Source organism: Ursus americanus, chromosome X, assembly GCF_024610735.1.
Source record: "Ursus americanus isolate L20-20 chromosome X, mUrsAme1.1.p, whole genome shotgun sequence".
NCBI classification, from domain to species: Eukaryota; Metazoa; Chordata; class Mammalia; order Carnivora; family Ursidae; genus Ursus; species Ursus americanus.
In genome coordinates, this window is record NC_142164.1 from 59,616,381 (window position 1) to 59,688,469 (window position 72,089).

Here is a 72,089-nt window from a genome sequence, read left to right on the forward strand (position 1 = left end):
ATATAATATATATATATTTAATATATATATAAATATATATAATATATATGTTATATATATATTAAATAATATATATTAAATAAGACCCTTGCTTATGATGAATCCCTGCTATATATATATTATATATATTTAATATATATTTATATATATTATATATATATAATATATATTTATATATATATTATATATATAAATATATAAATATGTATTTAAATAATATATATTAAATAAGACCCAAAGTCTCAAAAAAAAATAAAAAAGCCCTAAACACCCAGGATATGATAGAAACCACCTGGTTTATTAAGAACTAGGACAATAGCCACTTGAAAAAGAAAAGAATGTCAATAGAAGCTAATACATTTCAGATATTAAAATTATCTGACAAGGAATTTAATCCATTTGTTTAAAAAAAGTTTTCATGAATAATGATGAACAAATTCAAAACAAATGAAAACATAGAAAATTTGGCAAAGAACTAGAAGATATAAAAGATACCAGAGGTAGATAGATTAGGTAACTGAATATTTTTAAAAAATCACTGAATGGGATTAATAGTACAGTGAAAATGACAGAGGATAAAATCAGTGAATTTTGGGACAGAGCAATAGAATTTACACAGTGTGAACAACAGAGAAAATAAAGTGTGGGGGCGGAAACAGAGTCTAGGGGACTAATGGGAATACCGTGAAAGAGGTAAAATTTATATCATCTGGATCTCAAAAGAAAGAAAATATAAAACCTAAAACTTTTCAAATAAACAATGGTTGAAAACATCTCTAATTTGGCAAAAATCATAAACAAAATGACTCAAGAAGTTGAGAAAACCCTAAATAGGATAAACCAAAATAAATCTATGCCAAAACACATCAGAATCAAACTTCTGAAACCCCAAAATAAAGAAAATATCTTGTAAGCAGCCTGGGAGGATTAACACATTACTTATGTGGAAACACAAATTTTATTAACAGGAGATTTCTCATACAAAACTCTTGGAGGCCAGGGGAGCCTGAGTGGCTCAGTTCTTAAGAGTCTGCTTTCCCCTGAGGTCATGATCCCAACTTCCTGGGATGGAGTCCTGCATCTGGCTCCCTGCTCAGCAGGGAGCCTGCTTCTCCCTCTCCAGGTATCCCTTCTTGTGTTCTCTCTTGCTGTCTCTCTCTGTCAAGTAAGTAAATAAAATCTTTAAAAAAAAAAACAGCTGATGGCCAGAATGAACATTTTTTAAGTACTGAAATAAAAGCACTGCCAACTATAAATTTATATCCAGCAAAAATACTCTCCAGGAATTAAAAGGAATTTACTTTTTTTTAAATCAAGCAAACAAACAGAAAAACTAAATCTACAACTACCATAGGACCTAAGAATTGCACTCTTGGGCATTTATCTTTGATAAATTAAAACATGTTCACACATAAACCTTACACAAATGTCTTTATTTGTAGAAGCCCCAAACTGAAAACTACCAAAATATACCTCAATAAGTGAGTGGTTACATAAACTGTGGTACATCCAAGCTAAAGCACAATAATAGAAAACAACAAACTATTGCTACACACAAGAAGTTGGATGGAGATTAAGGACATTATGTTTTATGAAAAAGACAATAGGTTGCCTACTATATCATTCAATTCATATAATGTTTCAAAGTATCAAAATTATAGATGTGGATTACAGGTTAATGTTTGCCAGGGGTTACAGATGCAGTGGAGGGTTGGCTGTGTTTAAAAATGGGCAGCACAAGGGATCCTTAAGGTGATGATAATGTTAATATATCGATTGTGGTGTTAGTTACACAAACTTATAATTTTTATGAAATTGTGATTTAAATTGTGATAAAATCACACACACACACACACACACAAGAATACATAAACCTAATGATATCTGAATAAGGTCAGTGGGTATTAACAATGTTGGTTTTATGGTTTTACTATTATATTTTTGCAAGATCTTACCATTAGGTGGAATTGGTTAAAGGATATATAGAATCTTTGTAATTAAAAAAAAACTTCCTATAAATCTATAATTATTTTAAAATCAGAAGTTTTAAAAAGTAGTGCCAATAACAAAAAAAGGTCATTCCTTTTATGAAATTATGGGGTAGTACTTAGTAGTTGGCATTTTAAAATTCTATTTTCTTGACAAAATAAAAAGTTGGCATCATTATATTCTCTACAATGTATTTTGTAAACATTGCTAAATGTTACTTTTTTTTTTTTAGAGAAAGAGAGCATAAGAGGGGAGGGATGGGCAGAGGGAGAGGGGAAGAGAGAATGTTAAGCAGGGTCCATGCCCAGTGCAGAGCCCAATGTGGAGCTCTATCTCACAACTCTGAGATCATGACCTGAGCTGAAATCAAGAGTCAGATGCTTAACTGACTGAGCCATTCAGATGCCCCCAAATCTTGCTAACCTTTAAAATCTAAAAGACCTGGAATCATTGAAATAAATTATACCAGAGTGTGGATTTTGGAAGAAAGCAAAAATGGAAGAAGAGAGGGAAGAAAGTAGGTAAACAAAAGTTTACAGATTCCTTCTCTAAATCTCTATTTCACATTCTGTTTATTTCAACAAACACTGATCATAGAATAAAAGAGTAATAAGATAAAATATTAAACCCACTTCTCACTTTTTGATGTGTTCTAACTGTGGCTGTCTATAAAGATAAAATCTGTGCCACTATATGTGATTCCAAGGGATTCCATTCCAGGGATCACACTAAAACTCCTATCATGGATTGAACAAACTTGAATAGCACCAAAGATTATCTTTTCTAGCTCTATGTTTTCAGAAACTGTTTTTCAGGAAGTATAGGAAAATTTGTTGGAAAATGACATGTTTGGATATTTACCTTCTTGGTTTCTTCAATTATGTCATAGTGAACAAAGATCACTTTGAAAGAACACAAGTAAAGCAAACATTGTGGGAGCAAAATAGATAAAAGAAATATAACAGAGGCCTTTGGTGACACAAGCAGCTCATTTCCCCACAACCTCACAAATATTGGATATTATTCTTTAGTTGTTTTAAACTGTAATTTATTTGTAATTATAAGTGAAACTGAGCATTTTTACATGTCTATTAGCTATATTGTCTTTTGTTCTCTGAATTTCCTCTCCATTTTTTTTTGCCTATTTTCCTGTGTGTCTTTTTAATATTTATTTATTTGAAATACCTCTTCATAAATTAGTGCAACACAAATATTTCCTTTAGGTTGTATTTCTTTTGGAGTTTGTGACATTTATTGGTATTGCCTTTTAAAACATTTAATTTCAATTTAGTTAACATATAGTGTATTATTAGTTTCAGGGGTAGAATTTAGTGATTCATCAGCTGCATGTAATACCCAGTGCTCATTACATCAATTGTCCTCATCAATGCCCGTCACCCAATTACCCCATGTCCCCACCCACCTCCCCTCCAGCAACCCTTAGTCTATTCCTTACAGTTAAGACTCTCTTATCATTTGCCTCCCTCTCTGTTTTTATTTTGTTTATGTTGGGATTTTTTTCCATTGAATTTTTAAAATTCTGTATTATCTAATTAATCAATTTAGTCCCTTCTGCTTTTGGATATACCCTAAGATTTGATTTTTATTTCAGTGTCTCTTTTAATTTGGCTATTTTGCTTGAATTTACTTCTGCCTCAACAATCCCACAGTGTAAAAGTACCTGTTTTACTCACACATCTATTAAACTGCCCAATTGCCTTTGGGACATTGATAAGATATGTGTATAATTTAAGAAATCACATTCATAATTTTCTTTTGAACAGTGGACTCTTCGCGAGTATAGCTTTCCCTAAATGGTTGGCATTAAGGAGATCAGGAGATGATAATATAAGTCAAATATTCTTGGTGCTCCTGGCACTCAATGACATTTTAAATTAAATTAAACTAGTCCATGTATATCAAAGCACTTTATGAATTGTAGAACACCCTATAAATTCTATCTAGCTATTTAATTAAAAATTTTGACATCTGGTGTGAGGTTTCAGATGAAAATTAAACATAGGATTACTTTAGGAAGCTCTGCCTTAGGTCATTCAGAAAAATGTGCCAGAATTTATTGCCTGCTTTCGTCAACATTTTAAATATTTGACCACTTTTCTGTAATTCAATTATCTATTTTAGTCATTGTTTTCAATAACTTACCCACAGAAGAACTTCTTTGGAGAACAACTCTAACACTTTCCAACTTAAAAATATATTCTGACATTTAGAAAAACCTAAACATGCTGAAAATATAATAGGAACTTTACTCATAAATAATTATAAATATGAGAATAAATAAAATTTCTACCTTAAATATGTTATAAATAATTATAAATATTCACTTCATAGTAATTTTATTATTAAATCCAAGCTGATAGTTCTATGACCTTGAAGCTACATTTTTGGTGTAGGCAATCATGTTGTTTGCTTCTTCAGGAACTGGGGGAATTGTGGGATTTGCTCTAATAAGGGGGGTTTAAAAAGTGCCATGTCTGTGGTTTGTCACAGGATGGTTCTATTTGTCCTTGGGATGATTATTTTTATTTTTGCTCTTCTCTCACTTCTTTTATTTTCCTCCTTCCCTACTGGCATGCATCTATCTTATTACTCCTTCCTCAAAGACCTTGTTCTTAGCAAACAGTTACAGATCTCTGAGGGCTAAAAGTCCTTGAAGACAAAACGGAATGAAACTTCCTTATATAAGTATTGAACCCATTGTAGAAGATGTGGAGAATGTTTTTAGTAATGAGATCTGGGCAGAATTGCATGTTCCCTCTTTCTCTTTCTATATGCCAGGTCTGACTGTGAACCCAGATAATTATTTCCACAGGAAATATTTTCCTCAAACAAAAAAGTAGTGATTTTTTTTAAACACAAATGTAGTGTCTACAAGCATGGATTTATATATTTACTGATTTATTCAACAAGTGTTATGAGCACCCATTTTGTGCCTGGAACCATATAGCTGTAAACAAATCAAAGTGCTTAGGCTCATAAAGCTGAAATTCTAGAAGAGGAGACTGAAAAGAAATATACACATATATACATACACACATAGAAATAATTATAATAATTTATATTATAACTGTGAGATATGCTAGGGAGGAATTAAACACAGTCTTTTGACTGTATTTATATGAGAGGGACACATAATCAAAATTGAGATATAATAAAAGGCCTTTCTGTAAAAGTGATATATATGCTGAGACCTGAAAAATAACAAGAGTTAGATGGTCAAAACTTTAGGAGAAAATCATTCCAGGAAGAATAAACATATCCAGAGACACTGAGTTGATAATCAAGTACCTAATTGAGCAACAGAGAAGTAAAATCAGAGATAAAATACAATTTGAGATGAGCTTTTAAATATCAAATAGAATTTCAATAGGCAAAAATGACAAGGAAGAGAATGTCCCCAATAGAGGGGACTGTATTAAACAAAAGCATGGAGACAGAAAAAAATTCCCTGTGCTTAGGAAATTGAGAATAGTTTCTTTAACTTGGAACATAAAGCATGTGTATGAAAGCTAAGAATTGAGCATGGAAAGAAACACTGAGACCAGATTATTGAACACTCTGAATGTCAAACTGAATATTTAGGACTTGATTATGAAAATTATGAGAATATTATGAACAGTGTCATGATTATAACTACACTAAGAAGATGTCTCTGGTAGTGATATGTAAAATATCTCTGGGAGATAATTAGACACAGAGAGAAACAGTAATAGTCTAGAGGTGATACAGCATTAAAGCTTGAATTGGTATGGTAGCAGAGATAATGAACTTAGTAGATATAGAATTTGTGGATCTTAACAAGTTATTCTATGTGAGGAATAAGCGAGTGAGAGATGACTCTCGTTTTGTGCTAGAGAAGATGGGGGAAAGGTGATGCTATTATTAAGGATAAAAAAGGGTAGAGCCTATTTTCTTTGTATGTTGCTTATTATACCATCATGCTTGACTAGTTTCTTACTAAATAAAGAAGCAATATAGAGTAGTGGTTAATAGCATGGACTTTGAAGTCAGATTGAGTGCAAATCTTTGTTCCACTGCTTCCTAGTTTTGTGATCATAAAAAAGTTGTGAAAACTCTCCAAGTTTTGGTTTCCTCAGTCTGAAAAATGAGTGTTGATAATATTAGTACCTATCTCAGAATGTTGCTGCAAAGATTAAGTTATAATCTACAAGACTGTTTATGATATTAACTAACATTTGAATAATTATTTAATACTACAGATATTTTGGAGATACTAAGAATCAGTTCTTGCTCAGCTAAGAGAGATTAGCAGACAATGTACATATGAAAAATAAATAATTTTGATAAAAATATAAAAATAAATTAAGAAGCAAAAAATGAATTTAATGATAAGCCATTAATGTTGTCCTTGAAACTCTTCTAAAGCCCACTCTTTCCCCTGATACAGAATGTTATAAACACTTACTGGCCATTTTGCATATTAAAAACTCACCAACAAATTCTTTCCACCCTACCACTGAACTTCAAAAAATGTGAAGTTCAAGGGTTAACAAACTTAAACATGTAAAGAGTCATGAAATGGACTGTTTCCGCTTTCCATCTGGCTTTTATCAATTGTAAGTCAGGTTTAGAGGGACTGCTACACAATCAAAACACACAGTCTCCTAGTCATATAATTCAATTTTACAAATGAATTACTTATGTGCCTATAAGTAAATACATTCCCATGCATGAGGATATCAACTGCTGTCAATGATATAATCAAATCCAGGGGAAAAGGTTATCCTTGTAAACACGTTAAGCTCAGAAAGTCCCCACATTTCTGGACTGTGATAAATCCAATCAGAAACATTTCAGTCTTTCAGAAGGGGCAAGTTAGAAAGAAGATTTTCAGCAGAGAGACACAAAGTCAATAGATCAGACATCAGAATAGAAACATTTATTTTGTTGGAGAATGCAAGTGAGTTAAAAAAGGAAAAAGGAAACTGCTATTCTGTACCACTTCGGTGTCTGGAAAACAAGTATACATACCAAAAGAAAGTAAATGTTTCCCAGCAGGTAACTATGAGAGATAGGTGACTATCTCTAAAGTGTAACACAAAATAAGGCAAAGAGTTTTTGAGTCTGACAAACTTGAATGTAAATTCTGGCTGCTACTCACCAGCTGTGTGACCTTGAGCAGTTTAGTCAAGCTTCATGCTTCTTTGTTATATATATATATATATATATCCATCCCACAGGGTTAGACCAAAAACGAGGGAATAACATATATGTAAAAGGTATCTAGTGCTGTGGTGTCTGGCACATAGGCACATGGATGGCACCCAAAGAGTAATAACTCTTAAAATTTGTTATTCACCTTAGCACAAATAATCAAACTTCTTGGCCTTTGTCTGCCTTCTGTGAAAGTGAATGAAATAGCAATGTATGGAATAGAGTAAATATTGATATAAGTATACTGATGCACATGAAGGGAATATTAGTTTATGTATACTAACACACAATATTAAACCTTAAATTTATGAATTAATTTTCATTTTCCCAAGAGCTTCCACAAACATTAAATTATGTATTCCATACAACAAACCTGTGATGTTTGCAAGGCAGGTATTTTTTATCCCTATTTGACAAATGAAAAAAAATATTGAATTGATTATATCCTGCTTGCCCAAATTCATATTACTAAGACAATAGTTCAGTTAATTTACTGCTCTATTATAAAAAGGAGCACATCTTAAATGTGTGATGCTTTTTTATACTCCACACAGCATCTCTTTCTGGCTTTGCATAAAATTACTTTTTGTCCTTGCAAGTCAAGAAAGTACATTGACCACATCTTCTTAATCCAGTCATCTGTTGAAGGGCATCTCGGCTCCTTCCATGATTTAGCTATTGTGGACAATGATGCTATGAACTTTGGGGTGCATATGGCCCTTCTTTTCACTATGTCTGTATCTTTGGGGTAAATACCCAGTAGTGCAATTGCTGGATCATAGGGTAGCTCAATTTTTAACTTTTTAAGGGACCTCCACACTGTTTTCCAGAGTGGCTGTACCAACTTGCATTCCCACCAACAATGTGGGAGGGATCACCTTTCTCCACATCCTCTCCAACATTTGTTGTTTCTTGCCTTGTCAATTTTTGCCATTCTAACTGGTGTAAGGTGGTATCTCAGTGTGCTTTTGATTTGAATTTCCTTGATGGCTAACAATTTTGAACATTTTTTTCATGTGTCTGTTAGCCATTTGTATGTCTTCATTGGAAAAATGTCTGTTCATATCTTCTGCCCATTTTATGATTTGTTTATTTGTTTCTTGTGTATTGAGTTTGAGAAGTTCTTTGTAGATCTTGGATACCAGTCTTTTATCTGTAGTGTCATTTGCAAATATCTTCTCCCATTCCGTGGGTTGCCTCTTAGTTTTTTTGACTGTTTTCTTGGCTGTGCAGAAGCTTTTATCTTGATGAAGTCCCACAAGTTCATTTTTTCTTTTGTTTCTCTTGCCTTTGGAGATGTGTCATGAAAAAGTTTGCTGTGGCCGATGTGTAGAAGTTGCTGCCTATGCTCTCTCTAGGATTCTGATGGATCCCATAAAAAGTTAAAAATTGAGCTACCCTATGACCCAGCAATTGCACTACTGAGTATTTACCCCAATGATACAGATGCAGTGAAGAGAAGGGCCATATGCACCCCAATGTACATAGCAGCATTGTCCACAATAGCTAAATTGTGGAAGGAGCTGAGATGCCCTTCAACAGATGAATGGATTAAGAAGATGTGGTCCATATATACAATGGAATATTACTCAGCTATCAAAAAGAATGATTTCTCAACATTTGCTGCAACATGGACGGCACTGGAGGAGATAATGCTAAGTGAAATAAGTCAAACAGAGAAAGACAATTATCATATGGTTTCTCTCATCTATGGAACATAAGAACTAGGAAGATCGGTAGGAGAAGAAAGGGATAAAGAAGGGGGGTAATCAGAAGGGGGAATGAAGCATGAGAGACTATGGACTCTGAGAAACAAACTGAGGGCTTCAGAGGGGAGTGGGGTGGGGGAATGGGATAGGCTGGTGATAGGTAGTAAGGAGGGCACGTATTGGATGGTGCACTGGGTGTTATACTCAATGAATGAATCATTGAACTTTACATCAAAAACCAGGGATGTACTGTATGGTGACTAACATAATATAATAAAAAATATTATAAAAAATACTATCATTGGGCCCTTCCTGTAGAAGATACAAAGGAGATAATAGGCATTGTTTTATATTTAAGGAAAAGTCAAAAAGAGGGATGACTGGTATGTATTGGGGCAACAATAATCAGGTACAAGCAATTAAATACCTTTGCTGGCTAGTTTTTAGAGCCCCTTATAGGGAAAAAAATGTACTGGGGTGCCTGGGTGGCTCAGTCGATCAAGCATCTGCCCTTAGCTCAGGTCATGACCTTGGAGTCCCAGGACTGAGCCCCACATCAGACTCCTTGCTTAACGGAGAGTCTGCTTCTCCCTCTGCTCCCCCCTTCTCGTGCTCTCTCTCTCTCTCTCACTTTCTCATTCTCAAATAAATAAAATCTTTAATAAAAATGAAAGAAAGAAATGTGCTATTGTAGGAAAGGATGAAAAACACAACAAAAGGGGTCTCTTTATCATTCATCCATCTACCTTATCTCATTCATCATACTCTATATATTTAGAATGAAAAGTCAAGTAAGTGTGGGAGGAAGTAGATAAAAACTATACTTTACCTTAAAAGATCTTAAGATGGCTAAAGGAATGACATATGAAACAGATTTGGACTTGAATAAATTAACTTGCAGTTGGCTCTAGAATCTGAATGATCTGGGTTTGAATCCTGGCTCTGTTATTTATTGTCTGTGAAACATTGTGAAGATTATCACTCTCAAACTCTGTTCTTTCATCAGTATAATGGTTATATTTACAGTACAGGACTAAATGGGAATTAAATGAGGCAGTGACACAACATGCTTAGCACAGTGCCTGGCATGTACTAGAACTCAATAAATATTAGCTATCATGGCAGAGACATTTACTGTTTACCAAAAATCTATGTACTCTTCCACATTTCCCAGTCCCATGGTACTTAGGTGAAGCTGTGTTGTATTAAATGTTCTGGCCCATAAACTGTAAGTGAAAGTAATGTGTGTAACTTTCTCTGGATCAAAACCTAGAAAGGTAGAGATGAATTTTTCATGCTCTTCTGCTTCTCTGCCTTGTTGGCCAAGGAGGCCATGTGTTCTAGAAATATAGTTACAATATGGTAGAGTCTGCCAGTTTGGTCAATGAATGAACTAAATAAGAAGCAGAGCTTCCTGCTGATCCATGTTAGATATGTAGCACGAGTGAGAAGTAATCTTGTTTTTAATCACTGAGATTTGGGGGTAGTTGCTGGACAGCATAACATAGCCTATCCTGACTGATTTAGTTATCAGCAGCAGAATTATCAATGGTCATGCCTATGTAATAATACAGTGAAAAGTATAAAGGGATGGAAATAAACAGGGCTGGGTTCCAGACTTGTTCCTCTCATTAACTACGTGACTGGAGAAAAGTCATTAAACTGCTTTATGCTTCAATTCATACATCCGGCATAATGGAGATAATATTAGTCCTTCCTTAAGATTGATTGTTGTGAAAATAACATACAGGTAAACAAAGGTCCTTTGAAAAGTTGAAATCATATGGAAATACAAAGGATTGTTATTGTTGTCTGGCTTGAGAATAGTAATTATTTATTACAGCTTTTAACAGTAGTTGAAGAGGAATAGCTCAACAGTATTAATGATATATATTACATTTTATCCTGTCCTGGATCAAGGTGAATACTGTTTATTGGCAGGGAAAGCTCTACTATATTTTAATATTTAGATCATAAGGAAAGGATCATGGCAAGGGTTGGTTTATTAACTAGTATTAAGAAAAGAAATACAATCTTGTATAAGATTCTATTTACATATTTATTTTTTAGTATCATATCACGCTACAATTGAAAATCACTTCAGATATGATCTAATTAGTGCAATAGCTTCAATTTTATAGATGATTAAATTTTGGCCAAATGAAAAATGGTAGTTTTTAAATAACTACTAGATAATACTATTTCTGTCCCAATGTCATTATCATTTAAGTTGATCAATCTTTTATTAATTTATGATTTGTTTTTATATTATCATTTATCTTTTTTATTATTATTATGATATATTAGTCACTATACAGTACATCATTATTAGCTTTGGATGTAGTGTTCCATGATTCATTGTTTGTGTATAACACCCAGTGCTTCATGCAATATGTGCCCTCCTTAATACCCTTCACCAGGCTAGCCCATGCCCTCACCCCGCTCCCCTCTAAAATCCTCCGTTTGTTTCCTGGAGTCCATAGTCTCTCATGGTTCATCTCCCTCTCTGAATCCCCCCCTTCATTTTTCCCTTCCTTCTCCTAATGCCCTCCATGCTATTCCTCATGTTCCACATATTAGTGAAACCATATGATAATTGTCTTTCTCTGCTTGACTTATTTCACTTAGCATAATCTCCTCCAGTTCCACCCATATTGATGCAAATCATTTATCTTTTATTTAAGGTAAGTGGTCTACTTCTTGAAGAGGCTGCAACATACAAGTCATGTTTATAGGAATTAATCCATTGATGAACCAAATTGAGTGTTTAAAAAGAGACAAACCCAATGATGAGAAAACTTGATAAGTTATTTTAATGAGTAATATTTAACTTCAATTTTAACTGACAAATAGCCTCAAGTCAAACTAGAATAGATGACTTTATTTTTTAAATGTCTATGACTAACATAACATAATAAAAAATTCTAAAAAATAAAATAAAATTTCTATGTAATGCATTTAGCAGTATGCTGGTAAAATAGCCTCTTAAAATTAATGAAATGCCTTATAAGTAGTGGCCATTTTTGATGAAATTCCACATGGGGTGGAGTCTAATTGAGGGTTTAAACAGATACCATGCCTTTAAAATACCAATTATATATCTTCTACAAACTAATGGGGCCACTCTCTTTTAGCTGAACAACTTCCATACAATAAAAGTTAAAGGCTAACAGAAATAAATTGATCAGTGTGACAAAAATATCTTGCAGCATAATATTACCACTGCCCCAAATAGTTATCATGGTCTCTAAAAATGTTTGATTTTCTCCAGCTTATTTTAATACTAGGTTGTTTATGTACAAAACCATGGTAAAATAGGTAGAAACCACCCCACAGCTGTCCCTGTCTTGAGAAACAGAAGTGGTTGACATGAACTTTAACACAATGGCCACTCATTATCACCTTTGTAAACAGACTCAAGAGACTGAGCTGTAATTAAGCACAGTTTAATGTTTTGTTATTTCACTTTGCCAGAAGCTATGTTCTTACTTTTGTTTACCACCTATTCCACAAACCAATAAAGACTCTCATCCTTTTCCAGCTCCTTACTGTGATTTGGAATGGCAATATTCATTATCTGGTTCCATTACATCTATGTAGACTTTGCTTAATATAGTATGTGACAATCTGTTATAGACTTTAGCCACACCCCATGATATATTTTGGATTGGCATATCAAAAAAGAAGAGATAAAGGGAATACTGAGAAATTTTGTTTCTTCTTTAGGCTTATTTTTGCCTTTCCTGAATGTCTTCATCAAGAGGAGTCAATCTTATGTAGTTAAAAGAATGCTTAGCCCAGATATTTCCCCTCTTCAGCTACCCCCAGTAGTGACTGTGTAATTTGACCAAGTCACCAACATCTTTGGACTTTGTTTTCTTCATCTTCTCCATCTCTGTGTTTGTTTGTTTGTTTTTCTGTTTGGTTAAGTCAATGACTTTTAGAATATATGTAAACTTAACTTAGCAGATAAATGTGATCTGCCCCACTTCTGTTGACATTTGAATTTGGTCCATATTTTCCTCTGATAGTGCAAAGTTGATCTTAGGTTGCCGTTGGAAAGTTGTGGCAAAGAAAGAAATCTCTCATGTTTGGCAAGTTCATGAGGGCCCTGGCTAAAGAGAAAAGGAAGCATATTTTCTGATAAGCAGAATATAGAATTACTATTATATACCCTCAGCCCCCAGATTTTTCATGATTTAGATCTAAGAAAATTTTGGTCCCTTTTAAGTACAGGTAATTGCCTAAAATCTTTAATCTGGCATATGGCCTTCCACAATCTGCTCTTAACTTCTGTTTCTGATCATACTGCCCATGACTTTCCCACTTAGACTCTCTCCAATCAAGCTGGGTCTTCAATGCACATTCTCTACTTAATACCTTTGCTCTTGCTATTCCCACAAACTAGTGCATTTTCCTATCTAAATATCACTTGTTCTTTCTAATGCCTAGTGGCTAAGAAACATTCAAGAGAAATCAATTTCTACTTTTACATAGTTGAAATAAGGATGTGGCTTTCAGAAATTCTGAGGATGAACTTCTTCCCTAAATTTTTGTTTTCTGTATATAATTTCACTGCAGTGAAATGTGAAGATCAGAGATTTCTGCTCTTCTTATACCCTCTTTGACTTCAGCAGTTTTCTCTGCAAAGACAGATGGTCTGATTCCGCTTTTTGTTTGTTTATTCCTTTTTTTTTATTCCATAGCTGCCAGAGGGAAGGGGTCGGAGGGATGAGCAAAATAAGTCAAGGGAAGTGGGAGATATGTATTTCCAGTTATTGAATGAATAAGTCATAGGAATAAAAGGTAGAGCATAGGGAATATAGGCAATGATATTGTAATAGAGTTGTATGGTGACGGATGATAGGGACACTATGATGAGCATAACATAATGTATAAAGATGTTGAATCCGTATGTCGTACATCTGAAACTAATGGAGGATTGTGTGTTCTCAAATAAAAAAAACTAGGAAGACAGAACTGAATCAGTTGTGGGTTTTTTTTTTTTTGACAAAATTAACACCATTGCATGTGTGAGTAGCAGAAACAATGTCACATAATAGCTGGCCATATGGAATAGAATAGAATGATAGCTTGACAGTCCAGTTTGAAATTGAAGCCTATTGACTTATGAATCTGTAATATAGCGCTCATATCCAGAGATAAGTATTTAGTTTTTAAACCGTGTTTTAAAATGGGCATTGAGAAATCAGTACATCTTAGGGTGTGATCAGGATCGTAAGTGCTCTGAAATAAAAGTCATCTGAGGAAAGTTTAAAGTAACCTGGGATACATAGAGTGAAAAATAATGGATTTTAAGGAACAAAATATTTGCAAACCTTAAAAGAATTGTCAGGTGAAAGAGAGAAGAGGGTTATTCTGGGTCTAAACATTAGGATCAACTGGGTAGAAGTTATCAGGAAACAAATTTAGTTCAGTCCAAGAAAAACTTCAGAATAAAGATGCCATCCAATCAAATGGATTGCTTTAAGGAATGAGCTACTCACAGAGGTAATGTTTAAGTAGAACTATAATCACTTGTTAGAGATGTTATAAAAATAAGAAGGTGAGGGGCGCCTGGGTAACTCAGTGGGTTAAGCATCTGCTTTCAGCTCAGGACATGATCCAGGGGTCCTGGAATTGAGCCCTGCATTGCATCAGGCTCCCTGCTCAGCAAGGAGTCTACTTCACCTTCTTCCTCTGCCCCCTTCACTCGTGGTCTCTCTTTCACTCTCTCTCTCAAATAAGTTAAAATCTTCACAAAAAAGATAAGAAGGTATATTCTACTTCTAGTGTCCTTTCCAAATCTAAGCTTCTATTAATGTAAGTAGTCCCCCCCCCACCGGAGAGGCACAGGCTTTCTGATATCACATGGTAGAAGAAACACTTCTTAAAACTTCTTAAATTCTCTTTTCCAATAGGATAGAGCTTGGTTCAAATAATTGCTCAGTTCGCTCTGGTAGCATGTTCCAAAGTAACTTTTGAAATCCATGGCAACTGGCAATGTGAAAACACCCTGGGTCATACTGCCATTCCTTCTCCTGCATTGCCTACCAAGAATAGATTTATACAAGAATACTTTCCACTTATCAAGAAAATTGAGTCAATAATAACTGATATATTCAAACAGTAATATAATGTCCATTCTCTGTATACCAAATGTTTACAATATAAATACTTTATATTTACATTTATTAATTAAACTTAATGAGGGTGATGTAGAGCTTCCAATTTTCTGGGAAGAACACAGTAGGAAATGATACAAATGGCATTGAAATAGAAAATTTTCCTGTCACTCATGTCAGATGCTGAAATTAAATGACTCAATGCAAATACAGGTTTGAACCACTGCAGAATCATTTAAAATAACTTCAGACATTGAAAATGTTCACTTCTTGTATTTTCATTGCTCTATAAAGTGAAGAGGAGATATTTACAATAAAACTAAATTAATTCAGATCATTTCAGCATTGAGAACTGCAATAGATTAACATTTTTTTGTCACGTGAAAAGTGAGTTTATAATACTGGGTTAAAATAATAAGACATTTGAGGCTACATATACTGATTTATGTAGTAAAGATGATAAGTCATAAAAAAATAGGAATTACAAGTAATCTAATCTTTGCAAATTCTTCCCCGGTCTTACATTTGAAATTATTAAGTAAAGGAAAGGAACCCACCAGATTCCTAATGATGAATAAATGATATTTAAGAGAAAAATAAATCTCCTGTAGTCCTCCAGGTCCTTTTTTCTTTTTTTCACATGGAAAGCCTTATTGGTGATGACAGCTGACAGGCATTCCTAACAACCATTATGGTTTTGGAAAGTAGTTTGCATATTTTGGCACTTTATTCTAGAGAGGAACTGATGTAAGTTGTTGCCAACGTTCTACTAAATTACACCTTTAAAGATCCTTTTTGATGTTTCCACTATTTCACTTTAATATTCCTGGAAAATCCTGGAATAAGTACAGTAATGCATTCCCCAAAGAACAGCTTCCTGTAATCAGCCTTACAAAGTTCAGGAGGTCCTATTTTCATAGGGGAAGTGCTTTAATCAAGATTAATTTTTTCCAGTTTTCAGTAATTGGATCTCTTCCTGAGTTTTCCTCAACCTTTCTTTAGGAAGAAATTATCAAATTTCCATGGCAATTAAATTTTAAAAAGTTTAAGTGTATGGATCATTTTGTACAATAGTCACCAAAGTATAAGTGAAATTAAGTAAGGGAAAACAAAGGCAAGCTTTAGCATGAAGGCCATAGGCTCATAAAATGCAGGTCTATGTTTGAGCTTCTCTGTTGTGAAAGAGTTGCTTTCTTGCCAGATGTATTTCTCTGGACCTGTTTTATCTATAGCTCCAACCAGACAAATTTGTCTGATCAAACGTTCTATAATTAAGAAAACAAATAACAGCATAAAATTTTTTTTTTTTCCATTATACAGAAAACACATTTATACCATATGGAAACAATTGCTAACTGGAAGAAGGTTTTTTTAAGTCATTTTATAAGTTGCATACCCTACATGTATTTTTTCAAATATTATTTGAACAAATATGAAGTGACTTTGTGTAATAAGATAATTGTGTAAATACCTATATGTCTCTTCCAGGATGTTTCTTAAAACTGAAAAGAACCTAAAGCCTTTAGGTATCATTTATTGGCATTCATTTTTTTTTAATTTTTGAATAGTTGAGTATGCCTAAGACAAATGAATGTTCTTGCCATTCAGCAAATTGAATTTCTCCCAGATTTGTTGGCATATGGTAATCACTTAAAGGATGCATAGGAATACTCATTAGAGTATAATAAAGTTAGAGAAGACACTGAATCAAAAGTCTACATAATGGCTCTTACAGAAATATATTTATACGTGGAAATTACAAAAATACTCCAGACCTTACATACATTGCGATTCAATTATTGCATAGGATGTATCGGAAGCAGCTTGTTTGGAGACTAAATAGCCCCAATAATTCCACTTCTCTACTATTTCTACTGATTTATGTGTCCTTTTAGTCCATATAACTCTGAAAGTTTTCAAATCAGTTGGGTAAGTTTACCGAGGAGCATGATTGTGGCACCTATGGCAAATTTGTGTTTAGCTTTATAAGAAACTGCCAAAATATTTTCCAAACTGGTTGACCATTTTTAATTCTCACCCAAAATAAATGATATTTCCTTCTGTAATGCATCCTTGCAGAAGTTAGCATTGTCACTTTTTTAAAAAAAATGTCAGCCATTTAAATAGGTGTGCAGTATTATCTTGATTTAAAAAATCATCCTGAAAGGTATGTAGTACCAGCTACTATAGTTTTGACTTCCATTTTCCCAATGACATATAATAGCAAGCGTATCTTCACATGCTTGTTTACCACCTTTAAATGTTTGGTGAAGTATTTGTTCAGATCTTTTGCCATTTTTGAGTTGTTTGTTTTCCTATTACTGAGGTGTTTAACTTTTTATTTAAATTCAATTTAATTAACATATACTGTATGTTCATCAGTTGCACATAACATCCAGTGCTCATGTCTTCAAGTGCCCTCCTTAATGAATGACACCCAGTTACCCTAGCCCCTTACCCACCTCTTGTCCACCAATGTTACTTTGTTCCCTATAGTTAAGATTCTCTTGTAGTTTTCTTCCCTCTCTGTTTTCATCTTATTTTATTTTTCCTTCACTTCCCCTGTGTTCATCTGTTTCGTTTCTTAAATTCCACATATGAATGAAATATGGTATTCGTCTTTCTCTGACTGACTTATTTCACTTAGCATAATACACTCTAGTTCCATCCATGCTGTTGGAAATGGCAAGATTTCATTCCTTTGATGGCTGAGTAATATTTGACAGTATATGTATACCACCTCCTCTTTATCCATTCATCTGTCAATGGACATCTGGGGCTCTTTCCATATTTTGGCAATTGTGGACATTGTTACTATAAACATAGGGGTGCATGTGCCCTTCAAGTCACTGTTTGTATCCTTTGGATAAGTACCTAGTAGTGCAATTGCTAGGTCATAGGGTACTTCTATTTTTAACTTTCTGAGGAAACTCTGTACTGTTTTCCAGAGTGGCTACACCAGTTTGCATTCCCACAAACAGTGTAAGAGTGTTCCCCTTTCTCTGCATTCTTGCCAACACCTGTTTCCTGTGTTGTTAATTTTAGCCATTCTCAAAAGTGTGAGATGGTATCCCATTATACTTTTCATTTGTATTTCCCTGATGATGAATGATGTTGAGCATTTTTCATTTGTCTGTTAGCGATCTAACTGCTTGCTTTGGAAAAATTCGTATCTTCTGTCATTTCTTAGCTGGATTATTTGTTTTTTGGGTGTTGACTTTGAAAAGTTCATTATAGATTTTGGATACTAACCCTTTATCAGATATGTCATTTGCAAATATCTTCTCCCATCCCATTGGAAGCCTTTTAGTCTTGTTGATTGTTTCCATCACTGTGCAGAAGCTTTTTATTTTGATGAAGTCCCAATAGTTCATTTTTGCTTTGTTTCTCTTGCTTCTGGTGACAGGTCTAGTAAAATGTTATTATGGCTAAGGTCAAAGAGATTGCTGCCTTTGTTATCCTCTAGGATTTTGATAGATTCCTATGTCACATTTAGGTCTTTCACCCATTTTGAATTTATTTTTGTGTATGGTGTCAAAAAGTGGTCCAGTTGCATTCTTCTGCATGTGGCTGTCCAGTTTTCCCAGCACCATTTGTTGAAGAACCCTCTATTCCCTGCTATATATTCTTTCCTACTTGGTCAAAGGTTAGTAGGCCATATAGTTGTGAGTTCATTTCTGGGTTTTCTATTCTGTTCCATTGATCTACGTGTCTGTATTTGTGCTATACCAAATTGCCTTGATGACTACAGCTTTGTAATATAGCTTGAAGTCCAGAATTCTGATGCCTCCAGCTTTGCTTTTTCTTTTTCAAGACTGCTATGGCTATTGGGGATCTTTTGTGATTCCATACAAGTGTGAAGATTGTTCTAGCTCTGTGAAAAATGCTAGTGGTATTTTGATAAGATTGAACTAAATGTGTACATCACTTTGGGTAGTGTAGACATTTCAACAATATTTGTCCTTCCAGTCCATTAGCATGACATTCTTTTACATTCCTTTGTGTCCTCTTCAATTTCTTTCATAAGTGTTCTATAGGTCTCAGAGTACAGATCTTTTACATCTTTGGTTAGGTTTATTCCTAGGTAACTTATGGTTTTTGGTGTAATCATAAATTGGATCAATTCCTTGACTTCTCTTTCTGCTGCTTCATTATTGGTATATAGAAATGCAGTAGAGTATTGTTTTCCCCAAAAGCAACAGATTTTATAAGTTGATTTTATATCTTGTGACTTTAATGAATTCATGTATCAGTTGAAGCACTTTATGGTGGAGTCTTTCCAGTTTTCTTTCTTTTTTTTTCTTAAGGATTTATTTATTTATTTATTTGAGAGAGAGAGAGAGAGCGAGCACATGGGTGGGAGGAGGAGCAGAGGGAAAGGGAGAGAGAATCTCAAGCAGATTCCATGCTGAGCATGGAGCCCAATGCAGGGATTGATCTCAGAAACTTAAGCCCTTGATCTGAGCCAAAACTAAGAGTCAGATACTTAGTGTGACATACACCAACTGTGACATGCAGACAATCCTCTGGATTTCTACATACAGTATCAAGTCATCTGCCATTAGTGAAAATTTGACTTCTTCCTTCTTGATTTGGATACCTTTTACTTCTTTTTGATGTACAAATGTTGAGGCTTGGACCCAGTACTATGCTGAAGAACAGTGGTGAGAATGGATATCCCTGTCATGTTCCTGACCTTAGGCAAAAAGCTCTTTGTTTTTCCTCATTGAGGATATTAGCTGTAGGTTGTTCATATACAGCTTTTATGATGTTGAGATATTTTCCACCTATACCTATGTTGTTGAGAGTTTTTATCAAGAAAGGATGTTGTAATTGTCAAATGCTTTTTCTGAATCTATTGAGAGGAACATATGGTTTTTATCTTTTCTTTTATTAATGTGGTGCATCACACTGAATAATTTACAAATATTGAAGTGCACTTGCAGCCCAGGAATAAATCCCATTTGATTGGATTGAATAATTCTCTTAATGTACTGTCGGATTCAATTTGTTAGTATCTTCCTGAAAATTTTTGCATCCATATTCTCCAGGGGTATTGGCCTGTAATTCTCCTTTTATTGAGTGTCTTTGTCAGTTTTTGGAATCAAGGTAATGGTGGCCTCATAGAATGAGTTTGGAAGTTTTTCAGTCCGTTTCTTTTTCTTTTTCTCTTTCTTTCTTTCTTTCTTTCTTTCTTTCTTTCTTTCTTTCTTCCTTCCTTCCTTCCTTCCTTCCTTCCTTTCTTTCTTTCTTTCTTTCTTTCTTTCTTTCTTTCTTTCTTTCTTTCTTTCTTTCTTTTCTTCTTTCTTTCTTTCCTTTAATAGTTTGAGAAGGGTAGGTATTAAATCTTCTTTAAATGTCTGGTAATATTGCCCTGGGAAGTGTCTGGTCCTGGACTTTTGTTTGTTAGGAAATCTTTTTTTCCCCCCTGATTCAGGTTATTTGCTAGTTATTGGTCTGTTCAAATTTTCTATTTCATCCTGTTTCCGTTTCAGTAGTTTCTAAGTTGCTAGGAATGTATATATTTCTTCCAGATTGCCCCATCTTTGACATATAATTTTTCATAATATTCTCTTATATTTGTATTTCTGTGGTGTTGGTTGTGATATCTCCTCTCTCATTCCTCATTTCATTTATTTAGGTCCTTTCTCTTTTCTTTTTGATAAGTTTGGGTAGGGTTTATCAATTTTATTAATTCCTTCAAACAAGAAGCTCCTGGTTTCATTGGTCTGTTCTACTGTTTCTCATTGGTTTTTTTTCTATCATTTCTGCTCTAATCTTTATTATTTCCCTTCTTCTGTTGGAATCCTTTGGGATTCAACAAAGGTGGTCCTAAGAGGGAAGTATATAGCCATATAGACCTACCTCAAGAAGCAAGAAAAATCTCAAACACACAACCGAACCTTACATCTAGAATGGCTAGAAAAAGGAAAACAAATATAGCATAAAGCCAGCTGAAAAGAGAAATAATAAAGATTGGAGCAGAAATAAATGATATAGAAACACACACACACACACACAAACACACACAAAACAAGAATAGATCAATGAAACTAAGAAATGGTTCTTTGGGAAAAAAAATATGTGAATCCCTAGCCAGACTTATCAAAAAGAAAAGAGAAAGGACCCAAATAAATAAAATCTCAAATGAAAGAGGAGACATCACAACTAATAGCACAGAAATAAAATCATAAAAGAATATTAGGAAAATATATATGCCAACAAACTGGGTAGTCTGGAAGAAATGGATAAATTCTTAGAAACTTAGAAACTACCCAAAATGAAACAGGAAGATATAGAAATTTTGAACGGATCCATACCCACCTACAAAATTGAATCAGTAATCAAAAATCTCCCAGCAAACAAAAGTCCAGTGCCAGATGGTCTCCCAAGGGAATTCTACCAGACATTTATTTATTGTTTTAAACTTTAATTAATTAATTGTCAGAGAGAGAGAGATAGTGAGCACAAGCAGGGAGAGCAGCAGGCAGAGGAGGAAGCAGGCTCCCTGCTGAGGAAGGAGCCTAATGAGGGACTCAATCCTGGAGCCCTGGGATCATGATCTGACCCAAAGGCAGATGCCTAACCAAATGAGCCACCCAGGAGTCCCTCTACCAGACATCTAAAGAAGAGTTAATACCTATCCTTCTCAAACTATTAAAAAAAAAAAAGGAAGGAAAACTTACAAACTCATTCCACTAGGCCACCTTTACCTTGATTTCAAAACCAGACAAAGACCCCACTAAAAAGGAAATGCAGGCCAGTATTGCTGATGAACATGGATGCAAAATTCTCAAGAAGATACTAGCAAATTGAATCCAACAGTACATTAAAAGAATTATTCACCGTGATCAGTTGAGGTTTATTCCTGGGCTGCAAGTGTGCTTCATTGTTTGCAAATCATTCAACATGATGCACCACATTAATAAAAGAAAGTGTAAGAACTATATGTTCTTCTTCAATTGAAGCAGAAAAAACATTTGACAAAGCACAGCATCCATTCTTAACAAAAACCTTCAACAGAGTAGGTATAGATGGAACATACCACAGCATCATGAAGGTCATATATGAAAGACCCACAGCTAATACCCTTAATGGGAAAAAAACTGAGAACTTTTCCTCTATGGTTAAGAACAGCACAAGGATGTCCACTCTCACCCTTTCTATTTAATATAGTACTGAAATTCCTAGCCTCAGCAATCAGACAATGAAAAGAAATAAAAAACATCCAAATCAGGAAGGAAGAATTCAGCCTTTCACTATTTGCAGATGACATGATGTTCTATGTAGAAAACTCAAAAGCCTCCACAAAAAAAAAAAAGAATTACTAAGTTAATGCATGAGTTCAGCAAAGTTGCATGATATAAAATCAACCTATATAAATCTGTGGCATTTCTATACACCAATAATGAAGGAGCAGAAAAATAAATCAAGGAATTGATCCCATTTGCAACTGCACAAAAAACCATAAGGTAACTAGGAATGAACCTAACAAAAGAGGTGAAAGATCTGTATTCTGAAACTATAGAACACTTATGAAATAAACTGAAGAGGACACAAAGAAATGGAAAAAACATTCCAGTCCCATGGATTGGAAGAGCAAACATTGCTAAAATGTCTATACTACCTGAAGCATTCTGCACATTTAATACAATTCCTATGAAAATAGCACTAGCATTTTTCACAGAGCTGGAACAAACAATCCTAAGATTTGTATAGAACTACAAAAGATCCTGAATAGCCAAAGCAATCTTGAAAAAGCAAAGCAGCTGACATCATGATTCCAGACTTCAAGCTATATGACAAAGCTGTAGTCATCAAGACTGTATGGTACTGGCAAAAAAATACACATAAATCAATGGAACAGAATATAAAATCCAGAAGTGGACCCCCAACTATATGATCAATTAATCTTCAACAAAAAGGAATGGACACCCAGTGGGAAAAAGACAGTATGTTCAACAAATGGTGTTGGGGAAACTGGACAACAATGTGCAAAGAATCAAACTAGACCACTTTCTTACATCATACACAAAAATAAATTCAAAATGGATGAAAGACCTAAATGTGAGAGAGGAATCCATCAAAATCCTAGAGAACATAGGCAGCAACTTCTTTGACCTCAGCCGTAGCAGCTTCTTACTAGGCACATCACCAGGAGCAAGGGAAACAAAAGCAAAAATGAACTATTGGGACTTCGTCAGGATAAAAATCTTTTGCACAGTGAAGGTAACAATCAACAATCAACAAAACTGAAAGGCAGCCTACAGGATGAGAGAAGATATTTATAAAGGGCATAAAGTGTTAGTATGCAAAATCTATAATAAACTTATTAAACTCAACACCCAAACCCCAAAAAATCCAGTTAAGAATTGGGCAGAAGACCCGAATCGACATTTTTCCAAAGAAGGTAGTCAGCTGGCTAACAGACAGATGAAAAGATGCTCGACATCACTCATCATCGGGGAAATACAAATCAAAATCACGATGCAACCTCACACATTTGAGAATGTCTAAAATTAACAACAGAAGAAACAAGTGTTGGCAAGGATGCAGAGAAAGGGGAGCCCTCTTATACTGTTGGTGGGCATGCAAACTGATGCAGCCACTCTGGAAAACAGCACGGAGGTTCCTCAAAAAGTTAAAAATAGAAGTACCCTCTGACCCAGCAATTGAACTACTAGGTATTTACCCAGAGGTTACAAAAATACTGATTTGAAGGGTTACTTGTACCCTGATGTTCATAGCAGCATTATCAGCAATAGCTTAACTATGGAAAGAGCCCAAAGGTCCATTGATTGATGAATGGATAAAGAAGAGGTGGTATATAGATAACGGAATATTACTCTGCCTTGAAAAAGAATAAAATCTTGCCATTTGCAATGACATCGGTGGACCTGGAGTGTATTGTTATGCAAAAAAAGTCAGTCAGAGAAAGACAAATGCCATATGACTTCACTCATATGTGGAATTTAAGAAACAAAAGAGATGAACATGGGGAGAAAAGGGAGGCAAACCATAAACCACTCTTATCTACAGAGAACACAGGGTTGCTGGAGGGGAGGTGGGTGGCGGAATGGGTTGAGTGGTTATGGGTATTATGTAAGTCACATGTTGTGATGAGCACTGAGTGTTGTATGTAAGTGATGAAACAGTAAATCCTATACCTGAAACTATTATTACACTGTATGTTTATTAACTGGAATTTAAAGAACTTGAAAGAAGAAACAAAAGACAAAGTAAAAACAAAAACAAACAAAAAAACGGTGTATGACAATACATTTCCATATAGTATGCCTCTTTCTCTCTCATAATTGGAGAAACTGCATATCAGCTTGTTATTACAGGTATTTTTTTAATGTAACAATATTTCCAATAGTATATTATGGATATGATTGTAATGCTATATGCTATAAAAATGTTATAATGATTAATTCATTGGTGTCTAGGTTAGGCTATCACGTAGCAATTGTATCAATTACTCTAGGCTATCATAAAGCAACCATAAACCTTTAATTTATGTCATTATATATGTGAATAAATATGAATTTCTTTTTCATCTTGTCTCTACATTTTTGATGTCTCTTGTTAGTACTACATGAAACATCTACATTTTTCTATCATATAAGATGATATCAATGTAAGTACTGACAGATGATTTATCTTGTAAACAATGTACATTTCTAATATTGATAAATACTATATGGTACTGTAAATTAAATTTCTTTCCATTATGATTTCCCTATAACATTTTCTTATTTCTTCCTTATTTTATTGTAAAGTAAAGTTTATATTATATATAACATACAAAATATGTGTTAATTTACTTTATGTTATTGGTTAGGCTTCTGCCCCCCAGTAGACTACTTGCAGTTATGGTTTGGGGAAGTCAAAAGTTACACAAGAATTTTTGAGTTCACCGAAGTTTAGCATCCCTAACCCCCATATTGTTCAAGGGTCAAACGTATTTGTAGTATTATAGTATTGTATTCGTAACTTTATTCTAATAAACACTCTAGAGCCTAAACAATATACTTAATTTCCCTATTGGAGGTATGCTCTTTCATCTGTTAGGCATGTTTTCTTCCATTCTGAAGCAGTTGGCTTGGATGAACCATGAAAGACTTTTTAAGATTCAGATACAGCACCAGTTAGGTGGCAATACCTTGCCGGGCTGGGATGGGGTTCACTAGAAGGCTATATATGTTCTGAATTAATGTCCAATATATGGAGCTGTTTCTCCCATAGCCAGGATTCATGAATCCAGAAATCAAGGAGTGGAAATGGAAGTGGCATCACTGATTATTACGTCTAGTAGCCCATTAGCAAAATCGTTCTTCCTGTTTCTATAACTTTATGTTCTACTGACCTACTGGTCTTAGTTTCAGAAGGAAGAATTCTTCTATAAGGAGACACAACAATGATTTCACTGAACTGAAAGTTAAGACTTTCACCTGGTCACTTTAAGGTCCTTATGTCTCTGAATTAACAAGCAGAAAAAAAAAAAGGAGTTACTCTGCTGGATCCTAAACATCAAAGGGAAATTAGACTACTGTACAGCAATAGAAGTAAAGAAGAGTATGTCTGAAATGTGGAAGTTTCCTTAAGGCAGCACCTCTTAGTATTACCATGCTCTGTGATTAAGGTCAATGAAAAGCTGTAACAACTCAATCTTCTCTCTCTCTCTCTGTCTCTCCATGTATGTATGCATGTAGATGTATATACCTAGGAGCATGATTGCTGGATCAAAGGGTACTTCTACTTTAATATTTTGAGTAACCTGCATACTTGTCACACTGGCTACACCAGTTTGTATTCCCACTAACAGTTCAAGAGGGTTCCTTTTCCTCTACATCCTCACCAAAGCTTGTTGTTTCTTGTGTTTTTTATTGTAGCAATTCTGACAGGTGTGAGGGGTATCTCATTGTAGTTTTGATATGTATTTCCTTGACGGTAAGTGATCATGAACATCTTTTCGTGTGTCTATTGGCCATCTGTATGTCTTCTTTGGAGAAATGTCTGTTCATGTTTTTCCCCATTTTTAATTGGATTATTTGTTTTTTGGGGTTGAGTTCTATATGTTCTTGGTATATTTTGGATACCAACACTTTATCACATATGTCATTTGTAAATATCTTCTCACATTCCATAGGTTGCCTGTTAGTTTTGTTTATTGTTTCTTTCACTGTACAAAAGCTTTTTATTTTGACATAGACCCAGTAGTTATTTTTGCTTTTTTCCCCCCTTGCCTCAGGAGACATACCTAGGAAGGAAAATGTGCTACAGTCAATGTCAAGAAAGTTGTTTCACATGTTTCTCTTCTATGATTTTTATGGTTTCAGGTCTAACATTTAGGTCTTTAACCCATTTTGAATTTATTTTTATGTATGGTGTAAGTAAGCGGTTTAGTTTTATTCCTTTGCATGTTGCTGTACAGTTTTCCCAACACCATTTGTTAAAGACCCATTATTTTTTCTCATTGCATATTCTTTCCTGCTTTGTTGAAGATTAATTGACCATAAAGTTGTGGGTTCTTTTCTGGGTTTTCTATCCTATTCCATTGATTTAGGTTTCTGTTTTCCTGCCAATACTGTACTGGCTTGATGACTACAGCTTAGTACTATAACTTCAAATCTGGGACTGGGATACTTCTAGTTTTGCTTTTCTTTTTCAAAATTCCTTTGGCTATTAGGAGTCTTATGTGGTTTCATACAAATTTTAGGATTGTATGTTGTAGTTCTGTGAAAAATGCTTTTGGTATTTTGATAAGGATTGCATTAAATGTGTACATTACTTTAATGGTATAGACATTTTAACAATATTTGTTCTTCCTATCGATAAGCATAGAATGTCTTTCCATTTTTTGGTGTTCTTTTCAATTTATTTTATCAGTTTTTTTATAGTTTTCAGAGCACAGGTCTTTCACATCTTTGGTAGGTTTATTCTTATGTATCATTATTTTTGGTGGAATTGTAAATGGGAATGTTTTCTTAATTTCTCTTTCAGCTGCCTCATTATTTGTGTATAGAGATGCAACAGATTTCTGTACATGGATTTTGCATCCTGCAACATAACTGAATTTGTTTATCAATTCTAGCATTTTTTTTGGTGGAGGCTTTCAGCTTTTCTATATATAGTATCATGTCATCTGCAGAGTGAAAGTTTTACTTCTTCCTTACCAGTTTGGATGACTTTTATTTCTTTGTCTGATTTCTGTGACAAGTCAGTACTTTCAGTACTATATTAAGTAACATTGGTAAGAGTGGACATTCTTGTCTTGGTCCTGACCACAGAGGAAAACCTCTGTTTTTCCCCATTAAGGATGATGTTACCTGTGAGTTTTTCATCTGTGGTCTTTGTTTTGTTGAGGTATGTTCCCTTTACACCTACTTCATTTAGGGCTTTTATCATGAATAGATGTACTTTGTCACACCCTTTTCCTGCATCTATGGAAAAGATCATGCAGTTTTTATCCTTTTTTATTGATGCGATGTTTCACAATTAGTTTGAAAATATGGAACTACTTTCCAACACAGGAATAATTCCCACCTGATTGCAGTGAATTATTTTTTAATGCCTTTTTGAATTCTCTTTGCTAGTATTTTGTTGAGGACTTTTACATCTATGTTCATCAGAGATATTTGCCTATAGTGCTCTTTTTTGTGGTATCTTTATCTGGTTTTGAAATCAGTGTAATGCTGGCTTCATAGAATGAATTTGGAAGTTTCCTTTTTTCTTATGTTTTTAGGAATAGTTCAAGAAGAATAGATTTTAACTCTTTTTAAATGTTTGGTAGAATTCACCTATGAAGCCATCTAGTCCTGGGCATTTGTTTGTTGGGATTATCTGCCAGACAAACTGCTTGAACATGAATGCTAGTCTCATACTTTGCTTCTGAGGTAACCTAAACTAAGATAATCATCCTCCTCAATATCTTTATTTTCTTCCTTTTCCATTGTGAAATACATCTTTCCTTATTATAATCACTTTGATGCAAATATATGTAGCTCACTTCCCCCTGTTTCCCTTCTTATATCTCTCTGAGAAAGTCCCAATACCGGTTGAAATCAATCTCAGGTCTTCTCTGTGTGAGAACCTAACCAAACAACCTTGGTAAATAGAAATCACATAATTGGACTGGCAGGTCTTACTTTAATTCATGAACACAAACCTCAATACAACAAATTTGACTTTTGCACAGCAATAGAAAACAAAATGCTAAAATTTGTATGGGACTACAGAAGACTTCTATAGCCAAAGTAATCTTGAGCCAAAAGATCAAAGCTGGAGACAACACACGTCTTGATCTTAAACTGTATTATAAAGCTATAGTAATTAAAACAACATGTTGCTGGCATAAAATCAGACACATAGACCAATTTAACAGAATAGAGAGCCCAGAAGTGAACCTGTCATCTATCTATCTATCTATCTATCTATCTATCATCTATCTATCTATCTATCATCTATCTATCTATCATCATCTATCATCTCTCTCTCTATTATCTGTCTATCTATAATGGAATATTATTCAGCCATCAAAAATTGAAATCGTGCCATTTGCAAGAAGGTGGATGAAACTAGAGGGTATTATGCTAAGCAAAATAAGTCAGTCAGAGAAAGATAAATGTCATATGATTTCACTCATATGTGGAATTTAGGAAACAAAGCATATGAACATAGGGGAAGGGAAGAAAAAATAAAATGAAATAAAAACAGAGAGAGAGGCAAACCATGAGACTCTTAAGTTTAGGTAGCAAACAGGGTTGCTGAAGGGGAGGTGGGTGGGGGGATTGGGTAATTAAGTGATAGGCATTAAGGAGGGCACTTGATATAATGAGCAATGGGTGTTATATGCAACTGATGAATCACTAAATTCTACCCCTGAAACTAATAATACAGTATATGTTAACTAAATCAAATTTAAATAAAAAGTAAAAATAAATAAATAAATAAATAAAAATTTTAAAAAGAAGAAAAAAGAAAAAGAAAAGAAAATGATTTTTTTAAAAGTATATTCAAATTATATATCTGATCAGGAGTTACTATTCAAAGTGAGGAGTTGATGGCCAAAAGGGAACAAAGTTTTATGTCCACAAGGTAAATGAGTTCTGGAGTACTACTATACAGCATAGTGCCTATAGCCATCAATACTGCATTCTATGCTTAAAATGTGCTAAGATGATAACTCTTATGTGTTCTTTTTTCTTAAAGATTTATTTATTTTTTTTAAAGAGAGAGAGAGAGAGCTGGGGGAAGGGCAGAGGGAGAGGGAGAGAATCTCAAGCAGACTCCCCACTGAGCACAGAGTCTGATGCAGGGCTTGATATCATGACCCTGAGATCATGACCTGAGCTGAAATCAAGAGTCACTCAACTGACTGAAGCATCCAGATGTCCCATGTCATGTGTTCTTAAGACACATACTCAAACACACACAAACAATAATCATGAAGGAAGAGGGAGGAAACTTTGGGAGGTGATGGTTGGCTTTGATGGCAGTAATCGGTTTATGGTGTATGCTTACTTCAACCTCATCAAGTTGTATACGTTAATATATATAGCTATTTACATGTCAATCATACCTCAATAAAGTAATCTTAAAAACAAATTTTACAATGAGAAGACAGAGGAGGATATGTGCAAAATAAAAATGAAGTTCATACACTGCTGGTTGTTATAATCCTTACAGAAAACCATTTGACATTATCACATAAAGTTGAAGATATGAAGATACCCTGTGATACAGAAATCTAGACCTAATATACTAATAGTTATGTATCTTGGAGCAGTGGTTTGCAAACTTCAGCATGCATCAGTATTGCTTAGAGAGCTTGTTAAACAGATTGCTGAATCTCACTCCCAGAGTACCTGGTTCAGTAGGCTAACAGAGGAGTCCAAGAATTTGCAATTATAACAACTCCACATGTGATGCTGCTGCTGATGGTTCAGGGATTACACTTTGAGAACTGCACAAATACTGTCCAACCTGTTCATTTATGATAAATACCTAAATATCTTCTAGAAATATTGTTCGTAAAAATAAATATATAGAAACAAGCTTAATATCCATTAACAAGAGAGTAGATAAAGAATTGTTACTATATTTTCAAGATGGAATATTAACCAGCAGTTAAAATGAATAGATCACTATAGGAAGCATCTTGGAGAGTATTCACAACAAAATATTGTATATAAAAAAATTGTAGAAGACTACATGAACTATGTTGCTATTTTGATAATGCTTGAAAACAAGACAAGCTAAGCAATCCATGCTTAAGTGACATATACATATATGTTACAGCAAAAACAAAAGGTAGGCAGATGATAAATGCAAGATTGAGTGTAGTGCTACAACCTGGTAGTGAATGGGAAGCATAGATGCAAGGTGATAGGGTAGGGAAGGAGTACCCAGAAGGACAGGGCACTATTGGTAATGTTCTAGTTCTCTGGTTGGTTGGTGGACTAGCAGGTGTTTGTTTATTATGCTTTAAAGTTTATCTATCTTATGTTCAAATTAGTTATTATGTAAAATATTTTTAAAATTTTAAAGACATTAACTATACCTAAATAAAGCTGGAAAATTAAATTAAAAAAATTAAAGACTCAAAATAGGAAAAAATCTTAAAAGTTAAAAATAAGTATTTTCTTTGTCCCAAGCTGTGCCACCAAATGCAAATAAAAGGTAGATTCGCATTTCTTTACCAACAAATATTTAATGGTATTGTTTTTTACATATACCAATGCAGAATCTCCAAATTCAGTTATTCTGCTCCAGAATTTTCCAGACTTTGATTCCACTTGTGTGTATGTTTTGCCTGAAACCACAGAAATAATCTGGTCTTATTTAATGAGTGTATTTTCTTTTAAAATGACAAATTGACTGCATAATATTCATATATATATATATATATATATATATTCCTTATCCACTCATCTGTTGATGAGCATTTAGGTTGCTTCCACATCTTGGCTATTATAAATGTTGCTTCACTATACATACGGGTAAATATCTCTCAATTAGAGTTCCAATTAGAGTTTTCATTTACTTTAAGTAAATACCCAGTAGTGGAGTTATTAGATGATATGGTATTTATATTTTTTAATTTTTTGAGAAACTTCTATACTGTTTTCCACAGTGGCTATACCAATTTATATTCCCACCAACAGTGTAGAAGAGTTCCTATTTCTCCATGTCTTTGCCAACACTTGCTATTTTTTTTTCTTTTTGATTTTAGTCATTCTGACAGGTGTAAGGCGATACTCCGTTGTGGTTTTGAATATTACCCAGACATATAAAAAGATTAAATTTTGCCATTTGTGACAACACGGATGGACCTAGTGGTTATTATGTTACATGAAATAAATCACACCGAGAAAGACAAATAATATTTGATTTCATTCAGATGTGGAATCTAAAACAAAACAAAATGGAATAAATGAATAAACACACAAAAAAGTAGAATCAGACCTATAAAAACGGAGGGCAAACTGATGGTTGCCAGAGGGAAGGGAGTGGGGGATGGGAAGAATGGGTAAAGGGAAGTGGGAGATACAGGCTTCCAGTTATGGAATGAATAAGTCATGGGGAAAAAAAAGAACAACATAGGGAATACAGTCAATGATATCGTAATAGCTATGTATGGTGACAGATGTTAGCTACACTTGTGGTGAGCATAGCATAACATTTAGAGAAGTTAAGTCATTATGTTTTACACCTGAAACTAATGTAACATTATGTATGAACTATACTCAGACTTTGAAATAACATATAGAAAATAAAATAAAATAATAAATCAACTGCCAAAGTATAGAAAACAAACAAACAAAATGACTATTTGATCATCCAATACATTATGTTTACTTTGGTAATTTGAAATAAAAAAGATATTAAACATTACTTCCAATTTAAGCAGAGAACCATCTCAGGATTCCATGTGCCTTTGCCACCTTTTAACATCTGAATTAATGTCAGCAGATACTGTCTTATTTTGGTTATCATAGTTTGGAGCCAGGATAAGGCAGTAAATAACAGCTCAGGTAGGGTCCCTGTACAATTTCACTGATGAAGAGGATACTGTATTGGCTGAAAACAGCAGAGGACTAATTCAGTCAGGCTACTTATGAATTATATGGCTACATTTTTGTTATTCCCCACAAATCCTAGAGTATTAATAACATGTGTTAGCTTTGAACATGTGAAAATGAAAGTTATGAGCAAGAAAATAAAGACTAAGAATTTTATTATCTAATTAATTCACTTATGTATATTTTAAAAGCATCACAATGTATTGACTTTTATAAAGAAAAATAACATTCTAAAAAGTAATCTATAAAGCAAATCCTGGGACTTTAGAATATGCCCAACACATAAACACATTCTGTTTTAAAATGTTGAAAGAAATTATTCAAAACAAATTATTGAGATCTTGATTTAAAAAAAAAGTCTTGAATTAGTAAAGAATTTTAGTAGATGTTATAAAAAGCATTGCGACTACATTTCCACAGGAAATATCTTTAAAGCAAAGTGGAAAAAGAAAGAAAATCAATAAAAGAAAATAGACAATAAAGTTAAAAAGCATAAGTCTACATTCCAAGAACCTACATTAAGTAAACATTTACATAATAATTTAGTTTTTTTCATATTTAAAAATCTTCAAATATCAGACTTCAGTATGGAAGAGAAGACTCTTGATTCAGTTTGGCTATGAAAACAATGAAAAGGATATAATAAAAAATATGTCATGGTTGTCTGTTTCCAAGATGGTATATACAAAAAAATAATACAGAGAAATTTCTTTCTCTAAACTGAGAAGGAAGTTTTTTTTGGATTATTTTTTCCTTATTAAAAATGTAATATAGGATATAAAGTAGTATGCAGGATAAAATTATAATTGTTAGTATGGTAATACACACACAGACTCCATCAAAAAAAAAAAAAAAACTCACATCAGAACTAGGATAAGACCAAGTAAAAAACAAAACAGAAAAACTACAAAAAGAACTGAGAACCAAAGGAGAAACTGAGAAGAAGAATAAGGAACAGAATAAAAATACTAGAAATATCAAATGCAGATGTTAAACGAAGAGCTGGGAGAATACTTCAACTAGGAAAATAACAAACTTGGAGGAGTTAAGATGGCAGAGGAGTAGGTGGACCCTAAACATGCCTCATCCCTCAAACACAGGTAGATAATTATCAAATCATCTGCAACACCCAAGAAATCAATCTGAGGACTGAGAGAACAAAACTGCAAGTCTACAACTAGAAAAGTGACCACATTCTGAAAGGTAGGAGGTGTGGAGAGTTGATTTTGGGGAGATAGGAACTGTGGGTGCTGTGGAGGGGAGGGACCCCTGTTTATGGAGACTATTGAAAGGTATTATAAACAGCAGAGTGCAAAAGATGAGGTTTTAGAAGTCTTCCACCACCAGGGTGGTGCCTGGCTTAAAGGGGCTCAGGTGGGGAAGGGGGTGGAGATGCGGAAGTGGACAGTGTGGTCTGAGGACCTCCCAGATCACAGAAAGAATGGATGGCTCAACCAACATGCTGCACTGTTCCCAGGCATAGGAGTGGGAACTCTGGCTGAGGGCAGCAAACCTAGGTGCTGGCTTTCTGCTCCACCTTTACATAAACTCAGAAACACTGTGTGGTCATGCAACTGCTTTCCTGACACAAACCAGCAAATGCCAAAACATGGCAAGACCCTCCCCCAGAGGATCAGCATAGGTCTGCACCTCGGAAGTCCCTTAAATTTGGAGTTTGGGAACCCAGTCTCATGACGGAGATAAAACAGCTCAGACAGGGGCAGGGCAAAGGCAGGGATCTGACAGAAACCAGAGGACACAAGAAGGGTGATTGTTTGCTCTGGTGAGGACTTCCTGAAGAGTGGCAGGTGCGAACTCACCTCTGGGGCTAAAGACTGGGGCACCTCTGTTTTCACCCCACCCATCAGCCCTGAAAGTCTTCAGGGAGCAAAACAGCACCACCTAGTGAAGTCCAGAGCCCCATACACCAAGCCTTGCTCCCCTGTGCCCTGCAGGCACATCTCTACTAGGTCAAGTCTACCAGAGAATCAGTGCAACAGGCCCCTCCCCCAGGAGACCAGCACAAACACCTCCCACACACCAAGTCCACTGATCATAGAGTGCTGCAAAGCTTCGGTTCTAGGGGAAATAGCATCTAGCTTTCTTTTATTTTAAAAAAAATTTATTATTAATTTTCTATTCTTATTTAATTCTTTTTAAATTTTTATTATCATTGTTTCAATTTTTACTTTTATATATCTCTTTTATATATATTGTTTTTATTTTTATTTTATTCTATTTTATTTATATCTTTGGATCTAGCTTCTTTTCACAAGTAGACCAAAACACACCCAGGATCTGGTGCTTTACTCATTGTTGTTGTTTTGTTTTGTTTTTCTGGACAAAATGACAAGACAGAGGAATTCACCACAAAAAGAAGAACAGGCAGTAGAACTAACAGGAATTTAATCAATACAGATATAAGTAAGATGTCTGAATGATAATTTAAAACAACAATTATAAGGATACTAGCTGGGCTTGATAAAAGCATAGAAAACACTAGAGAATTCTTACTGCAGAGATAAAAGAACTAAAATCTAGTCAGACCAATATTAAAAATGCCATAACTGAGATGCAGACCCGATGGATGCCATAACCTGAGATTAGATGAATCAGAGGAATAAATCAATCATAGAACTACCCTATGATCCAGGAATTGCACTACTAGGTATTTACCCAAGGGATACAAAACTACAGATTCAAAAGGGCACCTGTTCCCTAATGTTCATTATCAACAATGACCAAATTATGGAAAGAGCCCAAATGTCCATTGACTGATGAATGGATAAAGAAAATACTATATATATATATATATATATATATATATATATATATATATATATGTATTACTCATCCATCAAAAAATAAAAATAAAATCTTGCCATTTGCAATGATGCAGATGGAACTAGGGTGTATGATGTTAAGTGAAGTAAGTCAGTCAATGAAAGACAAATACCATATGATTTCACTCATATGTGGAATTTAAGAAACAATACAGATGAACATATGGGAAAGGGAAAAAGAAAAAAAAGGAGAGAAGGAAACAAACCATGAGACTCAAAGATAGAGAACAAACTGAGTGTGGATGGAGGGATGTGAGTGGGGGATGGACTAGATGGTTAATGTGTATTAAGGAGGGCACTTGTGATGTTGAGCACTGGGTGTTGTATGAAAGTGATGAATCACTGAATTCTGCTCCTGAAACCAATATTGCACTGTATGTTAACTAACTAGACTTAAAATAAAAAATAAAAAACTGAAGAAAAAGAAAAACTTAGAGACCATCAAGCTTATGGAATGTTGTACCTGATGTTGCAATGATGTTTGGAGCCTTTTGACTAGATTTCAAGAACCACATTCCCAATCTTAAAACCCAGCCACACTGAGAAATATTGTGAGCCCGGATGGTTTCATGTGTCTTCGAAGTCTCCTAACTTACCCAAATGCCCCACAATAATATCTTTTATCTAAGACTCCTCCCTCATCCAGGGAAATATGTTGAAAATCCGTGCCATAAAGGAAGGAAGTAGGCTTTCTTATTCAGAACTGCATTAGTTGCCCTTATTCCTCTAAATCTGGCTTGATACTCAGAGAGCAGGAGAAAAGGCCCTGGATACCCAGCTCCTCAAGCTTTGATATGTAAGTGGAGTTTATATATCATTCAATAGAGATAACTCAGTCACCAGTGGACATTTGTTGCATGCTAAGTAGTGAGTGATGTGGCATGAATATATTTGACTCAGTTCCAAATATTTTCTCTCAGATATTGTATGGTACAAGCTGGATAGCTAGTTTGTGCAATCATATTCTGAATGTCCCTGTTTTTTTTAAGTTTTTATTTAAATTCCCATTAGTTAACATACAGTGTTATATTTGTTTCAGGTATACTATATAGTGATGCAACAATTACATACATCACCTGGTGCTAATCAGAACAAGTGCTTTCCTTAATACTCATCTCCTGTTTAATCCACCCCTCATCTACCTCCCCTCTGGTAACTATCATTTTGTTCTCTATACTTAAGGATCTGTTTCTTGTTTCTCTCTCTGTCTCCTTGTGTTCATCTGTTTTGTTTCTTAAACTCCACAGATGAATGAAATCATATGGTATTTGTCTTTCTCTGACTTGTTTTACTTAGCATAATACACCCTGGCTCAATCCATGTCTTTGCAAGTGGCAAAATTTCATTCTCTTTTACGGCTGAGTAATATTCTGTTGTTTATATATACCAAACTTCTTTATCCATTCATCAGTTAATGGACATTGGTTCCATAATCTGGCTATTGTAAATGCTGCTATAAACATAGGGGTTCATGTATCTTTTGAATTAGTGTTTTGTATTCTTTGGGTAAATGCCCAGTAGTGTAATTGCTGAATCATGGGGTAGTTCTTTTTTTAATTTTTTTTGAGAAACCTCCATACTGTTTTCTACACTGGCTGCACCAGTTTGCATTCCCACAAACAGTGCAGGAGGGTTCCATTTTCTCCACATCCTGGCCAACGCTTGTTGCTTCATGTATTGATTTTAGCCATTCTGACAGGTGTGAAGAGATATCTCATTGTAGCTTTGATTTATTTGCATTTCCCTGACGGTAAGTGATGAACAACTTTTCATGTGCCTATTGGCCATCTGTATGTCTTCTTTGGAAAAATGTCTGTTCATGTCTTCTGCCCAATTTTTAGTTGGATTATTTGTAAATAATGTGCAGAGGCTTTTTATTTTGAAGTCCCAATAATTTATGTTTGCATTTGTTTCCCTTGCCCCATGGGACCTATTTAGAAAAAAGTTGCTATGGCCCATGTTAAAGAAGTTACTGCCTGTGTTCTCTTCTAGGATTGTTATGGTTTCAGGTATCAAATTTAGGTCTTTAATCGATTTTTAATTAATTTTTATATGGTGTAAGAAAATTGTCCAGTTTAATTCTTTTGTATGTTATTGTCCACTTCTCCTAACACCATTTGTTGAAGAGACTTTCTCCACTAGATATTATTACCTGCTTTGTGGAAGATTAATTGACAATGTAGTTGGTTCATTCCTGGGTTTTCTTTTTTTTTTTTTAAAGATTTTATTTATTTATGTGACAGAGAGACAGCCAGCGAGAGAGGGAACACAGCAGGGGGAGTGGGAGAGGAAGAAGCAGGCTCATAGCGGAAGAGCCTGATGTGGGACTCGATCCCGGATCGCCAGGATCACGCCCTGAGCCGAAGGCAGACGCTTTAACGACTGCGCTACCCAGGCGCCCCCATTCCTGGGTTTTCTATTCTGTTCCATCGATCTGTGTGTCCATTTTTGTGCCAGTACCATACTGTTTTGATCACTACAGCTATGTAACGTAGCTTCAAGTCTGGAAATGTGATGCCTTCAGCTTTGCTTTTCTTTTTCAAGATTGCCTTAGCTGTTACGGTCTTTTGTGGTTACATATAAATTTCAGAATTATTTTTTAGTTCTGTGAAAAAAAATATTGTTGGTAATTTCATAAGGATTGCATTAAATTTGTAGATTGTTTTGGTAGCATAGATATTCTAACAATATTTGTTCTTCCAATCCATGAGCACAGAATTTATTTAGATTTTAGGGGGGTCATCTTTAATTTCTTTCATCAGTGTTTTATAGTTTTCACAGTATAGATCTTTCACCTCTTTGGTTAAGTTTATTCCTAGGTATCTTACTATTTGGGGTGAAATTGTAAGTGAGACTGTTTACATTTTTTATAATAATTTTTTTATTATAATATGTTAGTCACTATACAGCAATGCCCAAGGTTTTTGATGTAAAGTTCTACGATTCATTACGTGTGTATAACTACCAGGGCACGATGCAAATATGTACCCTCCTTAATACCCATCACCAGCCTATCCTATTCCCCCAACCTCCTCCACTCTGAAGGCCTCAGTTTGTTTCCCAGAGTCCATAGTCTCTCATGGTTCATTCCCCCTTCCGTTTACCCACTTTTCTTCTTCCCTTTCTTCTCCTACCGATCTTCCTACTTCTTATGTTCCATAAATGAGTGAATCCATATGATAAGTGTCTTTCTCTGCTTAACTTATTTCGCTTACCATTATCTCCTCCAGTCCCATCCATGTTGCTGCAAACGTTGTGAAATCGTTCTTTCTGATGACTAATATTCCATTGTATATATGGACCACATCTTCTTAATCCAGTCATCTGTTGAAGGACATCTCGGCTTCTTCCACAATTTAGCTATTATGGACAATGCTGCTATGAACATTGTGGTGCTTATGGCCCTTCTCTTCACTACATCTGTATCTGTGGGGTAAATACCCAGTAGTGCCATTGCTGGATCAAAGGGTAGCACAATCTTTAACTTTTTAAGGGACCACCACACTGTTTTCTAACGTGGCTGTGCCAACTTGCATTCCCACCAACAGTGTAAGAGGGATCCCCTTTCTCCACAACCTCTCCAACATTTGTTGTTTCCTGCCTTGTACATTTTTGCCATTCTAACTGGCATAAGGTGGTATCTCAATGTGGTTTTGATTTGAATTTCCCTGATGGCTAATGATTTTGAACACTTTTTTCATGTGTCTGTTAGCCATTTGCATGTCTTCATTAGAAAAGTGTCTGTTCATATCTTCTGTCCATTTTTTGATTTGTTTATTTCTTTCTTGTGTATTGAGTTTGAGAAGTTCTTTGTAGATCTTGGATGCTAATCTTTTCTCTGTAGTGTCATTTGCAAATATCTTTTCCCATTCCGTGGGCTGCCTCTTAGTTTTTTTGACTGTTTCCTTGGCTGTGCAGAAGATTTTTATCTTGATGAAGTCCCACAAGTTCATGTTTTCTTTTGTTTCTCTTGCCTTTGGAGGTGTGTCATGAAAAAACTTGCTGTGGGCAATGTCAAAGAGGTTGCCGCCAATGTTCTCCTCTAGGATTTTGATGGATTCCTGTCTCACATCAAGGTCTTTCATCCATTTGGAGTTTATCTTTGTGTATGGTGTGAGAGAGTGGTCAAGTTTCATTCTTTTGCATGTAGCTGTCCAATTTTCCCAGCACCATTTACTGAAGAGACTGTCTTTTTTCCACTGGATGTTTTTTCCCACTTTGTCAAAGATTAGTTGCCCAAAGAGCCGAGGGTCCATTTCTGGGTTCTCTGTTCTGTTCCATTGGTCTATGTGTCTGTTTTTGTGTCAGTACCATGCTGTCTTTGTGATCACAGCTTTGGAGTACAGCTTGACATCCGGCAATGTGATGCCCCCAGCTTTGTTTTTCCTTTTTAACAATTCCTCGGCGATATGGGGCGTTTTCTGGTTCCACACAAATTTAAGAGCTGTTTGTTCCAGTTCTTTGAAAAATGTCATTGGTATTTTGATCGATATAGCATTGAAAGTGTAGATTGCTCTGGGTAGCATGGACATTTTAACTATGTTAATTCTTCCAATCCAAGAACATGGAATCTTTTTCCATCTTTTTGTGTCTTCTTCAATGTCTTTCAAGAGTAATTTGTAGTTTCTAGAATATAGATCCTTTATGTCTCTGGTTAAGTTAATTCCGAGATAACGTATGATTTTTGGTGCTATTGTAAGTGGGATGGATTCCCTAATTTCTCTTTCTTAAGTCTCATTGTTTGTGTATAGAAATGCAACTGATTTCTGAGCATTGATTTTGTATCCCGCCACATTACCGAATTGCTCTATAAGTTCTAGTAGTTTGGGGGTGGAGTCTTTTGGGTTTTCTATATAGAGTATCATGTCATCTGTGAAGAGAGACAGTTTGACATCTTCCTTGCCAATTTGGATACCTTTTATCCCTTTTTGTTGTCTGATTGCTGTTGCAAGGACTTCTAGTACTATGTTGAATAATAATGGCGAGAGTGGGCATCCTTGCTGTGTTCCTTATCTTAAAGGATAGGCTTTCAGCTTTTCCCCATTGAGAATGATATTCACTGTAGGCTTTTCACAGATGGTTTTTATGAAATTGGGGGATGTACCCTCTGTCCCTACACTCTGAAGGGTTTTAATCAGGAAAGGATGCTGTATTTTGTCAAATGCTTTTTCTGCATCAATTGAGAGTCAATATGGTTCTTGACTCTTTTCTTGTTGATATGAACTATCATACTGATTGCTTTGCAAATGTTGAATCACCCTTGCAACCCATGGATGAATCCCACTTGGTCTTGATGGATAATCCTTTTAATGTACTGCTGAATCCTATTAGCTAGGATCTTGTTGAGAATTTTGGTGTCCATATTCATCAGGGAAATCCATCTGTAATTCTCCTTTTTGATGGGATCCTTGCCTGGTTTGGGGATCAAGGTAATACTGGCGTCATAGAATGAGTTTGGTAATTTTCCTTCTGTTTCTATTTTTTTGAAACAGCTTCAGGAGAACAGGTATTATTTCTTCTTTGAATGTTTGGTAGAATTCCCCGGGGAGTCCATCAGGCACTGGACTCTTGTTTTTGGGGAGGTTGTGATCACTGCTTCAATCTCTTCAATAATTATTCGGTCTGTTTAAGTAATCTATTTCTTCCTGTTTCAGTCTTGGTAGTGAGACTGTTTTCTTAATTTCTTTTTCAGCTACTTTCTTGTTAGTGTATAGAAATGCAACAGATTTCTGTACATTGATTGTGTATCCTGTTATTTAACTGAATTTATCAGTTCTTTTGTGTGTGTGTGTTGTTCAAGTTTTCTATATGTGGTATCATGTCATCTGCATATAACCAATGTTTTATTTCTTCCTTTGACAATTTGGATTTTATATAGATAGATATAGATATAGATACACTTTGTCTGCTTTCTGCAGCTAGGATTTCCAGTACTATGTTGAATAAAAGTGGTGAGAGTGGGCATCCTCATCTTGTTCCTGACCTTAGGGGAAAACTCTCAGTTTTTCCCCATTAAGGATGATGTTGGTTGTGGGTTTTTCATATATGGCTTTTATTATGTTTAGGTATGTTCCCTCTAAACTTACTTTGTTTAGGGTTTTTATCATGGATGGATGTTGCACTCTGTCACATATTTTTCTTGCATCTACTGAAATGATTACCTTGTTCTTATCCCTTCTTTCATTGATATGATATATCATGTTGATTGATTTGCAAATATTGAACCACCCTTTCGAACCAGGAATAAATCACACTTGATTGCAGTGAATGAATTTTCTAATGTATTGTTGAATTTGGTTTGCTAGTATTTTGTTGAGGATTTTTCCATTCATCTGTTATTCTCTTTCTCTCTCTTTTTTAAACATTACAAATAAGATTTTTTATTTGTTACCATTAAGTGTCTGAACTTTAAACAGATTCTTGGATTGTTGGTTCATTCTAGCAGCTCCTTCAACTTTAGCACTGGTCTTATCCCCAGGAGCTTTTCCAGAACTACAACCTTCACCAACCAAGAAGCTCCATGAGCTTTTCCAATTTAAACCTCAGCTTCCTCAGCATTTTTACTTTCCTTTCTTTAATTTTTTTTCTTTATTGAGAGAGAGAGAGAGAGAAAGTGTATGAGCAGGGTGGAGGGGCAGAAAGAGAGGGAAAGAGAGAGTGAAGCAGATTCTCAGATGGACATGGAGCCCAATGCGGGACTTGATCTCACAACCTTGAGATCATGACCTGAGCCAAAATCAAGAGTCAGAGGCTCAACCAACTGAGCCATCCAGGCACCCCACATTTTTACTTTTCTGACAAAGACATCATGGAGTGGATGAATAGAGTGACAACACTTTCTGTGTCTTTCTGATGCTGCCTGCTATGAATTTATTGACCATGTCTTTCAATTCATTTGTCTGCACTGCTCAGGTCATGATTTCCATCATCTTTTTCCAAATCTGGCAGACTTGTGGGTGATGAGCATAGGAGGTCTTCCAAATCTGATTGTTATGTTTTTCAATAAAACCAACATAAAATAGACAAAACAAATAACCATTGTTAGTCTTGACATCAAGATGAGCTTCAATCATGGTCTGCCATTTTTTGACCATGAAGCACACTTTGTCACAGGTAAAATTCATGCCATGGAAGTTAGTTAGGCAGTTTTTTCTCTGGACATCCTCAGTAATTAGCTTGAATTTTCTAAATGCAACTTCATCATTCTGCAGATCAGCAAGGCTCACTTCAAAAACAATTCCCTTGAGGACACCAGGTGTTATTTTGGTTCCTTGAGTTCTCATGACTAGCGTGGTTTTTTTTTGTCCCAATATTTTTTATATTGAACATAGCTGGTGCTTTCACATAACACAAATCTTCCTCAGAAAATGGATCAACCACTTTCTTCTTGCCTCCCTTTTTGCTGCCTTTCATAAGGTGCTTGTTTTTGCTGACCACCATGGTACTGCTCAGGGAGCCAAAAGCCTGTAATTCTCTCTCTCTCTCTCTCTCTCTCTCTCTGTGTGTGTGTCTTTATCTGTTTTTTGGTATGAAGATAATGCTGGTCTCATAAAATGAATTTTGAAGTTTTCCTTCCTCTTCTGTATTTTGGAATAGTTTAAGAAGAGTAGGTATAAACTCTTCTTAAATGTTTGGTAGAATTCATCTGTGAAGCCATCTGGTCCTAGTCTTTGGTTTGTTGGGAGTTTTTTGTTTACTGATTCAATTTCTTTGCTGGTAATTAGTTTTAGTTTGTTTAAAATTTCTAATTCTTCCTGTTTCAGTTTTGGTAGTTTATATGTTTCTAGGAATTTATCAATTTCTTCTAGGTTGTCTAATGTGTTGGCACATAATTTTTCATAATATTCTCCTATAATTATATTTATTTGCTGTTGGTTGTTATTCTCTCTCATTTGTGATTTTATTTGAGTCATTTCTCTTTTTTCTTGATAAGTCTGACTAGAGGTTTATCAATTTTATTTATTTTTTCAAAGAATAAGCTCCTGGTTTCAATGATTTATTCTATTGTATGTTTAATTTCAAAATCATTTATGTTTGCTCTATTCTTAATTATTTTATTTTCAGTTGTTTCCATGTACTTTTTTATTTATTATTTTATTTCCTGGTTGACCCATTCATTGTTTAGTAGCATGTTATTTAACCTCCATGTATTTTTGGTCTTTATAGATTATTTCTTGTGGTTGACTGCTAGTTTCATTGTGTTGTGGTCAGATAAGATGCATGGTATGACTTCATTCATTCATTCATTCATTCATTCATTCATTGTATTTAGTGAGGGCTGTTTTGTGACCTAATATGTGATGTATTCTGGAGAATAGTCTATGTGCACTTGAAAAGAATGTGTATTCTGCTCTTTTAAGATGGAATGTTCTGAACACATCTGTCAAATCCGTCTGATCCAGTGTGTTATACAAAGCCACTGTTTCTTTGTTGATTTTCTGTTTAGATGATCTGTCCATTGACATGAGTGGGGTGTTAAAGTCCCATACTATCATTGTATTATATCAATTAGTTCCTTTATGTTTGTTAGTAACTATTTTATGTATTTTGGTTATTAATCCCTTACTAGGTATATGGTTTGCAAATATTTTTCTAATTCTGTAGGTTGTCTTTTCATTTTATTGTTACTTTTGCTATTCAGAAGTATTTTATTTTAATGTAGTCCCACCTGTTATTATTATTATTATTTTTGGTTGTGCTTTAAGTGTCATATCAAAGAAAAAAACAACAATGCTAAAACCCATGTCAAGAAGAATTTTCCTATGTTTTATTTTAGAAGTTCTATGGTTTTATTGATGATTTACATTTAAGTCTTTAATCCATTTCAAGTTAATTTTTGCTGGTGGTGTAAGATACTGGTCTAGTTTCAATCTTTTACACATGAATATCCAATTTTTCCCAACATCATTATTGAAGAGATTGTGTTTTCTCTGTTTAGTATTTTGGCTCCTTTGTCAAATATTAATTAACAATATTTAGAATTAGTCGACAGGGTGCCTGGGTGGCTCAGTCCTTTAAATGTCTGCCTTCAGCTCAGGTCATGATCCCAGGGTCCCGGGATTGAGCCCCACATCAGGCTCCCTGCTCCACAGGAGGCTGCTTCTCCCTCTCTCTCTGCCTGCCACTACCCATGTTTGTGCATGCTCTCTCTCTCTGTCAAATAAATAATAAATAAATAAATAAATAAATAAATAAATAAATAAATAATCTTTAGAATTAGTCAACAAATATGTGTGGTTTTCTTTCTGAAGTCTTGGTTTTGTTCTATTGATCTGTGTATCTGTTTTTATGCCAGTACCATACTGTTTTGATTACTATAGCTACAAAGTATTTTTCCTCTCTCTGGATAATTTCAAATGCCCCATCTTCCAGAACACTGATTCATTCTTTTGCATAATCAAGTCTGCTTTTAAGCTATTGAATTCTTCAGTTCAATTACTGTATTTTCAGCTCAAGAATTTTCTTTTTGGATAATTTCAATGTCTTTGTTGAACTTCACACTTTGTTGCTGCACTGTTTCTTTAATTTCATTTAGTTTTCCTTGTCTTTGTGTTCTTCTAGTTCACTAAACTTTAAAAGAATTATTGTGAATTCTTTGTCTGATAGTTGACACATTTTCCTTTCTTTATGGTCAGTTATTGGAGCTTTTTTAGTTTCCTTTGCTGGTGTCATGTTTACTAGATTTTTCATGATTTTTTGATTCCCTACCTTGGTATCTATGCATCTGAGTGAAGTGTATCCTCTTTCAGACTTTATAGGCTCACTTTGGCAGAGACAGATCTTCACCTGTCAGTTCAGTTTTTGCTTCTGCATATGTATGCTGCTAGCATCCTTCAGCAGGTGAGGCTTCTTATAAGAGTTCATTTTGGGGCAAGACCCCTGACTGAGCTCTGAGGTAGAGGAGGGTGCTGCTGGCTGAAAACAGTTTGATACAATGGCTGACCTGGTTCCCTGCCTAAGTGAGGCTGTAGAATGGGCTCCACTGTTGCCTGGAATTTGTGTATAAGTTCTAGCAACTTTTTGGTGGAGTCTTTTGGGTTTTCTACCTAGAGTCATGTCATCTGAAAATAGTGAAAGTTTGACTTCTTCCTTGCCAAATTGAATGCCTTTATTTTCTTTTTTGTTTTCTGATTGCTGAAGCTAAGACTTTCAATACTATGTTAAATAACAATGGTGAGAGTGCACATCCCTGTCTTGTTCCTGACCGTAGAGGAAAAAGCTATGTTTTTCACTGATGAAGATTATATTAGCTGTGGGTTTTTCATAAATGGACTTTATGATTTTGAGATATGATCCCTCTATCCCTACGTTATTGAGGGTTTTTATCAAGAGTAGGTGTTGTACTTAGTCACATGTTTTTTTCTGCATCTATTGTGAAAGGAACACATGGTTCTTATCCTTTCTTTTGTTAATGTGGTGCATCATGTTGAATGATTTACAAATATTGAATCACACTTGCAGCCCAGGAATAAATCCCACTTGTGCACGGTGAACAATTCTTTTAATGTACTGTTGGATTCGACATGCTAGTATCTAGTTGAGAATTTTTGCATCCTTGCTCATCCAGGATATTGGCCTGTACTTACTTTTTTAGTAGGACATTTTTCTGGTTTTGGAATCAAGGTAATGCTGGCCTCATAGAATGAGTTTGGAAGTTTTCCTTCCATTCCCACTTTTTTGGAACAATTAGAGAAAATATGTTTTAACTCTTTTTTAAATGTTTAGAATTCTCCCAAAAAGGCATCTGGCCCTGGGCTTTTGTTTGTTGGGAGATTTTTGATTGCTGATTCTATTTCTTTGCTGGTTATCAGTCTATTCAAGTTGCTTCCTGAGGTGAGGCTGTATTGCTACACACTTCCATCTTATGATTGCTTTTGCTGCATCCCAAAGGTTTTGGCCTGTTGAATTTTCATTATCATTTGTTTCAATATATGTTTTATTTCTTTTTTAATTTCCTGGTTTACCTATTCATTTCTTAGTAGGATGTTCCTTAACCTCAATGTATTTATGTCCTTTCCAATTTTTTTTCTTGTGGTTGACTTCAACTTTCATAGCACTCTGGTTGGAAAATATGCATTATATGATCTCAATCTTTGTACTTGAAGGTTGATTTGTGACCCGGTATGTGATCTATTCTAGAGAGTGTTCCACGTACACTCAAAAAGAATGTGTATTCTGTTGTTTTAGGATGAAATATTCTGAATATATCTGTTAAGTCTATCTGGTCTTGTGTGTCATTCAAAGCTATTATTTCCTTATTGATTTTCTGCTTAGATGACCTGTCCATTATTTAAAGTGGGGTGTTAAAGGCCCCTACTATTATTGTATTATCTATGAGTTTCTCTATGTTTGTTATTAATTGTTTTATATATTTGGGTGCTCCCAGGTTGGAGGCATAAATATTTAAAATTGTTAGATCTTCTTGTTGATAGACACCTCTATTATGATAGAGTGCCCTTCTTCATCTCCTGTTACAGTGTTTGGTTTAAAACCTAGTTTGACTGACATAAGTATGGCTGCTTCAGCTTTCTTTTGACATCCATTAGCAGGAGAAATTTTCCCCATTCCCTCACTTTCAATCTGCTAGTGTCTTTAGGTTTAAAATTAGTGTCTCATGGGCAGCATATATATCAGTCTTGTGTTTTGTTTTGGTTTTTATCTTTTGTTTTTTTTATGTCTTTTTTTTATGTCTTTGTTTTTATTATATTATGTTAGTCACCATACAGTACATCCCCGGTTTCTGATGTAAACTTCGATGATTCATTAGTTGCGTATAACACCCAGTGCACCATGCAATACGTGCCCTCCTTACTACCCGTCACCAGTCTATCCCATTCCCCCACCGCCCTCCCCTCTGAAGCGCTCAGTTTGTTTCCCAGAGTCCATAGTCTCTTATGCTTCATTCCCCCTTCTGATTACCCCCCTTTCTTTATCCCTTTCTTCTCCTACCGATCTTCTTAGTTCTTATGTTCCACAGATGAGAGAAACCATATGATAATTGTCTTTCTCTGCTTGACTTATTTCACTTAGCATTATCTCCCCCAGCACTGTCCATGCTGTTTTGTTTTTTTAATCCATCCTGATGCCCTGTGTCTTTTGATTGGAGCATTTAGTTCATTAACATTCAGTTTGATTATTGATAGATATGAATTTAGTGTCATTATATTACCTGCTAAATCATTGTTTCTGGAGATTTTCTTTGTTCTTTTCTAGTATTTTTTGCTTTTGGTCTTTCTTTCCCACTCAAAGAGTCCCCTTTAATAATTCTTGCAGGGCCGGCATCTTCTGGTCTGCTGGAAGAGAGATCTGCTGACTTTATTTATCTTCCCTTGTAAGTTATGCATTTCTTTTTTTTTTCTTTTTTTTTTTTTTGTTGCTGCTCTTAGATTTTTTTCCTTGTGTCTATATTTTGCAAATTTAATTACAATATGTCTTGGTGTTGGCCTGCTTTTGTTGATTTTGATGTGAGTTCTCTCTGCCTTCTGGATTTGGTGTCTGTTTCTTTCCCCAGATTAGGGGAGTTTTCAACTGTAATTTGCTCACATAAACCTTCTGGAAAAGGGAAAACTCTTCTTCTTCTGGGACTTCTATGAAATAAATTTTATTATGCTTTATGGAATCAATGAATTCCCTATGACGATGTTCATGATCCAGTATTTTTCTTTCTCTCTCTTTTCAGCTTCATTTTTTTTTTTACCATAATTTTATTTTCTATGTCATTGATTCACTTCTCTGCTTCTTCCACCTTTGTGGTCATTACATCCAGTCAGTTGTGCATCTTTGTTATAGCATTTTTTATTTCCACCTGACTAGATCTTAGGTCTTTTATCTCTGTAGTAAGGGACTCCCTGGTGTCTTCAATGTTTTTCTCAAGCCCAGCTAGTATCCTTATTATTGTTGCTTTAAATTCTGGATCAAGCATATTACTTATATCTGTTTTAATCAGATCCTTGGCTGTGATCTTTTTTTTTCTTTTTTAGGGGATGAATTCCTCTATCTTGGAAGTTTGTCTATTTCTCTTCCTTCTTCTTTGTGTTAGGGAATCCTACTATGTTTTCTTCTTCTGAGAATACTGGCTTTATAAAGAAGAGGACAAATACCGGCCAAAGCCTGGCACTTTAGGAAGTGTCTCTGGTGTGTGTTGTGTCCACTCTGCTACTGTGTTTTGGCTGCTCTTTTCCTCAGGTCAGTCCTATGCACAGTTTTTCCTTGCCTGCAGTGGGGAGGATTTGGACCTTGGCCAAAGTGTGGCAAGTTTTAACTAGATGTGCTCTGGTCTGATTGTTAAGAGAGACATGATCCTATTTCCACTAGAGCTGAAGGTTTGCAGAACTCTGTGGTCAGTAGATGTGGTGTGTGTGGGCGATTTGTGCTAGTCTCCTTGGGGAGGGACTTGCTGTACTGATTTCAGGCATACTTGCCTGAGAAAAGCAGCACCTTCAGAGCACAGGGAGGTGGGTCTTGTTTTAAGCAGTTTGAGCCACCACTGTTGGAGTTGTGCTATTTACTGAGGTTAGTTTATGCTGAGGGATGGGAGAGATGTAAATGGTGCCCACTGGCTTGTTTGTCAGTGGCAATATGGCATTGTCAGTGACAATGTCAAAGGCAATGACACCTCTCTCAGATGAGCTTCAAGGAGCAGGAATCATGTCTCCCAGTGCATTCCAGGGGATCCTCAGATCTCACTGTCTGCCCCTGGGCTATCTGCCCTCCTTCTCCACAGGTCCACAGCAGCACTCACTGGATTCCACATTTGCCATGCCATGGACCTCTAAAAATCCAATATTTGAGCTCTGTGGTTGTAAAAGCTCATGAAAATCAATGCTTCTCATTTCCCCAGTCAATGGCTTTGGAGAAGTGTTTTCCTTGTGCAATCCCCTGTGTGGTCCTCTCTCTGTCACCTCTTTCCATGACCAGGGAGCCGCCCCCCCCATGGCAAGCCTAGGGTCCTCCAACTTAACTGCCATCTTAGTTCTTTCCCTTAACATTACATATTTATTGATCTTTTTCAAGGTTCAGTATATGATGCTAGGCCAGGAGAATGGGATTGAAATATAATATAGCCCAGTAGGTGAGTCAATGAAATTTACAAATAATTATAATAAATATAGAATATGATAAATCCATAAGGAAGAAAGAAATCAGACTGTTTTGAATTTCAGGAGATCACATATATGCATTTGAAACTAGAGAAGATTCCATTTATGTGTATTTATAGTGCAGATAAAATATTAGAGCTAGTGACCAGGTCAGTGGGCTAGGAAAATAACCATTAACTTGGGATTTATACAACTTGACCATTTGTGCATGGGGGATTGGTAATTTTTAATATTTTCTCTACTGTTTTCCTTTCAATACACACCTTGTGCCAGTCATTATCACCAGGATGTTTGCATGTGTTGGGGAGAGGGGTGGTGTCACATCTTTTGCAGTGGATAGCATGCAACATTTGAAAACACCTCCTAGGGGATTATAATCTTTTTTCTTTCTCTATTTCTTATAGTTCTTTTTTAAAAAGGGTATATTTATTTATTTGTCAGAGAAAGAGAGCACAAGCAGGGGGAATGACAGGCAGAGGGACAGGGAGATGCAGGTTCTCCACTGAGCAAGGACCCCAATGCAGGACTCAGTCCCAGGACCCTGGGATCATGACCTGAGCTGAAGGCAGACACTTAACTGATTGAGTCACCCAGACATCCTATCATTCTCCATTTCCTTATTGCAACTTAAGAGTTAATTAATTCAGGGGCCCCTGGGTGGCTCAGTCATTAAGGTTAAGCATCTGCCTTCAGCTCAGGGTGTGATCCCGGCGTTCTGTGATCCCGCTGGAAGCCTGCTTCTTCCTCTCCCACTCCCCCTGCTTGTGTTCCCTCTTTCGCTGGCTGTCTCTACCTCTGTCAAATAAATAAAAAAAATAATAAATTAAAAAAAACTCTTAAAAAATAGTTAATTAATTCAGTCTCTGAAGTTAATTCCAGGCTTGACATTTTACAACTATAGGAAAAAAATATTAGAAATAATGAGGAAAAAATGTATGATATACATACCTTTGGTTCAGCATCATTTTGTAGCAAAAATAAAAAAATATTCTTATTATAAAATACTGCCAATGAAAGCAGAGAGATAGACAAAATTATATATAATATCCTTACTCTTGCTCTAAAAATGTGTTGAGAATTATATTTGCTAAACATCTCTAGACTGTTTAAGAAATCTTTATATTATATTTATACTAAATAAAATTTTTACAGGTAGAAGGCAGACAATGTATATATTCTACCTAGAGATTACTCTGTGTCGGTAATTTTATTTAGTTATAGTTATTGATGCAAAATTTACAGTATGCTCAAGGTTTTATTCATATATGTATTAATCTTGTGCTTAAACTAGATTGTAAAATCTTTGAGGACAGGAACTGCAATTAACATTTGTTTATAAGCACTACGTGCAAGTATAATATGTCAAATTATAGGAAAATACTGATATATTTATATAGATATAGATATGAGGATATCTATATCTATATCAATATCTACCTATTTATCTCTCTCTCTCTCTCTCTCTCTCTCTCTCTATATATATATATATATATATATATATATATATATATATATATATCTCCCAAGGATATTTCATTGCAATATTTATAGAAAGTCAGATTCTCTTAAAACTAAAGTTGAAGGATTCTAAAGTAGTGAGGTAAGAAAAAAAATTCTACCCAGCATCTGAGATAAGCACTTTACTGCATTACCTCATTTAATCCTCACGGTAGCCCTATAAATTATGTAAATTATGTATTATGATCCCCAATTTACAATTAAGGAATCAAAGATTCAGAGAACTAATTTTTCTTGGTCACTCAGGCAATAAGAAGAATTACTAAAATCTCCAGATAGTGTAGTCATTCATAACAAAATAGTTTATCACCCAGTTTTGGTTTGCTCCCTCAATGTTCCTTGAGCATATAATTCAGTAGATTTGTAAGAAGCCAATTATTTTTAAATTCTTAAGTAAAGGATAAAACTTCCAACATACTTTTAAAGAAGTTTTATAATTTTGCATGATATAAGTTCTAGAAATAAAATAATATTTCCTCAGTAACTTTAAGAGGTACACCATTGGCTTCTAAATTTTAAAGTTTCTATTAAAAAGTCTGATACCTTTAGGTTTACCCTTTTAGTTTAATTCTTTACAATTTTTAATATCATAAATAATTTGTCTATTCCTTTTAAAATCAGGTTTGTAAGAAGTTTGTTTATTTTAAAGAAGGAACCTTTAGGTTCAGGACCATTTTTTAGAAGATTTATTTGTTTATTTGAGAGAGAGAAGAAGGGCAGAGGGAGAGGGAGAGAGAGAATCTCAAGCAGACTCCCTGCTGAGCATGGAGACTGACACAGAGCTCAATCTCACAACCCTGAGATCATGACCTAAGCCCAAATCAAGTGTCAAATGCTTAACTGACTGAAACACCCAGACATCCTCATTCAAGACCATTTTTAACTGTTTTTTAAATAAATAATCCAATTACAATGGGCAGAAGACATGAATAGACATTGTTCCAAAGAAGAGATGCAGATGGCTAACTAATACATGAAAAGATATTAAATATCACTCATCACCAGGGAAATACAAATGAAAAGTACAATTAGATATCGCCTCATACCTCACTTAAGAATGGATAAAATCAACAACACAAGAAACAACAGGCATTGGTGGGAATGAAAACTAGTGCAACTGCTCTGGAAAACAATATGGAGGACATTCCTCAAAAAGTTAAAAATGGAAGTACCTTAGAATCCAGCAATCACACTGCTAGGTATTTATCAAAAGAATACAAACTACTAATTCAAAAGGGTATGTGTACCTGGATGTTTATAGCAGCATTACCTACAATAGCCAAATTAAAGAAACCACACAAGTGTCCATCGACAGATGAATGGATAAATAAAATGTGGCATACACACACACACACACACACACACACACACACACACACAGAGGTAATGGAGCATTACTCAACTATAAAAGAGAATGAAATCTTGCCAAATGCCTTGACAGGGATGGAGCTAGAGGAGTATTATGCTAAGCAAAGTCTATCAGTCAAAGAAAGACAAATACTATATAATTTCACTCATATGTAGAATTTAAGAAACAAAACAAATGAGCAGATGGAAAAAAAAGAGAGAGAGAAACAAACCAAGAAACAGACTCTTAACTATAGAGAACAAAGTGATGGTTACCAAAGGGGAGGTACATGGGGGAATGGTTTAAATAGATGATGAGGATTAAGGAGTACAATTGTGATGAGCACAGAGTGTTGTATGGAATGTTGAATCAATAAATTGTATACCTGGCACTAATATTACACTGTATGTAAACTAACTGGAATTTAAATAAGAACTTTAAAAAAAGAAGTGCACTTGTGATGAGCACTGGGTGTCTTATGGAAGTGTTAAATACCTATATTCTACACCTGAAACTAATACTACACTGTATGTTAACTAAGTGAAATTTAAGTAAAAACTTTAAAAGAATGATCCAGAAACCTAATAAACGACAGAAGAAGAAAATTATACCTGGAAAAGTCTTAAAAAGAGAGACATAGCAATTACATGATATTGGTATATAACTGTGTAAAATTTAGAATGAAAATTACAAAGGACAAAAAGTCATTGCTTTATTTTGAGATAAAGAAAAATAAGTCATTACAAAAACATACTATATGTGAATTTTATGCACCTAACAATATAACTAAAAAATTCAAAGGTTAAAAAACACAAAGGGATACAAAATAACAGTTATAAATATAAATATTTAGAAGAATAATTATAATTAGTACAGCCACTCTGGAAAACAGTGTGGAGGTACCTTACAAAGTTAAAAATTGAGCTACCCTATGATCCAGCCATTGCACTACTGGGTATCTACACCAAAGATACAGATGTAGTGAAGAGAAGGGCCATATGCACCCCAATGTTCATAGCAGCATTGTCCACAATAGCTAAATTGTGGAAGGAGCCGAGATGCCCTTCAACAGATGAATGGATTAAGAAGATGTGGTCCATATATACAATGGAATATTACTCAGCTATCAAAAAGAACGATTTTTCAACATTTACTGCAACATGGACGGCACCGGAGGAGATAATGCTAAGTGAAATAAGTCAAGCAATTATCCTATGAGAAAGACAATTATCATATGGTTTCTCTCATCAATGGAACATAAGAACTAGGAAAATCGGTAGAACAAAGGGATAAAGAAAGAGGGGGTAATCAGAAAGGGGAATGAAGCATGAGAGATATGGACTCTGAGAAACAAACTGAGGGCTTCAGAGGGGAGGAGGGTGGGGGAATGGGATAGGCTGGTGATGGGTAGTAGGAGGGCATGTATTGCATGGTGCACTGGGTGTTATACACAACTAATGAATCATGGAACTTCACATCAAAAACCAGGGATGACTGTATGGTGACTAACATAATATAATAAAAATATTATTATACATAAAATAAATAAAAATTAAAAAGTCTATTTGTCTGCTAAAAAAAGGAAGAAGAAATTGCATCTGATGCTTATCCAACTGAGCCACCAAGGCACCCCAAGTTAACTAACTGGATTTTTAATAAAAACTAAGCAAATAAACAAACAAAAAATCTGTGACTTTTTTTTTGACATCCCATTATTGAAATATCTTAATTTTGTCATTTTACCTTTTTGAAAATATCTGAGAGCCTATATTGGGCAACATGGCTAGACATAATTTGGAATGGAAAGAAAATATAGAGTGAACCTTACAGAGGAGACTTAGAATTAATTTAATTGATATATAGTACATGACCATTTCCAATCCCTCCGGGAGTATTTCCCATTGATGGTCCCAGAGGAAGCAGTGTTTAGGATTAGAGTAGCAGCTTTATTAAGGTGGGGACAGGACTGCTTGTGCTGATTTCCCCTGAAAAACTTAGCTACACCTCTGATGCAATACAGGCTTTTCTGTGAGGGCACAGTGAAGAGTGGGGGACACGAAATTTCACCTCTGGGGTTCGGGAACAGGGTACTGCCATTTTCATTTTGCTCATTGGTACCTTCAGGGAGCCAATCAGCACCACTTCATGGAATCCAGAGCCACTTACACTGAGCTCAGCCCACTGGCAAGGGAGGAGCATTTCTACAAGTGCAAAGTCACCTGAGAATCAGTGCAACAGGTCCCTCCCCCAGAAGACCAGCACGAACAACTGGCTAGCAGCAAGCATACTGATCATAGAAAAGTGCAAAGCTTCAGCTCTTAGGGAAAACAGTATATAGCATTTGTGGGGCTTTTTGTTGTTGTTTATTCTTTAGTCTTTCAGGATGTTTTTCAGCTATTTTCTTATTTTTTCAATTCCTTTTTATTCTTTTTTAATTTTTATTTTTATGTGGCTGTTATATATATACATATACATGTATACATATATATACAAATATATATATATATATATATATATATATATAGACACACACACAAATATATGCATATATATGTGCTTTCTATTTTCGGTGTCCTTGTTTGTAATATATACATACATATATACATATTTATGTTTATAAATATATTTATACATGTATATATAATATGTTATATTATATATATTATATTTTATATATATTATATTTTATATATATATGAACAATTTTAAACATACATAGAAACAAATGAAAATGAAAACACCAGGACCTTTGGGATACAGCAAAAGTGGTCCTAAAAAGGAAGTATATAGCAATACGGGCCCTTCTCAAGAAACAAGAAAAGTCACAAATACAAAACCTATCCATACACCTAAAGAATCAGGAAAGGAACAGCAAATAAAGCCTAAATCCAGCAGCAGAAGAGAAGTATAAAGATTAGAGCAGAAGTCAATGATATAGAAATTAAAAAAAAAATAAAACAACCCACAGTAGAACAGTTCAACTAAACTAGGAGCTGGTATTTTGAAAGCATTAATAAGATGGATAAGCACCTAGCCAGACTTATCAAAAAGAAAAGAGAAAGAACGAAAATAAATAAAATCATGAATTAAAGAAGAGAGATCACAAACAACACCACAAAAATACAAACAATTACAAAAGAATATTATGGGCAATTATATGTCAACAAATCAGGCACTCTTGAAGAAATGGATGCATTCCTAGAAATGTAAGAACTACCAAAACTGAAACAGGAAGAGTAGAAAACATGAACAGACATAACCAACTAAGAAATTGAATTGATAATCAAAAATATCCCAGGAAACAAGAGTCCAGGGCCAGATGACCTCACAGAGGAACCCTACCAAACATTTAATGAGGAATTATTACCTATTCTTCTGAAACTGTTCCTAAAAATAAAACAGGAATGCAAGCTTCCAAAGTCATTCTATGAGGCCACATTACCTTGATCCCAAAACCAGAAAAAGACCCCACTAAAAAGGCTGTAATTCTACAGACCAATATCCCTGATGAATATTGATGCAAAAATTCTCACCAACATACTAGCTAATAGGATCCAACAGTATATTAAAAGGATTAGTCACCACTACCAAGTGTGATTTGGTCCTAGGCTGCAAGGGTGGCTCCACAAACTCAAATTAATCAATGAGATAAAACACATTAATAAAAGAAAGGACAGGAACCGTATGATGTTCTCAATAGATGCAGAAAAAGCATATGACAAAATACAGCATCCTTTCATGATAAAAGCTCTCCACAGTATAGGGATAGAAGGAAAATACCACAGGGGCTTTCATTCCAAGATGGCGGAGGAGCAGGAGACCTAAAGTTTGTCTGGTCCCAGGAATTCAGCTAAAGAGCTACCAAACCATTCTGAATACCTATGAATGCAACTGGAGGATGAAGAAAAGAGTAGCAGAAACTCTATGAACAGAAAAGTGACCACTTTCTGCAAGAAGGAGAAAAGAGGGCAGAGGAGTAGGAGACTCCTTTCTCAGCTGGTCCCCTGAGTCGAGCGGGACATCTACCAGACCATCCTGAAAATCCATGGAAACAGCCTGAGACGCAGGAGATACATCCAGATCTCTACAAATGAACATCTCCAGTGCTGAATATTGAGGTAAGAAGAAGGGAACCATGAATCTGCACAGAGATATCGGAAGATAAATGGAAGGTGGGGGAGCCACCGTGCTCATGCTCAGGGGCCAGGAAGCGGTAGCCACCTGCACTGAAGAGCAGGCCAGACTTGCAGACTGCACCCACAAGAGAGCAGACTGAGACTGAGAGCCTGGGAATGCGCATGTGATCAGACTAAAAATGGGAGCTCAAGAACATTCACTGGAATCAGACTGAAACAGGGAGCTCAGGAGCGCATGCGGGAACCAGGGGCAGCTGGCGGTCTTAGAAGCACAAAGGACAGAGACATGTCAGCCCTGGATGTGAGGGCTGGGACGCCAGCTGTGGGGTGCACAACTCGGGACGTTGCAGGGTTTCTAGCAGCACCCACAGAAACAGAGTTAAAGAGGCCAACAGAGCTCAGTGGAGAGCAGACTGCAGTCTATCTGTTTTGAGACAGAGGCTAGGATATGGCCACTGCTGCTCTGACTCTCAGAAGAGTCACAGAAAACATCCAGGGAAAGCTGCAAGAGAACAAAAGCTGGGAAATACAAGCTCACATTGTGCCCATCCCCATTCTCCCTTGCAGGGGAGAGGGTGACTCTACATAAACGGGGTTCCCTGAGTATCAGTACGGCAGGCCACTCCCCCAGAAGACAGCCTGGAAAATCAAGAAGCCCACATCCCTAAGGTCGTTATAAAACAAGTGCACACTGCCTGGGTCCTGGTCAATACTTTGGGCTCTGGGCATCCCCGCAACCTCTCATCAGAATGACGAGGAGAAATTCCCCCCTCCCCAGCAGAGAAAAGACAATGAGTCTGTGGCCTCTGCCACAGAACTAATGGATATGGATATAACCAAATTGTCAGAAATGGAGTTCAGAGTAACAATGGTCAAGATGATGAGTAGACTTGAAAAAAATATTAACAAAAATATTAATGAGAATATAGAATCTCTAAGGGCAGAAATGAGAGTGAATCTGGCAGAAATTAAAAATGCTATGAATCAACTGCAGTCTAAACTAAACGCTCTGACAGCAAGGGTAAATGAAGCAGAAGAACGAATTAGTGAATTGGAGGACGGGATGGTAGAAGAGAAAGTTAAAACAGAAACTTGGCTCAAAAACATCCAATCTCCAGCATGTAGGTTACAGGAGATTACTGACTCAATGAAACATTCCAATGTCAGAATCATCAGCATTCCCGAGGGGGTGGAGAAAAACAGAGGTCTAGAAGAGATATTTGAACAAATTGTAGCTGAAAACTTCCCTAATCTGGCAAAGGAAACAAGCATTCGTGTCCAAGAGGCAGAGAGGACCCCTCCGAAGCTCAACCACGACAAACCTATGCAACGTCACATCATAGTGCATTTCGCAAATATAGATAAAAGGATACACTATTGAAAGCAGTGAGGGCAAAGAAATTTCTCACTACAGTACAAAAATATCAGAATTACGTCAAACCTGTATGCACAGACCTAGAACGAGAGAAAGGGTTGGCATGGCCTTTTTAAAAACTCTATCTGAGAAAAACATGCAGCCAAGGATCCTTTATCCAGCAAGGCTGTCATTCAGAATTGATGGAGAGATAAGGAACTTCCAAGATCGCCAGTCACTGACCAATTTCATAACCACGAAACCAGCCCTACAGGAGATATTAAGGGGGGGTTCTAAAAAAGTAAAAAGGCCCCAAGAGTGATACAGAACAGAAATTTACAATCTATAGAAAGAAGGCTTTACAGGCAACATGACATCATTAAAATCATATCTCTCAATAATCACTTTCAATGTGAATGGCCTAAATGCTCCCATAAATGCCACACGGTTGCAGATTGGATAAAAAGACATGACCCATCCATTTGCTGTCTACAAGAGACTCATTGTGAACCTAAAAATACATCCAGATGGAAATGAAGGGATGGAAAACCATTTTTCATTCCAATGGACCACAAAAGAAAGCTGGGGTAGCAATTCTCATATCAGACAAATTAGATTTTAAACTAAAGACTGTTGTTAGAGATACAAAAGGACACTACATTATTCTTAAAGGATGAATCCAACAAGTGAATATGACAATTATAAATTTCTATGCCCCCAACAGGGGAGCAGCAAGACACACAACCCAACTCTTAACCAGAATAAAGAGACATATAGATAAAAATATGTTAATAGTAGGGGACCTCAACACTCCACTATCAGCAATAGATAGATCACCTAAGCAGAAAATCAACAAAGAAACAAGAGCTTTGAATGACATACTAGACGAGATGGACCTCATAGATATATACAGAACACTACACCCCAGAACAACAGAATACCGATTCTTTTTGAATACACATGGAACGTTCTCCAGAATAGAACATACACTAGGTCACAAAACAGGTCTCAACTGATACCAAAAGACTGACATTATTCCCTGCATATTCTCAGACCACAATGCTTTGAAACAAATTCAATCACAAGGAAATTTTGGAATAAACTCAAACACTTGGAAACTAAGAACCATTCTGCTCAAGAAAGATTGGATCAACCAGGAGATAAAAAATCAATTTAAACAAATTATGGAGACCAACGAGAATGAAAGCACAATGGTCCAAAACCTATGGGACGTTGCTAAGGCAGTCCTAAGAGGAAATACATAGCTATCCACACCTCATTCAAAAGAATAGAAAAATCTAAAATGCAGTTTTTATATTCTCACCTCGAGAAGCTGAGGCTGGAACAGAAGAACAGGCCTAACCCATGCACAAGAAAGTAGTTGATCAAGATTAGAACAGAGATCAATGATTCAAAACCAGGAGCACAGTAGAGCAGATCAACAGAACTAGAAGCTGGTTCTTTGAAAGAATAAATAAGATCAATAAGCCACTGGCAAGACTTATTCAAAACAATAGAGAAAGGACCCAAATTAATAAAATTATGAATGAAAAGGGAGAGGTCACAACCAACACAAATGAAATAGGAATGATCATTAGAAACTTTTATCAACACCATTATACCAATATATTAAAAAACCTGGAAGACATGGATGCCTTCCTGGACACCTATAAACTACCAAGACTGAAACAGGAAGAAATTGATTTTTTAAGCAGACTGATTAAGTAAGAAGAGATTGAAGCAGTGATCAAAAACATCCTGAAGAATAAGAGCTCGGTGCCTGATGGATTCCCTGGGGAATTCTATCAAACATTCAAAGAAGAAATAATACCCATTCTCCTGAAGCTGTTTCAAAAAAGAGAAACAGAAGGAAAACTACAAAACTCATTCTAGGAGGCCAGTATTACCTCGATCCCCAAACCAGGCAAAGATCCCATCAAAATGGAAAATTACAGAACGATATCCCTGATGAATATGGATTCCAAAATTCTCAACAAGATCCTAGCTAATAGTATCCAACAGTACATTAAAAGGATTATCCCTCATGACCAAGTGGGATTCATCTCTGGGATGCAAGGGTGGTTCAACATTCGCAAATCTATCAGTGTGATAGATTATCTCAACCAGAAAATAGTCAAGAACAATATGATCCTCTCAATAGATGCAGAAAAAGCATTTGACAAAATACAACATCTGTTCCTGATTAAAATCATGGGTAGTAAGGAGGGCACGTATTTCATGTTGCACTGGGTGTTATATGCAACTTTCGTCGAACTTTACATTAAAAAAATAAAAATTAAAAATTAAAAAAAAAATTAAAAAATAAAAGAGCAAAAATAAATAAATAAATAAATAAATAAATAAATAAATAAATAAATAAAACCACTTCAGAATGTAGGGATAGAGGGTACATACCTCAATCACATAAAAACCATCTATGAAAAGCCTACAGCAAGTACCATTCTCAATGGGGAAAAGCTGGAAGCCTTTCCCTTAAGATCAGGAACACGACAAGGATGCCCACTCTCAACATTATTATTCAACATAGTATTAGAAGTCCTTGCAACAGCAATCAGACAACATAAAGGGATAAAAGTATCCAAATCGGCAAGGAAGAAGTCAAACTGTCTCTCTTCGCAGATGACATGATACTCTATATGGAAAACCCAAAAGACTTCACCCTCAAACAACTAGAAGTTATAGAGCAATTCAGTAATGTGGCGGGATACAAAATCAATGCTCAGAAATCAGTTGCATTTCTATACACAAACAATGAGACTTAAGAAAGAGAAATTAGGGAATCCATCCCATTTACAATAGCACCAAAAATCATACATTAATTCGGAATTAACTTAACCAGAGACATAAAGGATCTATATTCTAGAAACTACAAATTACTCTTGAAAGACATTGAAGAAGACACAAAAAGATGGAAAAAGATTCCATGCTCATGGATCGGAAGAATTAACATAGTTAAAATGTCCATGCTACCCAGAGAAAACTACACTTTCAATGCCATCCCACTCAAAATACCAATGACATTTTTTAAAGAACTGGAGCAAACAGCCCTTAAATTTGTGTGGAACCAGAAAAGGCCCCAAATCGCCAAGGAATTGTTGAAAAGGAAAAACAAAGCTGGGGGCATCACGTTGCCAGATGTCAAGCCATACTACAAAGCTGTGATCACCAAGACACCATGGTAATGGCACAAAAAGAGACACATAGACCAATGGAACAGAATAGAGAACACAGAAATGGACCCTCCACTCTTTGGGCAACTAATCTTGGACAAAGTGGGAAAAAATATCCAGTGGAAAAAAGACAGTCTCTTTAATAAATGGTGCTGGGAAAATTGGACAGCTAGATGCAAAAGAATGAAACTTGACCAGTCTGTCACACCATACACAAAGATAAACTCCAAATGGATGAAAGACCTCGATGTGAGACAGGAATCCATCAAAATCCTAGAGGAGGACATAGGCAGCATCCTCTCTGACATCAGCCTCAGCAACTTTTTTCATGACACATCTCCAAAGGCAAGAGAAACAAAAGAAAACATGAATTTGTGGGACTTCATCTAGATAAACAGCTTCTGCACAGCCAAGGAAACAGTCAAAAATCTAAGAGGCGGCCCATGGAATGGGAGAAGATATTTGCAAATGACACTGGTATCCAAGATCTACAGAGAACTTCTCAAACTCAATACAGAAGAAACAAATAAACAAATCATAAAATGGGCAGAAGGTATGAACAGACACTTTTCCAATGAAGACATACAAATGGCTAACAGACACATGAAAAAATGTTCAAAATCATTAGCCATCAGGGAAATTCAAATCAAAACCACCTTGAGATACCAACTTACGCCAGTTAGAATGGCAAAAATTGACAAGGCAAGAAACAACAATTGTTGGAGAGGATGTGGAGAAAGGGGATCCCTCCTACATTGTTGGTGGGATTGAAAGTTGGTACAGCCACTCTGGAAAACAGTGTGGAGGTCCCTTAAAAAGTTAAAAATTGAGCTACCCTATGACCCAGCAATTGCACTACTGGGTATTTACCTCAAAGATACAGATGTAGTGAAGAGAAGGGCCGTATGCACCCCAATGTTCATAGCAGCATTGTCCATAATAGCTAAATCATGGAAGGAGCCAAGATGCCCTTCAACAGATGACTGGATTAAGAAGATGTGGTCCATATATAAAATGGAATATTACTCAGCTATCAAAAAGAACGATTTCTCAACATTTGCTGCAAAATTGATGGCACTGGAAGAGATAATACTAAGTGAAATAAGTCAAGCAGAGAAAGACAATTTTCATATCATTTCACTCATTTATGGAACAAAAGAAGTAGGAAGATCGGTAGGAGAAGAACGCGATAAAGAAAGGGGGGTCATCAGAACATGGAATGAAGGTTGTTTCCTCATCTTTTTTATTGTAAATAATGCTGCAATTAACATGGGTGTATGGATACTCTTCTAGATCCTGGTTGTATTCCCTTTAAATATATTGCCAGAATAGAATTGCTGCATCATATGGTAATTCTATTTTTAAAAAAATATTTTGAGGAACCTCCATAATGTGTTCTGTAGTGACTGCATCAGTTTACATTCCCACCAATAGTGCACAAGAATTTCCTTTCCTACACATCTTAACCTATTCTTTTTATCTTGTTTTATAAAAGCTATTATTTTTTTCATTATGTTCAGTTAGCCAACATATAGTACATCATAAGTTTTTGTTGTCGTGTTCAATGATTCATTAGCTGTGTATAACACCCAATACTCATCCCAACACGTGCTCTCCTTTGTACTCATTATCTGGTCACCCTATTCCCCATCCCACTCCTTTCTGTGACCCTGTTTTCCCCAGAGTCCAGATTCTCTCATGGTTTACCTCCCTCTCTGATTTCTTCCCATTCAGTTTTCCCTCCCTTCCTCTGTGGTCCTCTGCTCTATTGCTTATGTTCCGCATATGAATGAAACCATATGGTAATTGTCTTTCTCTGCTTGGCTTATTTTACACAGCATAAACCCTCCAGTTCCATCCATGTTGATGCAAATGGTAGGCATTCATCCTTTCTGATGGCTGAGTAATATTCCACTATATATATGGACCATATCTTCTTTATCCATTCATCTGTTGAAGGGCATCTTGGTTCCTTCTACAGTTTGGATGTTGTTGACATTGCTCCTATGAACATTGGGGTGCATGTTCCCCTTTTTTTTACTACACTTGTGTCTTTGGAGTAAATACCTAGTAGTGCAATCACTGGGTCATAGGTAGCTCTGTTTTTAATGTCTTGAGGAACCTCCATACTGTTTTCCAGGGTGGCTGCACCAGCTTGCATTCTCACCAACAGTGCAAGAGGGTTCTCCTTTCTCCACAACCTCCCCAACACTTGTTTCCTGTCTTGTTAATTTTGGCCATTCTACCTGGCGTAAGGTGGTATCTCCTTGGGGTTTTGAGTTGAATTTCCCTGATGGCTAGTGATGTTGAACATTTTTTCATGTGTCTGTTGGCCATTGGTATGTCTTCTTTGGAGAAGTGTCTGTTCATGTCTTCTGCCCATTTCATGACTGGATTCTTTGTTTTCTGGGTGTTGAGTTTGAGAAGTTCTTCATAGATTTTAGATATCACCCCTTTATCCAAAATGTCATTTGCAAATATCTTCTCCCATCCACAGGTTGCCTCTTAATTTTGTTGCCTGTTTCCTTTGCTGTGCAAAAGCTTTTTATCTTGATTAAGTCCCCAAAGTTCATTTTTGCTTTTATTTCCCTTGCCTTTAGGGGTGTGTCTTGAAAGAATTTGCTGCAGCTGATGTCAAAAAGGTTACTACCGATGTTCTCCTCTAGGATTTTGATGGATTCCTGTCTCACATTGAGGTCTTTCATCCATTTTGAGTTTATCTTTGTCTAAGATGTAAGAGAATGGTCTAGTTTCATTCTTCTGCATGTGGCTTTCCAGTTTTCCCAGCACCATTTGTTGAAGAGACTGTCTTTTTTCCACTCGGTATTTATTCCTGCTTTGCTGAAGATTAGTTGGCCATAGAGCTGAGGGTCCATTTCTGGGATCTCTCTTCTCTTCCATTGATCTATGTGTCTGTTTTTGTGCCAAAACCATGCTGTCTTCTTGATCACAACTTTGTAACGTAGCTTGAAGTCAGGCATTGTGATGCCCCAGCTTTGGTTTTCTTTTTCAAGATTCCCCTGGCAATTTGGAGTCTTTTCTGGTTCCATACAAATTTTAGAATTTTTTTTCCAGTTGTGTGAAAAATGTCAATAGTATTTTGATAGGGATTGCATTGAAAGTTTAAATTTCTCTGTCAGGATAGACATTTTAATGATGTTTATTCTTCCAATCCATGAGCATGGAATGTTTTTCCATCTCTTTGTGTCTTCGTCCATGTCTTTCATAAGTGTTCAGTAGTTTCTAGAGTATGATTTCTTTACCTCTTTGGTTAGGATTTTTTCCTAGGTATCTTACGGTTTTTGGAGATGTTGTAAATAGAATCAATTCCTTAATTTCTCTCTCTGTAGTGACATCGTTAGTGCATAGAAATGCAACTGATTTCTGTGCATTGATTTTGTGTCCTGCCACGTTGCTGAATTGCTCTATGAGTTCTTTTTTTTAAGGATTTTATTTATTTATTTGACAGAGAGAGACAGCCAGTGAGAGAGAGAACACAAGCAGGGGGAGTGGGAGAGGAAGAAGCAGGCTCCTAGTGGAGGAGCCTGATGTGGGGCTCAATCCCAGAACGCTGGGATCACGCCCTGAGCCGAAGGCAGACGCTTAACGACTGCGCCACCCAGGCGCCCCTGCTCTATGAGTTCTAATAGCTTGGGGAGTGGAGTCTTTTGGGTTTTTCACATAAAATATCATGCCATCTGCAAAGAGAGAGAGTTTGACTTCTTGGCCAATTTGAATGCCTTTTATTTATTGTATTTTCTGATTGCTGATTGTAGGATTTCTAGTACTATGTTGAACAATAATGGTGAAATTGGGCATCCTTGTCATGTTCCTGACCTTAAGGAAAAAGCTCTTAGTTTTTCCCCATTGAAAATGATATTTGCTCTGGGCTTTTTGATGATATTGAGGAATGTTTCCTTTATCCCTGTACTTTGAAGAGTTTTAATCAGGAAAGGATGCCGTATTTTGTCAAATGCTTTCTCTGCATCAGTTCAGAGGATCATATGTTTATAATAGCTATTCTAATAGGTGTGAGGTGATATCTCATTGTGGTTTGATTTGCACCTTCTAGATGGTTAGTGATGTTGAGCATCTTTTCATTTACCTGTTGGCCATTTGTATGTCTTGGATTCATTTTTTAATTGGATTTTTGCTATTGAGTTGTATGATTTCCTTATACATTTTAGATATAACTCCTTAGCAGATATATGTTTTGCAAGTATTTTCTCCCATTCTGTAGGTTGCTGTTTTATTTTTTTCATCGTTGCTATGAAAAGCTTTTTGGATTGATGTAGTGCCACTTATTTTTTTTTTTTTTGCTTTTGTTGCTTATGCTTTTGATGTCCTATCCAAAAAAATTCTTGCCAAGATCAACATCAAGGAGCTTTTTTCCTATGTTTTCTTCTAGGAGTTTTAGGATTTTTGTTGTTGTTGTTGTTCTTACATTCACTTAACACAATAGCTTTGTAATGAAAACAATGTGATTGTTCATAATCTCAGAATAATTTACTTGTATAGACTCAGCCTAAGTGTTGGATTCTGTAGAGGCCTTAACTGATTTTTGACACTTTGTTCAATGCTTAGGCCTATCTAAGGGCTGAGGGATTTGTCATATTATCTCAGAAGAACATGTTTTAGTTTGCAGTTCTATAACATATTGTGATTTTTTAAAAAATAAGTATTTTTGTAGGTTAACAAAGTTTAAGCTTTGAATGTTTATATTTAAACTAAGAAGAAATACTGGTCATTGATGATTAAAAGACACTAGAAAGCAAAATGGTGTTATCAAAGTCTTAGTTCATATAAAACTTTGAAGAGATCACCTGGGGATTGTTTAAAGAAAAATACTGCTTTTGCCTTTTGATTCTATATTTGTTTGATTGAACTCTTAAAGTATGCCCAAGTACAGACAGTATTGTTTGATAAGGAAATGTTGACCCAAACAGTGTCTTAAATTTAAAAAATAAGAAGAGAGTAAATGACCTTCAAATATTGCACCTGGTCTTATGTGTCTATGAAATACTGAAATAGTTAGAGCACAGTCACATAAAATCATAGGGAATTACCTCATTCAGCATGGTAAACTTTTTATACATTGAAACCTTCTCAATATTTATAATTGAATAAAGATTTGATAGCTAACTGGAATCTCAGAGTGAGGAATCATGTAGAAATGCAATGAGGAGAGTATATAGTATTAGTATATTAGTATATAGTATATAGTATTATGGATCATCCCTTGGGGGCAGCTGTCATTGCTTGAATTTCATAACAACATTAAATGTTCTAGTTTTTCCCTAAATCAATGGTCCTGGTTATTTTTATATATTAAATTATTAACAATAAGACTATAATAATATTATATAATTATTTTTCATTTACCACAGCCACTCAGTGAAGTAGGCAGATGAGATAATACAATTTTACATAGGAGGAATTTTAAGATGAAAGCTATTTAATGATCTGACTTTTTTATATAGTTAGCAAGAAGTGTCAGGACTGTAAACAAAGTTTTGTGACTACTAACTCAGTAGTCTTCTGCTTCTTACCCTATTCTAAGATCTATAGTAAATATTTTTCTAAATCTAAAGAAAAATCAATTTACAATTAAAATTACTTGATAATATTATTATGTTGAGCATAATTTCTTTTCTATAAATATTCAAAAGAAGTTCAAGATTTTCCAATATCCTGTTATTTATCAGGTTCTGTCATTTCAACTCCTTACATATCTTTTTAATTAATCTTATGCTCATCACCACTACTTGCTACTGCTCAAATTAAGGCCCCAGACTACTACAATCACCTCTTGATTAATACACAGTTCTCCAGTATCATATTCCAATACTTTCTCCACACTGTTGTCAGAGTGTTCTTGTGTGATCATGTTTCTTCCCTAGTTAAAATTCTCTATCACTTACAGAATACAAAATGCACTTCTTGGTAAAACATGCAAGATTCTTCAACATCTCATCTTTGTTTACATCATTACTCTTCCCTTCCAATATTCCCATTATACATCCTGTGTCTTAGACATACTCAATTACTTGGGGGGTACACTAAATATGTGATTTTTTTTAAACCTCTATGTCCTTGCATATGAGGTAATTCTTATTATCTATCTGGCTAATTCTTATTTCTTACTCTCTTTGAATAGCACATCCTTCTGAGCCATCAGAGAAGAATATTTTTCTGGAGTCTCATAGGTTCTTCTATATACCTTTATTATGTTATATATATATAACTATATTCTAATTCATTTTGTTTAAAATTCTGTTTCCACCACAGTACTTTGAATTTTTAAAAAGATTTTATTCATTTATTTGACAGAGAGACACAGCTAGAGAGGGAACGCAAGCAGGGGGAGTGGGAAGCAGGCTCTCAGAGGACGAGCCTGATGTGGGGCTCGATCCCAGAATGCCGGGATCATGCTCTGAGCTGAAGGCAGCCATTTAATGACTGAGCCACCCCGGCACCCTCTGTACTTTGAATTTTTTGAGAACAGATTTGTGAGATATTTGTTTTTATATCTCCAGAACCCACTCTAGTATCTGGCACATAGAAGACTGCAAGACAGAATTAGAACAGAATCTATGGTATAGAACCTAGCATTTTCTGTTGTAAAAATATCCCTAGGATTTTGATAATACAATGCATAGACTTGCATTCTGAAAGCCCTAAAGTACAGGGCATCACTAAATGTTTTGGAAGCACCATATTATTGTGAAAAGAACACTTGGATACTTACAGTTTTAGGGATACCACTTAAAATTCTCTCAAAATCCTGTCAACTTTTCTAAAACTAATATGCAAATAGATGCTTAAATATACAGTAGATTTACCAAACACCACAATATTTAAGATTTTTTTTTCTGTGTGATGTGGGGTAGGGGCCAAAGGAAATGTATTAAAAAACACAATCCTTAGCTACTAGAGACTTATAATCAATGTGAGAGATCAAGACATTCAACTCGGGAAAGGTTGCCTGACAATATAAGGTGGTATATGCTAAAAAGCCAAGTTAATAGTGCAGACTAAAATCAATATAGGAGCTTAGAGGAAGGAAAGTCCACTGAGGAGTAGAAAAATCAGGGACGGCTTCACAAAGGAAGCTGGCCTTTCAAGACCAATCAGAGGAAAGGATAAAAAAGGACATTATATGAAGGAGGAATGTTGCCCATTAATACAACAATTTGAAAGTTAAGTATACCAAATTCAATTTGCTAATTTACTTTTCAACTTGACAGGAAAAAATTGAATGCATTCTAGCTTCTGTAAAAGATATGAAAAATTATCTGCATTAGGGTGTCCAAAATTTTTTAAAAAATGAACTTTTAAAATATATTTGTTTATCCCTTTTTTCTCCTACCAATTTATATTTAGAGAAAAAATAAAATAAAATAAAACATATTTGTTTTCTTATAAAGAATTTGAAAGATATATCACCTTTTCTCTACTTTCCGTTCTGTCCACTTTACTGTAAAAACATATCTCATATAACAAAATATCACAAACTGAACTGTTTTCTCTATGTTAAAATCAGATCTTTTTTTTCCCTCTATCCACTAGCAATTCTTTCATTCATGGCTTTTTTAAATATTTAGATTTATTATTTATTTATTTATTTATTTATTTATTTATTTATTTATTTATTTCAGAGTGAGAGAGCAGGGGGAGGAGCAGAGGGAGAGGGAGATAATCTAAAGCAGACTTCCCACTGAGCACAGAGCCCAAAGTGGAGGTCCATCTCAAAATCCTGAGATCATGACCTGAGCTGAAACTAAGAGACTAATGATCAACCAACTGAGCCACCCAGGCACCTCTCATTCATGACATTTTTAAAAAGTTATTATAATATAATGGAAGATGCTATGATAGCAATGCTGGTATAAGAAAGGAATTTTTTATAATACAAAATTATGTATATTTTTAAAAATACATCATATATATGTATGTATTTTAAAGGAAAATAATATGCTAAACTCTTGATAAGGTTGCTTCTGTGTAGTAGGATTCTGGATGATTTTTAAAAAAATATTTAAATTCAATTTAATTGACATATAGTGTATTATTATTAGCTTCAAAGGTAAAATTTAGTGATTCATCAGTTGCATATGACACCCAATGCTCATTACATCATGTGCCCTCCTTAATGCCTGTCATCCAGGTACACCATCCCCCTATCTATCTCCACTCCAGCAACCCTCAGTTTGTTTCCTATATTTAAGAGTCTCTTATGGGTTTTTTTCCCTGTTTTTTTTTCAATAATGATTTTTTAAATTATATCATGTTAGTCACCATGCAGTACATCCCCGGTTTTTGATGTAAATTTCCATGATTCATTAGTTGCATATAACACCCAGTACACCATGCAATACGTGCCCTCCTTACTACCCATCACCAGCCTATCTCATTCCCCCACCCCCCTCCCCTCTGAAGACGTCAGTTTGTTTCCCAGAGTCCATAATCCCTCATGCTTCATTGCCACTTCTTATTACACCCCCTTTCTTTATCCCTTTCTTCTCCTACAGCTCCTCCTACTTCTTAAGTTCCATAAATGAGTGAAACCATATGATAATTGTCTTTCTCTGCTTGACTTATTTCACTTAGCATTATCTCCTCCAGTGCCGTCCGTGTTGCAGCAAATGTTGAGAAATTGTTCTTTTTGATAGCTGAGTAATATTCCATTGTATATATAGATGACATCCTCTTAATTCACTCATCTGTTGCTATGAATCAAATGCAGTCTAAACTGGGTGCTCTGTCTGCCAGGGTAAATGAGGCAGAACAAATTAGTGCTTTAGAGGATGAGATGATAGAAAAGGAAGAAAGAGAAGAAACAGGGCTTAAGAAACTCCACTTTCAAGAAATAAGACTATGGGAGATTACTGACTCAATGAAACGCTCCAATGTCTGAATCATTGGCATCCCTGAGGGGGTAGAGAGAGAAAGAGGTCCAGAAGAGATATTTGAACAAATTCTAGCTGAGACCTTCCCTAATCTGGCAAAGGAAACAAGCATTCATGTCCAAGAGGCAGAGAAGACCCCTCCCAATATCAATGAGAACAGACAAACACGACGATACATAAGAGTAAAATCTGCAAATCTTAGATCCAAGGAAACAGTCTTGAAAGTGGTGAGGGGGAAGAGAGCCCTCACGTACAGAGGGAGGACCTTCAGAATAACATCAGACCTGTCTACAGAAACCTGGAAAACCAGAAAGGGCTGGCTAGACATATTCAGAGCACTAAGTGACAAGAACATGCAGCCAAGGATTCTTTATCCAACAAGGCTGTCATTCAGAATTGATGGAGAGACAAGGACCTTCCAAGACTGGCAGAAACTGAAAGAATATGTGACCACCAAGCCAGCCCTACAAGAAATATTAAGGGGGGGTCTATAAAAGTAGAAAGACCCTAAGAGTGATACAGAAGAGAAATTTACAATCTATAGAAACAAAGACTACATAGGCAGCATGATATCATTAAAATCATATCTCTCAATAATCACTTTCAATGTGAATGGCCTAAATGCTCCCATAAAACACCACAGGCTGCAGATTGGATAAAAAGACATGACCCATCCATATGCTGTCTAAGAGAGACTCATTTTCTACCTAAATATACATCCAGACTGACAATGAAGGGATGGAGAATAATTTTTCATCCCAACGGACCTCAGAGGAAAGCTCTGGTAGCAATTATCATATCAGACAGATTAGATTTTAAGATAAAGACTGTAGTGATACAGAAGGACACTATATTATTCTTAAAGGGTGTATCCAACAAGAGGATCTAACAATTATAAATAACAATGCCCCCAACATGGGAGCAGAGAGATACACAAGCCAACTCTTAACCAGAATAAAGAGACATATAGATAATAATACATTAAGAGTGGGGACCTCAACACTCCGCTCTCAGCAATAGACGGATCATCTAAGCAGAAAATCAACAAGGAAACAAGAGCTTTGAATAACATACTGGACCAGATGGACCTCATAGATATATACAGAACACTACACCCCAGACCAACAGAACACTCATTCTTTTTGAATGCACATGGAACTTGCTCCAGAATAGACCATATATGCTGGGTCACAAAACAGGTCTCAATCAATACCAAAAGACTGAGATTATTCTCTGTATATTCTCAGAACACAATTCTTTGAAACTGGAATTCAATCAGAAGGAAAATTTGGAAGAAACTCAAACACTTGGAAACTAAGAACCATCCTGCCTAAGAATGATTGGGTAGGGGCGCCTGGGTGACTCAGTCATTAAGTATCTGCCTTTAGCTCAGGTCATGATCCCAGCATTCTGGGATCAAGCCCTGCATCGTGCTCCCTGCTCAGCGGGAAGACTTCATCTCCCTCTCCCTCTCCCACTCCCCTCCTTGTGTATGCTCTCTCACTGCCTCTCTCTCTCTCAAATAAATAAATAAAATCTTAAAAAAAAAGAATGATTGGGTAAACCAGGAAATTAATGAAGAACTTTAACAATTTATGGAAACAATGGGAACGAAAACACGTCAGTCCAAAATCTATGAGACACTACAAAGGCGGGCTGAAGGGGAGAATACATAGCCATCCAAGCCTCACTCAAAAGAATAGAAAAATCTAAAATGCAGTCCTTGTATTCTAACCTTAAGAAGCTGGAAATGGAACAGAAGAACAGGCTTAACCCACACACAAGAAAACAATTGATTAAGATTAGAGGAGAGATCAATGAATTAGAAACCAGGAGCACAGTAGGCAGACCAGCAAAACTAGAAGCTGGTTCTTTGAAAGAATTAATAAGATCAATAAGCCACTGGACAGACTTATTCAAAAGAACAGAGAAAGGACCCAAATTAATAAAATTATGAATGAGAGGGGAGGGATCATGACCAACACCAAGGAAATAGAAACAATCATTAAAAACTATTATCAACAACTATATGCCAATAAATTAAAAAACTGGAAGAAATGAGTGCCTTCCTGGAAACCTACAAACTACCAAGACTGAAACAGGAAGAAATCAATTATCTAAACAGACTGATTAATCATGAAGAGATTAAATTAGTGATGAAAAACCTTCCAAAATCAAGAGTCCAGGGCCTGATGGATTACCTGGGGAATTTTACCAAACATTCAAAGAAGAAATAATACCTACCCTCCTGAAGCTGTTTCAAAAAATAGAAACAGAAGGAAAACTACCAAACTCATTTTATGAGGCCAGTATTACCTTGATCCCAAAACCAGGCAAAAACCCCATCAGAAAGGAGAATTACAGACCAATATGCCTGATGAATATGGATTCCAAAATTCTCAATAAGATCCTAGCTAATAGGATCCAACAGTACATTAAAAGGATTATCCATCACGACCAAGTGGGATTAATCCCTGGGATGCAAGGGTTTTTCAATATTTGCAAATCGATCAGTGTAATAAATCACATTGATAAGAGAAGAGACAAAAACCATATGATCCTCTCAACTGATGCAGAAAAATCAT

The 72,089-nt window shown here is 35.5% G+C and overlaps 1 pseudogene; it reads right to left on the reverse strand.

The window, feature by feature from the left end:
- Nucleotides 1-41,357: 41,357 nt before the first annotated feature.
- On the reverse strand, nucleotides 41,358-42,389 carry LOC123777540 (small ribosomal subunit protein eS1-like; annotated as a pseudogene).
- Nucleotides 42,390-72,089: the final 29,700 nt, after the last annotated feature.